The 72089-nt window shown below is 37.2% G+C and overlaps 1 long non-coding RNA gene across 1 annotated transcript; it reads right to left on the bottom strand.

Annotated features, from left to right (window-relative positions):
- Positions 1-14448: 14448 nt before the first annotated feature.
- LOC143649469 (uncharacterized) lies at positions 14449-25862 on the bottom strand. The gene is made up of 4 exons (XR_013159015.1): positions 25769-25862; positions 24423-24463; positions 19728-19856; positions 14449-14549 (listed from the first exon to the last, which is right to left on the bottom strand). It is a non-coding gene; the product is annotated as an uncharacterized LOC143649469 (long non-coding RNA).
- Positions 25863-72089: the final 46227 nt, after the last annotated feature.

Here is a 72089-nt window from a genome sequence, read left to right as displayed (position 1 = left end):
CACAATAAAAAAATAAAAACTTCCCAAGATGGTTTTACCAGCAGTTTCTGAAGGTAACAGAAGAAAGGATCAGTGGACTTGAAGATAATAAAACAGATGTGATTCAGGCTGAAGAGATAAAAGAATAAAAAAGAATGAAGGTGCCTGAGGGACCTGAGGGACATATATACCAATATATGCTTTATGGGAGTCCCAGAAGAAGAAGAAAGAGAGCAAAGGACAGAAGGAATATTTAAATAAATAATGGCAAAAATGTCCCAAATTTAAAAAAAGACAAGAATGCGTACAATCACGAAGCTGAACAAACACCAAACACAAAAAGAATCATGACCAGAGATCAAATTGTCCAATAAGGACAAAGAGAGCTCTGAAAACTGCAAAAGAAAAGCAATGACTATGTACAAGGAATCCCCATAAGATTAAGTTTCAATTTCTCATTAGAAACCATGGAGTAAAAAAAGACATAGAATAAAATATTTCAAGTGCTGGAAGAAAACAATTGTCAATGAAGATTTTTCTATACAACAAGCCTTTGTTTCAAAAGTGAGGAAGAGATTAAGACATTCCAAGATAAACAAAAGCTGTGGGAGTTCATCACCACTAGACCTGCCCTACAAGCCATGCTAAAGGAAGTTCTTTAGACTGAAAGGAAGAGATTCACTATTCTCTAGACAGTGGATCAAAACTGCATAAAGAAATATAAACCTCCAGTAAAGGTAACTATATGGGTAATTATTAATGCTAGTACTGTGTATTTTGTTGTTTGACGTGTAATTTTACTTCTTCCTTCATATAGCTGCTAAAATGTAAATGTATAAAAAGTATAATACAATGATGGTTTGGGACAACTAACATAAGAAGATAAAATTTGTAACAAGTACCAAAAAAAAAAAAAAGGTGTGGGATCGGAGCAAGGGGTTGCAGGACCAGTGCATCTGTAGGCAATTGAAGATGTTGATATCAAATTAAATGTGATTGTAATAGATTTAGGATGTTAGATTTTAATTGCATGGTAACAACAAAGAAAATATGTGGAAAATATTTTGAGAAAGAAATGAGAAGTTACTCAAAATGGTACAATACAATAAGCCATATAAATATGAAAGCAGCCATTAACAGAAGAATGGAGGGACAAAAAGGTATAAGACGAGACTTCCGGAGAAGATGGCAGCTTAGTAAGACACGCGGGTCTTAGTTCCTCCTCCAGAACAGCAACTAAAGAAACAGAAACAATATGAAACAGCTCCCGGAGCCACGACAGAGACCAAAAAGACAGCGTACCCCATTCTGGAACGGCTGAACGTGCAGGGAGAATCCGCTGCGGTGAGATACCCGAGAGGCGCGCGTTTTCCCGGACGGGGCAGCTGGCGACCGGGGTCCCTTCCACACACGTGGCTCCCCGGTCTGACTGGGAACATTGGATAGCGGGGCCCTCCCGTCACGCTTGGCGTCTCGGGCCAGCTGGGCAATTTGGACCGGCACTCCCCCAAGCCACGGCGGCCGGCGACCCCCCCTCCACGTGCGGTTTCCCGGGCCGACTGCAAGATTTGGATTGGCAAGTTAAAGGAGCCACAGCATCTTTTACTGGTGGGACCCGCAGACAGACGAGCGCCACGAGCGCCACCTACTGGGCAGGAAAAGAAAAGCAGAGCCCAGAGATTTCACAGAAAAACCTTTCAACCAGCCGGGTCCCACACCCAGGGAAATCTGATCAAATGCCCAGACACCAGCAGAAAATAATGGATCACACTCAGAAAATTAAAGATATGGCCCAGTCAAAGGAACAAACCAATAGTTCAAATGAGATACAGGAGCTGAGACAACTAATTCTGAATATACGAACAGAAATGGAAAACCTCTTCAAAAACCAAATCAATAAATTGGGGGAGGACATGAAGAAGACATGGGCTGAACAAAAAGAAGAAATAGAAAATCTGAAAAAACAAATCACAGAACTTATGGGAGTGAAGGACAAAGTAGAAAAGATGGAAAAAACAATGGATACCTACAATCGTAGATTTAAAGAGACAGAAGCTACAATTAGTGAACTGGAGGATGGAACATCTGAATCCCAAAAAGAAACAGAAACTATAGGGAAAAGAATGGAAAAACTTGAGCAGGGGATCAGGGAACTGAATGACAATATGAAGCGCACAAATATACGTGTTGTGGGTGTCCCAGAAGGAGAAGAGAAGGGAAAAGGAGGAGAAAAACTAATGGAAGAAATTATCACTGAAAATTTCCCAACTCTTATGAAAGACCTAAAATTACAGATCCAAGAAGTACAGCGCACCCCAAAGAGAATAGACCCAAATAGGCGTTCTCCAAGACACTTACTAGTTAGGATGTCAGAGGTCAAAGAGAAAGAGAGGATCTTGAAAGCAGCAAGAGAAAAACAATCTGTCACATACAAGGGAAACCCAATAAGACTATGTGTAGATTTCTCAGCAGAAACCATGGAAGCTAGAAGACTGTGGGATGATATATTTAAATTACTAAAAGAGAAAAACTGCCAACCAAGACTCCTATATCCAGCAAAATTGTCCTTCAAAAATGAAGGAGAAATTAAAACATTTATAGACAAAAAGTCACTGAAGAATTTGTGACCAAGAGACCAGCTCTGCAAGAAATACTAAAGGGAGCACTAGAGTCAGATATGAAAAGACAGAAGAGAGAGGTATGGAGTAAAGTGTAGAAAGAAGGAAAATCAGATATGATATATATAATACAAAAGTCAAAATGGTAGAGGAAAATATTATCCAAACAGTAATAACACTAAAAGTTAATGGACTGAATTCCCCAATCAAAAGACATAGACTGGCAGAATGGATTACGACCCAGCAATACCACTGCTAGGTATCATCTACTCAAAGGACTTAAGGGCAAAGACACAGACGGACATTTGCACACCAGTGTTTATAGCAGCATTGTTTACAGTTGCAAAGAGATGGAGATGGCCAAAGTGTCCGTCGACAGACGAGTGGCTAAGCAAACTGTGGTGTGAACCTACGATGGAATATTATGCAGCTTTAAGACAGACTAAACTTATGAAGCATGTAATAACATGGATGGACCTAGAGAACATTATGCTGAGTGAGACTAGCCAAAAACTAAAGGACAAATACTGTACGGTCCCACTGATGTGAACCGACATTCGAGAATCAACTTAGAATATATCATTGGTAACAGAGACCAGCAGGAGTTAGAAACAGGGTAAGATAATGGGTAATTGAAGCTGAAGGGATACAGACTGTGCAACAGGACTAGATACAAAAACTCAAAAATGGATAGCACAATAATACCTAATTGTAATGTAACTATGTTAAAACACTGAATGAAGCTGCACCTGAACTATAAAAAAAAAAAAAATTGAGAGTATCTCCTATAATTTTTGTTTGCAAAACAGCTGTTAGTCATGAAATTCAACTGCCTGATTTAAATATGACATATATATATATGTAAGTTTGTATGTAAACATGCATTTATTACTAAATTGTATAGAGCATTCTATAGGTATTAAATCAACTGCAGAAACCGATAAATCAATTTTGGAGAAATATGTTAAAAATCAAAGCACCATGTTTAATATTTTAAACAGCATCCATCTAATAATTGAAAGATTGTTCTCTTTGACCTTTGGCTGATATTTAGAGTGTAAATGAGAGGATATTTAATTGACAGTAGTTTAGAAAAACTGAGGAGGATCTTAAATATTGAATACATATATATTTCTATATTTCATTTTCATCTATCAAAATGTTTTCCATAACTCCTTTTTATCTATAACCTTATAGTTATATTTAGGCAGGCATTAATAAAATTTCCCAACTTGCTTTAAGTATGTAGGACATTTAGAAAATTGCTAAATAAACCAATTTTCCATTTACGAGTGGAGACATCTGCTAATTCACACATGTAACTATCAACCGCATCATTTATAAATAGTACCCCCACTTTTCAGTAACTTTATTATTGTCTCAGTGCTCACCCAAAGACAACTAACAAAAAGATTTTGAAGAACTATTACTCAGCACACTCACCCTAGGCTTAGTATGGTGTTGGCTGCTATCTACAAAGAATGTATATGTAGTCTTTGCCCCACCACAATATACACAAACAAACACAACCAACTGGACAAACAGTACTCTTAACAGGTGCACAGGAAACAGCAATTCAGGGTGGAAAGCTAAAAAAAAAAAAAAGAAAGTCCTACATTATTAGTACTTTAAATGAAAATGGATTAAACTCTCCAGTCAAAGGGCAAAGATTGGCATAATGGACAAAGAAGCATGACTAACTATATATTGTTTAGAGGTGACTCATCTTAAATTCAAAGACATATGTAGGTTGAAAGTGAAAGGATGGAAAAAAATGTACCATGTAAGAAATAATCAAAAAAAGAGAGTTGGGATAGCTATACTATTCTCAGATAAAATAGACTTTAAGTCAAAAACGTTACAAGGAAAAAAAGGGTTCATTATTGTTCTAGTTTGCTAGCTACCGGAATGCAACACACCAGAGACGGACTGGCTTTTAATAAAAGGGGACTTATTTTGTTAATTCTTCAGAGGAAAGGCAGCTAACCTTCCACTGAGGTTCTTTCTTACATGGAAGGCACAGGATGGTCTCTGCTGGTCTTCTCTCCAGGCCCCTGGGTTCCAACAACTTTCCCCAGGGTGACTTCTTTATACATCTCCAAAGGCCTGGGCTGAGCTACAAGTGCTAAGATGAGGAATGCAGAGCTGCTTAGGCTGTGCTACATTGCATTCTCTCATTTAAGCACCAGTCAACGAAGTCAGATGTCACTCATTGCAGCAGACACGCCTCCTAGCTGACTGCAGATGTAATTAGCAACAGATGAGGTTCACGTACCATTGGCTTATGTCCGCAGCAACAAAACTAGCTATTCTCACCTGGCCAAGCTGACAACTGAATCTAACTAACACAATTATATACAGATAAAGGGTCAATTCAACATGAAGATATAATAATTATAAAATATATGCACCTGATAGCAAAGCCCAAAAATACAGAAGCAAATATTGACAGATTTGAAGGGAGAAATAAGTATTTTCACACTAATAACAGGAGATTTAAATAAAGTATTTTCAATAATACATAGAACATCTACACAGATAATTAATAAGGAAATAGAAGACTTGAATGATACTCTAAGCCAACTAGACCTAACAGATATATATAGAGAGAACATTTCACTCAACAGTAGCAGAATAGATATTCTTACTGAGTGCAAATGGATCATTCTCCAGAATAGACCATATATCAAGTCACAAAACAAGTCTCAATAAATTAAAAAATATTGAAATCATACAATGTATATTCTCCAGCCAAAATGGAATGAGGCTAGAAATCAGTAACAGAAGGAGAATTGCAAAATGCAACAATATGTTGAAATTAAACAACACACTTTTAAACAATCTTTGGGTCAAAGAAGAAAGCCCAAGGGAAATTAAGATTCATCTTTAAGCGAATGAAAATGAAACACTTCATACCAAAACTTATGGGATGCAGCACAGTTAGTGCTGAGAGGGAAATTTATAGCTCTAAATGCTTACATTGCAAGAAAAGAAAGATCACAACTCACAGGTCTTAACCCAAAATAGGAGAATCTGGGAAATGAAGAACCAACTAAGCCCAAAGCAAATAGAAGGGAGGAAATAACAAAGATTAGAGTGTACATAAATGAGATGGAGACTAATAACACCACAGAGAGAATTAGTGAAATCAAACATAGGTCCTTTGAAAAGATTAATAAAATTGACAAACTTTTAGCTAGATCAACAAACAAAGAAAGAGATAGGTGAGAAATAACTAAAATCAGAAATAAAAAGGGAGCCATTATTACTGACCTCATGGAAATAAAAAAAGAATTATAAAGGACACTACGAACAACTGTATGCAAACAAACTCAAATAGGAGAACCTAGATCAAATAGACAATTTCCTAGAAAACACAAACTACCTACAATGACTCAAAAAGAAATAGAAGACCTCAACAAATCAATCACTAATAAAGAGATTGAATCAGCAATCAAAACCCTCCCAACAAAGAAAAGCTCAGGACCAGATAGCTTCACAAGTGAATTTTACCAAACATTCCAAGAAGAATTAACACCTATCTGGATCAAAGTCTTCAAAAAAAAAACAATTGAAAAGGAAGGAATACTTCCTCTTTCTATGAGGCAAACATCACCCTAATACCAGAGCCAGATAGATACTGCAAGAAAAGAAAACTACATACCAATACCCATTAGAATACACACGTGAAAAGCCTCAAAAAAAATTAGTAAACCAAATTGAACAGCACAACAAAAGAATTATATACCACAATTAAGTGGAATTTGTCATCCCAGGTATGCAAGGGCAGTCCAACATAAGAAAGTAAAAAAATGTAATGCATCCCATTAATAGAAGAAAGGAAAAAACCATGGTCATCTCAACTGATGTAGAAAAGTCATTTGACAAAATCTTCCACTGCTTCTTGATAAAAGCACTTAGAAAACTAGGAGTAAAAGGAATGTTACTCAACATGATAAAGAGCATATATGAAAAACTCACAGCTAAAATGTCCAAACTATAGAATCCAGAAAAAGATACCTTAGCTCCAAAGAAAGGACTGATGAAGTTTGGAGTTTCTCTCTCAGATGCGAAGGCATATGGTGACGTCCACTAGCTTTCCCTACTGACTTCTTCAAACAGCTTCCCCAGGAATGTTTTCTTTCTGCATCTCCAAAGCTCTCTGACTGTGTGGGCTCCCAAGCTTTTTCTAAAATGGCTCCCGCTTAAGGGACTCCAGTAAGCAACCCCACCTTGAATGAGTGGAGACACATCTCCACGGAATAAAAAGAAATGCTCTCACCTAGCAATACTGAATGCAGATTAAAGAACATGGCTTTCTGGGATACACAACAGTTTCAAACCAGAACAATACTATATACAGAAAATCCTTAAAAATTCACAATAAAGCTACTGAAACAAATAAATAGATTCAGCAAAGTGGTGGAGTATAATTTCCACATGCAGAAATCAGTAGTACTTCTATACTAGTAATGAACAATCTAAAGAAGAAATCAAGAAAAAGATTATATTTAAAATAGTTACCAAAAGAATCAAATATCTAGGAATAAAGTTAACCAAGGATGTAAAGGACTTGTATGCAGAAAACTATGAGACACTGCTAAAAGAAATCACAGAAAACCCAAATAAGTGGAAGGGTTTTCCATGTTCATGAATTGCAAGACAAAATATCGTTAAGATGTCAATTTTTACAGATTTACAGATTGAACACAGTCCCAATCATATCCAAACCCCAAAGCACAAACAACAAAAGAAAAAAGATAAATGGGACTTCATCAAAGTTAAAAATTTCTGTTTCTCAAAGGACTTTATCACGAAAGTAAGCATACAACCTACACAATGGACAAAATATTTGGAAACTACATATCTGATAAGGGTTTAATATATGGAATAAATAAAGAATTCTTTCAACTTACAACAAAAAGATAAACAACCCAATTTTAAAATAGGCAAAAGACTTAAATAGACCTCTATCCAAAGAAGATATACCGATGGTTAGGAAGAGATGAAAATATGCTCAACATCATTGGCCATCAGGAACATGCAAATCAAAGCCACAATAAGATACCATTTCACACCCATTAGAATGGCTACTATTAAAATAGTGGCAAATAGGAGTGTTGGAGAGAATGCAGAGCAACAATAACACTCATTCATTGCTGGGGGGAATGTAGAATGGTGCAGCCATCATGGAAGACAGTTTGGTGGTTCCTCAGAAAGCTAAGTATAGAACTACCATTTGACCTGGCAATCCCACTATTAGGTATATACCCAGAAGAATTGAAAGCAGGAACTCAAACAGATATTCACACACTGATATTCAGAGCAGCATTATTCACAAAGCTAAAAGACAGAAGTGTTCGTCAAGAGATGAACGGATAAGTAAAATGTGGTATATACATACAATGGCATATTATTCAGCCATAAAAAGGAATGATGTTCTGGTACATGCAACAACATGGATGAACCTTGAAGACATCATGTTGAGTGAAATAAACCAGATACAAAAGGACAAATATTGTATGATCTCACCAATATGAAATAATTAGAATGAGCAAGTTGTAGAGTCAGAATCTAGAATTCAGGTTACCAGGGAACAGGATAAAGGTAGAGAATGAGGAGTTAATGCTTAAATTGTACAGATTTTCTATTTGGGTCGACTGTAAGGTTTTGGTAATGGATTGTAGTGAACATATTTAACAGCACAGAATTCCATACTTGAATGTGGTTAAAAGGAGAAACTTTAGGTTGTATTATGTTATTAGAATAAAAATTAAAAAAACAAAAACATAGAACTGTATTAAAGCAAACAGTGAATGCTGTGGTAAATGATGGATCATAGTTAATAGTTCAGTTACAAAAATGTTCCCCATAAATTTTAACAAACATACCACACTACTGCAAGGTCTTAATATAGGTGGCATATAGGAACTTTGTATTTAATGCATTAGTTTTCTATAAACTTACTACTTATCTAATAAAAAAGATATATCATGCAAACATTAATCAGAGAATAGCAGAAGTGGCAGTACTAATGCCAGATAAAATAAACTTTAGAAACAGGAAACTCTCCAAACACTTGGAAACTAATACACACTCTCTAAATAATCCATGGATCAAAGAGGAACTCTCAAGGGAAATCAAAAATACACATTTAACTGAATGAAAATGAAAATAAAACATAATAAAATTCATGGGACTCTTCTAAATCAGTGCTGAAAGGGAAATTTATAACACTAAGAGCACGTAGTAGAAAAGAGGAAAAGTCTCAAATCAATAATCAAAGCTTTTACCTGAAGTACCCAGAAAAAGAACAAAATAAACCTAGGGCAACCAGAAGGAAGAGAATAATAAAGAAAAGAGCATAAATCAATTATGCTGAAAGCAGAAAAACAGTAGAGAAAATCAGTGAAACGGCTGAGATGAAATGGACCAATTCCTCAAAAAACAGAAACTACCACAACTCACCCAATACAAAGGAGACAATTTGAACAGCCCTAACTATTAAGTTAACTGCATTTGTAATTTTTAAATTCCAGAAAAAAATTATCTCCAGGTCAAAATGGTTTTTCTGGAGAGTTCTATAAAACATTTAAAGAAGAATTAACATCAGTTCTACACAATTCCTTCCAGAATATATGAGGAGGAAACACTTCCCAATTCATTTTATGAAGATAATATTAACCTATCCAGGCAAAGCCCATAAAAACAACAACAACAAAAAAGACTACAGACCAAATGCTTTCATAAATAAAGATGTGGAAATTCTCAATAAAATACTACCAATTGCATGTAGCAATATATAAAAAGAATTATACACCATGTCCAAGTAAATTTTTTTTCTTTTTTTATTTTTCCCCAAGTAAATTTTAATCCAGGGATGCAAGACTGGTTCAATATTCAAATCCCAATCAATATAATTAACTTTTTTAAAGGGCTGAAGAAAAAAATCAACCCACCATATCAGTTGATGCAGGAAAAGTATTTAATAAAATTCAACACCCATTCATAATAAGAATTCTGAGAAAAATATGAATGAAAAGTTACTTCCTTAACTTTATGAATAAAGAGCACCAATGAAAATTTTTTTGCTAATATTATAATTAATGGTGAAAAATTGAATCCTTCCACTCTAAGATTGGGAAACAAGGCAAGGATGTCTGCTCTCACCAAACTACACATTGAACAAGGGACTAATACCTAGAATATACAAGAACTCTCAGAACTTGGTGAAAAAACTGAATGAAAAAAACAAACAATCCAATTAGAAAATGGGCATAAGACATGAACAGACATTTAACAGAGAGTATATAAGGATGGTGTTCTAGTTTGCTAGCTGCCGGAATGCAATATACCAGAAACGGAATGGCTTTAAAAAGGGGAATTTAATAAATTGCTAGTTTACAGTTCTAAGGTCAAGAAAATGTCCGAATTACAAGTCTTTAGAAATGTCCAATCAAAGGCATCCAGGAAAAGATACCTTGGTTCAAGAAGGCCAATGAAGTTCAGGGTTTTTCTCTCAAGTGAGAAGGCACATGGCGAACACAGTCACAGTTTATCTCTCAGCTGGAAGGCCACATGGTGAGCAAGATGTTATCTGCTAGATTCCTCTCCTGGCTTCCTGTTTCATGAAGCTCCCCAGGAGGTGCTTTCCTTCTTCATCTCCAAAGATCTCTGCTTCTCATGGCTATGTCATTCTTCTTTGCTCTCTCTGAATCTCTCATTCTCCAAAATATTTCCTCTTTTATAGGACTTCAGAAACTAACTAAGACCCACCCAAATGGTCTTAATCTCCTTAATCCAGTTTAACAACCACTCTTGATTGGGATGCATCTCCAGGGAGATTATCTAATTACAGATTCAAACATGCAATATTGAATAGGGATTATTTTGCCATTACAAAGTGGAATTTTGATTAAAACATGGCTTTTCTAGGGTCCATACATCCTTTCAAACCAGCACAGATGGTAAATAAGAAAATGAAAGTATGTTCAGGATTAAAACATGGCTTTTCTGGGGTATATAATAGTTTCAAACTACCACATTCCACCCTCCAGACACCCAAAAGACATGTTCTTTCCAAATACAAAATACATTCATTCCATCAAAATATCACAAAAGCCTTAAACCATTTCAGTAACAATACAAATACTATACCAAGTCAAAAAAAGTATAAGATCTGAACAAAGTCAGTTATAGGCACGGTCTGTCCTAAGGGAAAATATTCTCCTCTGGCTCTGGACTTACAAAATTCAGAACAAGTTATCTGCTGCCAATATACAAAGGAGGGACACTCATAGGATAAACAATTATTGTCATAGGGGAAGATTGGAAGGTAGATGGGGGTCACTAAACCCAAACAGTACTGAAAACCTGCAGGGCAAGCTCCATTAGATTTCAGATTCTGAGAGTCATTCATCTTCATGGTTTTAGACAGTGGCAGTCCCACCCTTTCCAAAGGCCTAGCAGAGGCCCTGTTCTCTCCAAACACTGGGGTGAGGGTTGCACTTTGGGGCACATTGTGGAGACCACTCTTCTCTTAGCTCACAGCAGCACCCAGGCTCTCTGCCATCTCTGGGGCACAAATTCAACCCCCTCAGAACAATAGTTTGGCACTGAGGCTCCCCCCAATCCCTGGGGAATGTGCTCCACCATCTCCAAGGCCCCAGATGATAACTCTCATGCTCGCCCTCTGCCTCCAAAGCCAACTCACCTTTCCCATGTGGGTGTGTGGGTCCACTCTCCTGGCCTGGGGTTTCTTGGCATCAGAACTTAGTTTCCATAGTTCTGCCTTTGAAATATTTTTTCCTTCAGTTTAACCCTTTTCTGTCCCTTTTAGTCCAAATTGGCAGTGGCTCCCTTTACGCAGGTCTCACAAAACTCTTGTTGGTTTTCTATGCAGTATGCAAGGATCATAATCATAGACAATAGGACTTTCCACAAATCCTTTCTGGATAACTCCCTCTCCAATCCTGGCTTGTCCTGCAATGGCTGAACAGTTCCATGTTTTTTTAAATGCTCATGTGGGGCACTAATCTTTTGGGTCTCATTTTCTGGAAGCCCAGAATTTTCCAGACCATCAATTTCTGATTTCTTTGTACCCAAGAGTTCAGTTCTCAGCTTATCCTTTTCCTGTCTCAGTTCACAATAAGCTGCAAGGAGAAACCAGGCCATATTTTCCACATTCAATTTGTAGATCTCTTCAGCTAAAACCTCAGCTCCTGTCTTTTAAATTCTCCCTCCCATCTAGCACAAGTTCTTAATTTTGCCAAATTCTCTGCCACTTTAAAACAAGGATTGCCTTTCTTCCAGTTTTCAGTGACACATTCTTTATTTCTTTCTAAGTTCTTATTGGAAATATCTTGAGAGTCCATATTTCTATAAATAGTCTCTTCAAAGAATTCTAGGCTTTTCTTATTAAACTCCTTGCAATTTTCCAGAATTTCCCCCTTATCCACATAAAAAGCCATTCCAACCTGTTTGGTATTTGCAAACCTCAGCACCCCACTTGGTACGAAAATCTGTTTTAGCTTGCTAAATGCTGCCAGAATGCAATATACCAGAAATGGAATGGCTTTTTAGAAAGGATTTATTAAGTTATAAGTTTAAAGTTCTAAGGCCATGAAAATGTTTGAATTAAGGCATCCAGTGAAAGATACCCTGACTCAAGAAAGGCCAATGCCTGTCACAAGGGAAGGCACATGACTGGCATCAGCTGGTTGGTCCTTGTTCCCAGTTCCACTGCTTCCAGCTTCTGATCCCAGTGGTTTCCTCTCTAAGAGTCTGGGGGACTTCACTTGGCTCCCTTGGGGAAAAACTCTGGGTTCTGTCTTGCTTAACATCACATGGGAAGGCACATGGTGACATCTGCCAATCTCTTCATGTCCAAACATCTGTGTCTAAGCATCTGCTCTCTCTGTTGGCACTCCAAGCATCTCCGAATGTCTGTGTCTCTGTCAACTCTGGTCCCTGTCTAGTTTCTATCAGCTCTCTCACCTCCTGGTGTCTCCTGGAGCTTCAGTATTTCCAATTGTCTGTATCTGTATCTGCATCTGAGGTTTCTACAGAATGTTTCTCCTTTTAAAAGATTCCAGTAAACTAATTAAGACTCACCTTGAATGGGTAGAGTCAATCTCCATCTAATCAAAAGGTCACATCCACAATTGGGTGTGCTGCCTCTCCGTAGAAATAACCTAATCAAGAATATCTGCCCTAAACAATAGGTCTGACCCCACAAGGTTGGATCAGGATTAAAATATGGCCTTTCTGGTGTGCATAATAGTTTCAAACTAGCACAATGGGTAAAATTAAAAATAGTAACAATATCAGATTTTGTTGGAAATGCAGAAAAACTGATCAGTCCTAAATTGTTGGTGGAAATACAATGGTCAGCCACTCTGGAAAACAGATTGGCAGTTTCTTAAAAACTAAACATACAAATACAATATGACCCAGCAATTGCACTCCTGGACAGTTATCTCAGAGAAACGAAATAGTCATACAACGACATGTACATGAATATGTATAGCAGCTTTATTTGCAATAGTCAAAATCTGGAAACAACCCAGATATCCTTCAATGTGTGAGTAGTTAAGCAGCCTGTGGTACATCCATTCCATGGAATACTACTTAGGAATAAAAAGGAATGAACTATTGATACATGCAACAACCTGAATGAATTTTCAAAAAATTATGCCAACTGAAAAAAATAATCCCAAAAGATTACACACTGTATGATTCCATTTCTATAACAGTCTCATAATTATAAAATTATAGAACTAGAGAAGAAATTAGCAATTGCTAAAGGTCAAAAAGAGACTAAGGTGAAAGGAAGTGGGTGTGATCACAAAAGGGCAACACCTGAGATCTTTAGAGTAATGGAAATGCTCTGCATCTTGACTTGCCAATATTAATATCCCACTTGAGATATTGTAATTTTGCAAGATGTTACCATTGAGGAAAACTGGGTAAAGAGTCTCTGAATTATTTCTTATTACTGTATGTGAATCTATAATTATATCAAAATGAAATGTTTAATTTAATAAATATATTCGGGTAGTGAAACAGTTAAAAGGAAAAACAACTCAAACAGCCAAGAAAGAACCAGAAAAAGATTAGAAAAACACACCATGTGTAAATCCAATCACGTAGTCAAAAGCTAGGTTCACAAACAGGACAAACCAGTCAGTGAAGAAAGGGGCAAAGCAGGAGATGAGAAGCCCGTGCATATGGTCAACAATTGAGAAGTTTGAAGAACTTAAAGGTGCTTTAAAACTGGCCAGAAAGCTAGCAACGCCAGATGGCGGGAAGCAGAGCCAAGACGGCATCGTCAGAAATGGATGCAGTATCCTTCACAGGGAAAGCAGCTCTGCTCTCAGCCTCAGCTCACACTGGTGAAGGCCAAGACATATTTGAGCTTGACTTGGAGGCCTGCAAGTGCTGAGAGTTGAAATAACAATTGTGTGTGCAGAGACAGAGAAGAATCAGTTCTCCAACGGAGGAATTACTGTGACAGCTTTTTCCCCTCAAAAATGTGATCAAATTCCTCATAGTAAGTCATGAAATAATATGGTTTCATATTATATTTTTCGGTATAGCAGTCAATAAACACATGTTTAGCACTCAACATTTAGAAAATGTCTAGTATTAAGTAATGAGTTACTTAAGAGTGGGTATGGAAGCAATTCTAGATACTTTCTTTGCCCCCAAAAGCGTAGTAGATACAGTATAGATAAATATATGTATGCATATATTGATGAATGAACAGATAAAATAAGTTATAGATAAAATAAATGCTGAGGACATTTCAGAGTGATAGAGTTATACTATCAGAAGTGTTTATTAAAGAAGACTTCTTAGGAAATTATGCTAAAGAATGAAAATAAGGTCAGGTTCACCTGGATTTTAAGATTCATGAGGGTCTAATCATCTTTTCTCCCACAGTTCTCAACACTATAACAGAGAAAAAGAGAGAAAAGGGATAATAAATTGTGATGGATTAACAAAACTGACAAACAGCTACAAATTTACATTTGCATTTGAAACTATAACACGGAAAATCTGAGAATTTTGGAATTTTTCCCTTAAATATTCTCATTTCCTAGGTTCAGCTAAAACGAGACAAAAATAAAAAACCAACTGCTTGCATTGACCCCATATTCCTTTGTCAAATAAAGAAATAACACCTTTTCAACCTAATTTTCAATAAGATTTTATGCTTATTTGAAATGACCTTAGCTTCATAAGCATTAGAAAGTTGGCGTCCTACTCAAAACTAAATTTCTGAACACATACATGATCAATATAATCAATTACTATACACAATCCACAAACAACTTAGATTCAATTGCTGTGAAGTGAAATATAATTAGACACTGCCCTGAAAATATATTGGAATTAATAGAGACAGAAAGTAGCTTTGTCATTGCCAGAGTCTGGGACTAGGGAGTAATGGAGAATGATTGCTAACAGGTATGCGATGAGAACATTCTAAAATTAGATCACGGTGATGGTTGAGCAACTCTGTGAATAAACTAAAAACCATTGAATTGCATATTTTTAAAGAGTGAATTTTATGTTATGTGAATTATATCTCAATAAAACCTTAGACACAAGCACACACACATATTATTGATATATATGAATTACGGTGAACATCCATTTGCTTGCTTTCTCTCTCCTTGTTCTCACTCATTCTTTTCCTGTATTTATTCCCTTCTTCCTTGACCTGAAGACTAATCAAAGTCATTCTTCTAAAATTCTAGTACATATGCTTTTTCTAAATGTCAGGACATGCATATAGCTATACTAGGTTGAATATTTGTATTTTACTTGTTTTAAGGAATTTGTCATGCAAATTTATGCAAAATAAGAATATGAATATGTTACTATTTCAATTCAGAGACAAGAACGCTGTCATTTTTAAATGCAGAGCAAACCTACCTCACTGTTAGCTGATATTTACAGCATTTCTGATTTCAAGAAATAGCAACTATTTTTTATTAAAATGCCTCCTCAATTTTATATGTATTTCTAATAGACTTTAATAGCACATTATACATATTAGATCCACTAAATGAAACATACATCGGTAAATTTGTGTGCTGCATGCATTGAATGGAGCAAAACATGATAGGATACTTGATTAAAATACTGGGTAAAAGTGTTTATATCCAAGAAGTGTCTAGTAAAGTTATCATTTAGTTTATGTATATATAAGTTATATTAACTGCCTGGTTTCTAAGTGTTTAAATGTGATGCTACAGTGATTTTCAGCAACATGTACCTTGACTATATTTCTCAGGCCACTACAGATTAGATAGGTCTTCAAAACATAAATGCAATACCAGAATTTCATCTTATCTTTTCACGACTGCTGTCTATAAACCAAACACTTCAATAATGTATCCTAAATTCAAACAAGACTTCTACAGTTTTTGCACTGGAAACTTTAAAGACATAACCAAGATTTAATTGAATTCCATCTCTGTATTCTTCTGGATTATTTGAAAGACGTACCAAAATTTACTTATAGCAAAAGCGTAAGCATTTTATTTGCATTTGTTTTCAAAGCCAGAGATTTATTGAAACAATATAAAAAAAACATTTTTTAAACTTTAGTAAATACAGTGCCTCATTCCGTAAAGCAAAATACTCAAAATTTGTGCCAGTTTTCCTGTGGTTTGTAAAATCTGGTGTACAGTATGTTTGGTGAGTGAAGCCAAATCATTGGGATAGAAAATACAGTCCCAAGCTAATACATCACTTTGCCATCAAGCATTTATCAAACAAGTAGGGGGAGGCAGGAAAACGGTTCTAAGCATGTATTACATTTTAAGGTAGTAAATGCATTGGAGCATTTTCTGAAAGTTAGATATCATTCTCTAAAAGATACTAATTCCCATTCTAGGAAACAAAATAGGGAATTTCTTGAAAGTTACCAGAAAATAAATTACAAGAAAGGTTTGAATGTCTTGATGATTTCTTTTCTCCTTTATAGGGAAAAACGGACCACATTCACACTGTCACCATCCCTTTTAGCTATGTAACCTTAGTTTCATAGATATTTAAAAAGCAGATTTGACACTTTTTTTTAAGCCTGACAAAATGAACCTAAAACATGAAACCCTTCTACCTAGATATTTGCTCATGCCTTCATATTCTGAGCACTATTTATGACAAACCATTTGATCCAGTTACAGACATTCTGATGGGTAGCACTGGAAGATCATAAAGTTCATTAATTCTCTCCCTTTTTTTCCTAAGATACTTTGTGTTCATTTCCTTTCGGTTTCCAACTGTCACCTTTTTGCAAGAGCCAAAATGTCCCCTGTTAACTCTTGTATATGTTTAACTAACTTGCACACTTAATGTACCAAATAACTTGTAACATTGAACAGTATGTTAGGAAGCCACTAAATGTGTGTCTGCAGACCCAGGAGCCCGGACTTCCCTCCATTTTGAGAGCAAGTTACTGCGTGTAGCCGCCTACGGGACCTAGACAGAAGCTGAAGTTCAACAGACCTTCTCAGGGAAGGAAAAGAATGTATAGACGGTATCTGAAATTCCTTATCTTATAAATCACTGAGACTCCTCTCCCCGGATGTGTTGATAACAAATCTCCAACCTCCTGTGTCATGAGACCCAGGCTGAACTCTGTTCTCATACCTTGTGGAATGTCCTTGCCCTAAACCCTCATAAGCTGCTCCCTCGCGCCCCCACCTTTGTAGAGCGCTAACTCCCATTTCCTGAACAACCGCCATTGGGAAGAACCTTCTGCTGTTCCTAAGTAGCAATAAAAATTCACATCTAACTCTGTATCTGGCATGTTCTTGGTCTTGAGGCTGCACTGACCCATGCTCTTCAAGAGCTGGATTGAAACAGTATAAAACTTGTTTTCTGAGTTATTTGTTATTTTGTAATGGTTCGATAGTTAAACTCAAAGAATAATCTAATTAGCACTAATTTTAAACATACACATAGCCTAAACTTTTGCTATGGAACCCTGTTTAGCAAGACACTGATTAAAATAAGAATATTATATGTAACAAGGGGTATGCCCAGATATAAAATATTCAATGCTTTATGTTACCAGGAATGATTCTTCATCATAAACAGCAAAGCTTGCTAGAATGTACCCCCCCCCCAACAGCCCCGCATAAGGACAGGACCTTTGTCTCATTCACCACTTGTCTCAGTTTGCCAGAGCTGCTATGACAAGTAGCATACAATGGGTTGGCTTAAACAACAAGCATTTATCATCTCACAATGTTGAAGAGGAGAAATCCAAAATCAAGTTGTTGGCAAAGCCATGCTTTCTCTTGGGGTCAAGACATTCTGGTGAAGGCAGTCCTTCCTCACAGGGCCCTATTTCTTGCCTCCCTAGCTTCTCCCTATGGCTTTCTCCGACTTTGTCTGAATTTCCTCTCTTTTATAAGACCTGCAGTAATATAGATTAAGACCCACCCCTGATTCAATATGGCTGCATCTAAATTGGATCTCCAAATATCCTATTCACAAAAGAGTCCACACCTTAACTAATAACAACATCTTCAAAGGTCCTGTTTACAAGTAGGTTCCCACTCACAGAAACACACATTAGGATTTGAATGTGTCTTTGGTAAAGGACACAATCCAATTCCCAGCACCACTCTATCGCCAGCACCTAAAACTGTCTGGCACATGTTAACAGGTTCATTACATATGTACACAGGAATAAACGACTTACTAATGAATTTAAAAAATAAATGAAGTCAATGGTGATTGATAGCTTTATCAAAAAGTCTTTATGCAAATAGTTAAATGTGGCTGCATATACAGGAGCATAGAATGACCGAGTTAAAAATCTGTTTTAATACCCAGTGTAATTAAAAATGTGGAAAAATGAAAAAAGGTGCTATTATCTACTGCTAGTGTAAACGTAAATTGATACAGCATTTCTAGAGGAAAATTTACAATACACTTTATAAGCTTAGCGTCCAAAAACTCTAATTTCAAAATTTATCCTAAGAAAATCACCAAAGATGGTTGCAAATATTTACGATGATAACTTATTTTTAATAAGAAGTGGAATGATCTATACATCCAAAAATGATGGAATGGTTAATTAAATTATGGGATACTCATAGAATGCAGCTATTTAAAAGTTGTCAGAGAATTTTCTATTACATGAAAAAATATTCTGGAAATATCATTAATGAACGACAAAGTCAGAAAATAGCATAATGCCTTTTTTTTAGGTTAGATCATCTTAATGTCATTAATTTGAAGGAGAAAAATAAAAGAAATAAATTGTGAAACCATATAGATCTAGATTTAAAATTGGACTTAGACACAACTTTCTTCAATTCGCTCATCCTCTTTCTTTACTTATACAAATACCATCTACATGCAGGGCCTGGAATAATGTCTTGTACATAATTGATGTTCAGTTAATGATACCTAATACTAACTACATCTAGTTAATATTACACCCAGGCATATATAGATGAATATTTTTAAAGGTTGTTTCAGAAAATTTTCCCTTTGTACTGTTCTTTTCCCTCCAAAAATGTATTTTATTGCTTGTTCAGTTCAAAAAATCAATTACTCACATATGGGAAGACCATATGAAATTACAGCCAAAGCAATGAAAAATGCAGTTCACCAATGTATTTTTAAGCATAATGCTCAAATGTTTAAAATGTGATTTTTTAAAAAAAAACATCTAAAACATTTTATAACCAGCCAGCTTTTATGGCAATTTAAATTTTTCCATATGGGCAACAGCTGATAGTATTATGCCAGGTTTAATGTTCCACTCCTTTTTTATATAAATACATACTTTCAAAAGCAAATTTAAATTATTGAGACGAGAACCATGATTTTTACAGAGTTTATTGTTGACATAGAACTTTGTAGTACTTAAACTAAACCTATATATGCATTTTATATCATTTTCTCCAAAGCACATAAGGACTTTTAACTCTATGAGAGTCTTTAAGAAGTGGGGTTAAATTCATATTTTTAATATTACCAGTTCTTCCATAACAAATTTCGTGCTAATAACCTAGTTCAATCCGATCTTTTAACCATTGAAGAAGAACCAGATTTAGAATTCAAAGATCTATATTTGAGTCCTAAACCACTCACTTTTGACTTAGTTTCCTTGTTTTGTTTTGTTTGGTTTTTTCAGTATGGTCGGGCTCTGGGAATCGAACCCGGTTCTCCAGTTCGGCAGGTGAGAATTCTTGCCACTGAGCCACCGTTGCACCGCCCTTCCTGTTTTTAACATAGAGATAAAAAACGCTTATATCACAAGAATAGCAAAAGGATCAAATAAGCTTATATATAAGCAAACACTCTATCAATGGTAAAGCACCTTATCAGAGTCTCCCAAAACATGTTTGTGGTCTACTGACCTAAGTTCTCCATGAAAGGGAGTTTGCGAGACAATTTCCCTGTTGGAGAATCACAGTGCACAATAGCACTCTAAAACTGTATAAGACTGGAGAGGAGGTGGGGGAAAGGGATAGAAATATCTCAGAATCGCCTGGAAAATATTATCAGAATAAACATGCAGTCCCAGCCCCCCACCTCTATCCTATCCAGAAACCATATTTAGACGCACTCTTGGGATGAGGACATGTTTTTGGGATGAAGACATCTGTTTTTAAAAGTATGCAAGGGCTTCTGATATGTCGTCATAACAAGCCTTGGGATAGGAAAAGCTTTCCTAAAGAAGACACACATATTCTGTTAAAGGGGATAATTTCCGTATTAATTGATGGCCTTAACTTTTTAATCCCATTATTTTACAATTGTTTTGAGTAAAACCTGTTAATACACCATAAAACTAGTGTTCTTCAGCACACACCTTAGAAAGCATTGTACTCTGCAATGTAAGTTATCATCATTGCGATTTCTACCTTACAGGTTGAGGAAACAACACCAGTAGAGAAGGTATGGTAACTCAAAGACGCAACCCATGTACGGGACTCTAAAAGCCTGTGTGAGGTCTTCTGAGATTGCTAGTTGAAATTTACCCTGAAACCAGGTGTTTCAGTTTCCTGGGCTGCTCAAGCAAATACCATGCAATGGATTGGCTTAAACAATAAGACTGTATTAACTCATGATTTTGAGGCTAAAAGAAAGTCTAAATCAAGATGTCATCAAGGTAATGCTTTCTTCTTGAACACTGGCATTCTGGAGCTGACCAGTGAACCCTGGGTCCTGGGCTCCTCTGTCATATAGCAGTGTTTATCACAGCTCCCGGCCTCTTCATTCTCTTCCAGGTACCACTGAATTTCAGCATCTTGCTTCCCATAGTTTTCTCTCTGTTTGTTTGAATTTCATAATTCCTATAAAGAACTCCAGAGATAGGATTAAGACCCATCCATGGACCACACCTTAATTGAAGTAACTTCATCAAAAGGTCCTAGTTATAATGGGTTCACATACACACGAATGGATTAAGTTTAAGAATATGTTCCTATGGCGTGCACACTGCTCCAAATCACCACACCGGGTACATGTATTTTGGGGATTGCCCCCTCAAAAGGCATGTTCAGGCCCTGACCCTTAGTCCTGTTGGTGTGAACCCATTTGCAAAGAAGACCTTTGAAGATGTTATTAGTTAAGGTGTTCCTGAATGTGAGTGGGACTTAATCCAGCATAGGTGAAGTCTTATAAACAAAGGAAATTAGACGCAGAAAGACAAGCCATGGAAGAAATAAAAAGCTGGAATTCAACAGAATCTGGGAGAGAAAGAAGACATGAAAGATTGACAGCCAGCAGGAGATACTGTCCCTGGAAGGAAGAAAGCCTTCTAGTCTCTAAATCCATGAACCAATAAATTCCTCTTGTTAAACCAACCCATTGTATGGTATTTGTTTCAACATCTAGAAAATTAAAACAACAGGTAATCAAAATATACAACTAAAGGAAAATATAGAATGTTAATGATCTTGGCATAGGAAAGACCTTCTTAAACAAGACATATGCATACTTAAGCATAAAATAAAAGATTAATAAGTACTCTTACACAGTAGGAAAGCCTGTTCTTCACAACTGTAATGTCAAAAAGAAAATTAAATTTAGATTTAAATATGCCATTTATTCTTTCCTTTATTCATTCGTTCACCAAATATTTATTATATGCCTATTATTTAACAACTTTAGAGATTTTTTTTCAGAGAATTGTGTTCTAGTCATCAGGTTTTTTCACATGGATTTTCCTGCAGTAATCATATTCAGTAATAAGAATTTGCAGTTATAACTGGCTGGGCCAAATTAGAAATTACAGCCCTTCTCTCAACTCTGTTATTTCTACCCACTTCTTTCTTCTTCACAACATGAGGTTTCTAGGACAAAGCACCAGTGGTATTCTTTCTGACATGGCAAGATACATTCACCCTCAAATCACAGACTGAACATTCAAGTGAGAGCAATCATAATGCCATGCACATAGTAGGAACAAGATAGTAATTTAATTTGATTTATTTATTTTTAATGCTAGGTACACTTAATTTTTTAGAAAATATTATAATACAGTGATTTGCATAAACCTGACAACCATAGATTACATACCATTTTACTGGATTAACAATTTGAAGAAGATAAAACAATTTGGAAACTTGCCAGCAAAGCAACATCTCTAGTTTATGAAGTCTCTGAAAAATATTCTGCATGTTCTCCTGCAGTCTCATCAGCACTAGAGAAATCTGCTCATTGAAGCTGCCTCTCATGATGTCTTAGTATGAATTGCTTTGAGTTTATCCTGTTTAGGATTCACTCAGCTTCTTGAACCTGTAGTTTGTATCTTTTGTCAAAATTAAGAATTTGCAGCCATTATTTCTCTGAATATTTTTTCAGCCCCACACTTTATCTTTGTTCCTTATAAGACCTGTTTGACCTGGACGTTAGATTCTACCTCATAGTCCTGAGGCTCTGCTCATTTTTTTAAATCCATTTTCTCTGTATTGTTCAGTTTGGGTGATTTTTACTGTTCCATTTTAAGTTCACAGATTATTTCCTCTGTCCTCTGCATTCTACTGTTAAGTCTATCCAGTGAGTTTTAAATTTTGCCTATTGTATTTTTCAGCTCTAACATTTCCATTTAACTCTTCTCTGTATCTTCCATTTCTTTGCTCAGAATTTCATTTTTTTTTCATTTATCTCAAACATGTTTGCAAATATTCACGGAAGCATTTTTATGATGGCTGTTTTAAAATACTTATCAGATAATTCCAACATCTGTGCCATCTTGGTCTTATTGTCTTGTATCATTAAGTTGAGATTTTCCTGGTCTTGATATGAAAAATTATTTTTGACTGTATTCTGAACATTTTGGGTATTATGTAATGAGACTCTGGATCTTATTTATGTTTTCTGTTTCAGCAGGTGTTCTCTGGCTTGGCACTGGCAGGAAAAAGTAGTTATTGGCCCATTACCATTGGTTTGGGGTAGAATTTCAGTCTTCTTCTAGACCTCTGCTGGCATTTCCCTGACTGGGAGAGGGAAGGATATCTCATTCATGCTTCCCTCGTGGACTCCACTGACACTACGGGGAGGTGGGGAGGGTTCAACATTACCACTAAGCAGGGATGAAAGTTCCTGCTCCCAACTCAGTCTTCTCTACACCTCCCAGAGGAGGAGAGAGAAGTCTCAATACAACCTTGCAAGGGTTGCAAATCTAAGTTCTCCACTCAACCATTGCTGATGGGGTGAATGTAGGACCATCATTTTATTCATTTAAGTATGGTAGTTATTGTCTAAAAGTTTCTGTCTTGCTAGACTGCCTCTTTCTCAGTCTTTTGGCTAGAGAAAGCAAATTTTCTTGGCATTTTTATTTATTTATTTATTTATTTATTTATTTTACCCACATCTTTTGGCATTTCCAGAATACCAGCTTATCCAGTACCCAAGCTGGGATATACAGGAAGTCCTGATTATTTGTGGATTCTGTATTTGCAAATTTTTGTACTCACTAAAATTTATTTGTAACCTAAAATCAATACTCAGGCACTCTCACGATCATTCATTACATGCAAAGAGTCATCTGATGCATGTGTTTCCAGCTGAAGTCAAACAAGGCAATGCTCTGCCTTCTTGTTTTAGTTCTCATACTATAGTGTCCTTTTCATGGTATATTTAATGGTATATTGGGGGCCTTACATTTTGCATTTTGTGCTCTTTGTTGGTGGTCTTATTGTTTAAAATGGCCCCCAAGCGTAGTCATGAAGTGCTGTCTAAGGGTTCCTAAGGACAAGTAGGCTTTGATATGCCTTACAGAAAATGTGTGTTAGGTAAGCTTTGTTCAGACATGAGTTACAGTGCTGTTGGCCATGAGCTCAATGTTAATGAATCAATAATATATATTAACTAAGGTGTCTTTAAACAGAAATATACATAAAACAAGTTAATGTATTGATGGGTTTATGAAAATGTTGATGGCCAAAGGCTCCCAGGAACCTAATCCTATATTTTTCTTGGACAAATTGTTCAGTATTCACTAATTCAGTGTTTTTGGGGACTTTTGTAGAAGATAACTACCACAAATAGTGAGAGTCAACTGTATATGGGGAAAATAAAACTCAGGGAATGGGGGTGCGATGGTGATTCAGTGGTAGAATTCTCACCTGCAATGTGGGAGACCCAGGTTCAATTCCCAACCCATGCACTTCCTGAACAAACAAAACAAAGAAATCAACAAAAACAAAACAAAATTCAACAAAATGTGCTGCAATATTGGGCTACTCACATGGAAAAAAGAATGAAATGTGACCCCGCCATATAGCATACAAAAAAAAAAGGGTGGGCCATGGTGGCTCGGTGCAGAGTTCTTACCTGCCATGCGGGAGACCTGGGTTTCATTCCTGGTGCATGCCCTTGCAAAAGGAAAAAAAAAGAGAAGAACTCATCACCATGTTGTTCCTCAGATCTTGAGGTCTCTCAGCAGTCTGCCTTCTTCTCTCCTCCTTTCCATCTTATGTTTGTCTTTTATGTATTTTCCAGAGTTTCTAGCTGTACTTAATAGGCTGAATAGGGAGAAATGTATCTACTGTATCTTTTCCAGACGAGAAGTAGATTTACTTCATTTTAATACTTTCAATATTATATGTATGTTATTTCTCCAAACATTTTGATGGCCTGCTACTATTGTGATTTCATTCATTTTGAGGCATGCTTGGAAGTGTTTTTCATAGCTACTCATATCTTTCGTATTTTTTTCTGAGAAATTTTCATTTCACCATTAAAATTATTTTAATCTGCAGTGCTCTTCCAATTTCATTTTTGCTGCAAACCTGGTTTGGGGGAGTTATAGCATTCACAGCCACAAAACCCAATTTTAATGAAAGTACAAAGGTAGAATATGATCATTTCACATGGGTAAAGGATGAGATGCTACTCATCACATCTTTCATAGACTTTTTCCAAATGCATACAACCAGAGCCTGATTATTCCCTTAATTTCAGCCTCACCTGAACAGATGTTCCTAGTTGATTTTCTTCTACTTGTGCACTGATAGTCTCATTTATTCTGATTATCATTTTGTGTTTTTATTGAGCATGAGCTTCTATTTGCTCATTTTCATTCCCCATTCCTGTTTGAGCACTTCCATCATCTTTCACACATTTTGCTTTTGATGTCTGAAAAAGTCAATAATACCCACAAATCTGCTGTGGCTCAGATGCTCACTACAAAAGTCTTTTCCTTTTCAGTCCATCTCCTGAAGATGTTTTCCTGGCAGGCAATAAAATAACTTTGGAGAAATAATGTCTCATTTACTTCTCTCCACTTAATTTGCTTTGTTAATTTTGTTCTCATCTCGGAAGTTTGTATGAGAAGCGGGGGGAAAAAAAAAGTCATTGTTTTGAACCTGCCTGCCTCATGAACTAAACATAACCTTTGACAACATTTCAGCAATATAATGCTCATTTGGAGATTTTACTAAAACTGTGAAACCTTTTTGGTGTATGGTGCTATGCTAACCATTGTTAAGTTCACATCTGCACTATTTTGAGACAAAGGCTTTTAAGATCCAGGTCATCTTGTCCTTTACTGTTCTTTGGTTAATAAAATGGTTTCGTGAAACTTAACCAGTAGGTAATATAAATTCATGCATATAAAATTAATATTTAAACTAAATCGAAGCCTCCACACAATCATCCCTTTTATTTTCTTCAACTACCTTGTTTAAAAAAGAAGATGAATTTAGAGCTAAAAAAAAAAAATTTAAACACTAGATCCACATATTCTTTGCTTTTTCCCGTTCTTGGCATGAAGAGAATCACTACTGAAATTCTCTTGGCTCTTATGATGTCATTATAGAAGTGCCCTCTCACAAATCCTTCCCATTTGTCTCCTTCACTGCCTGCTCTGTAGTTGAAACAAATCTTTTCAAAATAATTTATAAATTGTTTTGTATGGCACCAGTGACATGTATTACAGTCTTCAAGTTCAACAAGAGATACCCAATTATTTTGATTTAATTCATTTATCAAATGGTTGGGGCTATGGCAAGAATTTGGAGGTCATGTCACTTAGTGTCTTACAGTGAAGAGGGTGGTTTTATCCCCAGTATGATGAGCTAATTTGGAAGGCTTTGGTCAACAGGAAATCTGCCAGAAGAGAAGAAATGGTGGCATTGAACAGAGAGGCTCTAGACAGAGGCCAGAGATTATCCAAAGTACAAAAAGTTGATTTGATTTAACTGTCATTTTTTTCTTTAGAATGTGGCTATTTTTTCTTCTAGAATATGGCTATTTTCCATTATTTCTTTAAAATTGTTTTCCTTGTTTTCTCAAATTGTTGCATTGCATGAGTAAAATGGATTCTTTATAAATCTGTTCAAACTTTTTATCTAACTATTATAACACTTTGCACAAGAAAGGGATTATATGTGAAATGTACATAGAAACCATGTCCAAATTTTCTGCCTGTACTGCACACCATAAAGTTCTAATGCAATGCAAATATTCCCCCAAATTATTTTTCTCTCCTGAAATTATATTTGAAGAATCCATCATAACAGAAAGGGGTTTGTAGGGTGCTATATCTTTCTATTGGTCAGTAGGGTCCCTTCTAAATGTACTCATTTAAGACTACATACCAAACCACAGGAATCAGTCTCTGCCTTATTACATTAATAACATCTAATTTAAAAAAAGAAATCAATTTTTGGACAGAACTGTAGACACCCTCTTATTAGCTCCCATTCTGACCACATTTATAATTCTGGTTCGAAAACTAGCCATACTGGTATTTAAGAAACAGTGATGCTCAAATTTGAAGAAAACATTTCAGGATTTGTATCAAATGACAACTTAAACTATTCTTAACACATGTTTCATCACTGATTATTCACATGACATAATGTGCTCACCCCCGCCTCACCCCCCAAAAAAGTATATTGGGGCAGAATTAGAGCCCATCACTAACATTTGCAAATGAGAAAAGATTCTCAAGAGATAATCAGGGAACTTCTATAATCTAAGCTCTTGGGGACTGTATAAAAATAGACTCCACCAGAAGTTGTGACATAAACCACTAATGAGCAAGACTTTATCAAAGTCAACTGAATAACTCTGTTTAAATGGATCCCTAACCTAGCTGAAGAGAGGCCCAGCAATCATGCATCATCGTGTTAGCCAGTCTTGGATTATTACTAATAATCTTCCAGTGCACCAGCTTTGCACAGGCACCTTCTCCCTGGAGCTTCTCTTCTTGCAGGATGAGAAAGTAGGAATTATCCATTCTAGGATACTTGTTACATTAGTGTTTAATTTTTCAAATACTATCCAAACACTTGTTTGTTAATGGAAATTTGAGGTCTTTGAAGCTCATTTTTGTGCATTTTCCTTTGTCAGGGCCCAAATATTCCCTGTTCTTCACCCATCTGCCTTTATTTCTTCCACCATGTCTATCTATATCTTGCAAAATAAGGGGACTTAAACATTTTTCCTTGCAGTACTCCTTCCCTAGAGTCAGTGCCAACAAATCATAACCACTGACAGGCCCTGGTGTGCTCGCACACTTCTGTACATCACCACTAGAAACAGTAAGAGACGACAAGCAACCACAGATTGAGCATCTCATGTGGATATATAGAGCTAACATCCACCACTTGGCAAGCTGTGCTCAGGGAGGCTTACTTAGCTCTCATTCCAGTATTATTATAAAAATAAATCTTTTAACATTTGTTTGGGATTAAAAGTGAGGGAATCTAGACTCACATTTTAAAATGCACATCCTGATGAATAATAAATACACTTAGTAAATATACATTAAGGGAGAATTATATTTTCTGCAGCTTGTTGTGTTTCACTGAATGCATTCTCTACATAACAATGAATTAACAAAACCCAAATAGCAGACTGAGATTGGAATAGTGAGTGCATGGAGTTCATACTATCTCTTAGAAATGAAAGAGGCTAAAGGAAGGGCCCACCAAAATGAAGGTGAGCCTAGATGTGTGGCCTGTAGGTCATTCCCAGGGCAACAAATGGGAAATTACCTGTGGTCTCCAAGGCTCAGAACCAACATTGTGGGTTTGCTTGGCCACCGATTCTCTGCAGCTCAACTGCAAAAGGAAACCAATAATGCCTGTTGAAGATCACAGGACCTCATGGATACAGAATTACATGTGAACTATAATGCAACTGATGGATGTAAAAGAACAGAAGTCTTGCAATTTCAAGAGCAAGAGGACATCTAAGAAAATGATTCCATAGGTTCACCTTAAGGGAAACTGTGAAATTAACTTCCAGTCTCCTTAGCTCCTCCCCTTTTTCTATGTTAATCTCAACCAGTCTTTCCCTTCAGAGCATCCAGCAGTAGTCAGGAGCTCAAGATGTCCATCTTGCCTCTAGTTAGTCTTCCCCTTATTCACACTCCATCACACAGCTTCATATGTTACACAAAACCCTCTCCAACTCGCCACATCAAAGTTTGATTATCCTTTACCCCATTTCCTCTGGACTCCATTCTCTGTTGACAAAAGTTTGAAGAGCACATGGGCGCAGGAGTAAGAGAATCTAGATTAAAACCTAGCTCCTCCACTTGCCTGCTATGAGATTTGGCAAATACCTTAACCCTTTCTTGACTTTGTCTCCTCATCTGTAATATGGAGATAACAGTACCACAAATAACAGCGTTACTTGTGAAGGCAAATGCGATAACAAAGATAAAGCATCTGATGCACGTAAATAAACCCTCAACAAATATTAGGTATTATTTGAACTAAAATGTTAATGATGGATATCAGTTTAATGTCACCCCCCTCCAAAGCAACTCTTGATTTTATCAGCAGCATTATCTTAAAGGAAAGTATACTGTGTGATTTTTAAACACTATGATAAGGTGCCAAGAAGGTACTTCAGGACAGGGGACAAAGTATCACTTGAAACAGACTATTCTAACATTCAATATAAAATATTCCAACACACCAGACCAGCCCTGCTTGCTATGGCTCCCCTAGCACATGCACACATTCCCTCCCTCATTCTCAATCACAACAGGAAGTGCAGAGGCCTGGACCAGAAGACAGAAGAGGTATATCAGTATATTGTTTATGCTGGGCCTTGTCAAATGATCTGCTCTTTACCCAGAACTGTGTAAACAGGAATACTTTTACAGAAACAAATAAACACTGTGCTGTGCAGTGATTTCACAAACAACTATTTAATAGTCCATTACCAGCTTTTCCAGACAAGCAGTCACTGAAACTCCTTTGTGTGTGTATGTGTGTGTGTGGAAAGGGCAGTTATTGCTTTGTTTATGGTTTGGGGCCGGGGTGGGAAGGGATGAGAGAGGAGAGGGAAGCAGGAGGGACAAAGATAGTGAAACTAAAATTACTTGCCCCTCTCTGAAGCTTCGCAGGTAAGCTGTGCCCAGACTCAAGGACAATGTGTTAAGGCTGACTCCTGCATCACCCCTGAAAAGCCATGGGAATTTTAATTGAAATTACTTTTCAGCACTGGCACTCTGCCTTATTTGCAATTTGTATTATGAAGGACAATGCTAAATAAGGGTGATTTAAAAAAAAAAAAAATACAAGCTCCAAACCTGTCTGTTGGCAACTCTCCCCTATCTACCTAAGAAATAAACATAAGATTTGTTTTTCCACTGAAGGACAGTAAACATCTTCAGCTATCATAGTTCAAAAGCCAACTAAAATATTTCAGCAAGGTGCAATGGGAGAATGTCCCCAAATGCAGCAAGCTATTCATGGAAATGGAAACAAGCAGAACAAACAGAAAAACCTCCATGTTTTCATCCTACGTTTCAAAACTGCATTCAAGTTGCAGTTCCTCTTGCCACAAGGCATGTCCTAAAAATTCATGAAACTCCGTAAATCAAAACGCTTGGACTTGGACTTCTTTTTCAGTATCATTTTTCCCCTCTCATTGCTACTTTGGTACTTAATACCAAATTAACAATAATATTTTTAAATCTAAAAAGTGATAATCTCCCATAAATACCTAAAAATGCCTCAAAAGAAACCTGGCAGACCTTTATGGTACTGTCCCCTCTTCCCTTGTTCTCACTTTTGCACTTTCTAAGCTGGTAGCTGTGCTGATTTCTTTGACATAAGAACAGTTTTCCCTAGAAGGAAATACCATACTAAGCAAGATATACATTTTAAAAAATGCAACCTGGTGAAAGAAAATGTGGTGGTTAACTAATTATGAGATATGATAGCATCAAAAATCAAATCCTCCCGCTGAATGGAAGAGATCTCAATAAACCTCCAACTTTTTAATGTAGAAATGGGAAACCCTTTGCTCAGGGCCCAGCTATGTGACAAAGATAAAACGCCAAGAGGATAATTGCTCTCTGACTCCTGAGCCCATGTGCTCTTCAAACTTCTGTCAACAGAGAATGGAGTCCAGAGGAAATGGGGTAAAGGATAATTAAACTTTGATGTGGTGATTTGGAGAGGGTTTTGTGTAACAGATGAAGCTGTGTGATGGAGTGTGAATGAGGGGAAGACTAACTAGAGGGAAGTTGGGCATCTTGAGCTCCTGACCATTGCTGGATGTTTTGAAAGGAAGTCAGAGAATCTAGGTTAAAACCTAGTTCCTCCACTTGCCAACTATGAGATTTTCCAGGCTGCTATGACAAACACCACACAATGGACTAGCGTAATAACAGGAATGTAATGGCTCACAATTTCAGAGGCTAGAAGGCTTCCTCCTCATTCTGTCAGGCAATCTTTGGGTTGCTTGATTTTCCCATCACATCCTGCCATTTTACGACTTCCTGCTGATTTACACCTTCCTATTGACTTCCAGTTGCCAGCTCCTCCCCCAGCTTTTCCTCAGGCTTTCTGTGTATAAAGGACTCCAGCAATCTGGATTAGACTCAATCTTATTTAGTTAGGCCACACCTTAACTAAAAATAACATTTTCAAGATATCCTACTTACAATGTGTTACACACACAGGACTGCAATTTAAGACTAGGAACATGTCTAAATATATGGTACATACTTCAAGCCACCTACTCAGGTTAAGTTTACTTCCCACTTAAGTGATCCTAAACTCTTTCCTCAGAGTCCTGCCTGTACTTCCATTGTAACACTTATCATGTTCATTTCTCTGTCCCTTCAGCCACTCATGTTTGAACTATTTGAGTACAGAGCAACCATCCGGTTTGTGCCGGTTTGAATCTGTGGTGGACCCCAGAAAAGCCAAGTCCTTTAATCCTCTTTCAGTGTTGCTGGGTGGGAGCATTTTGATTGTTTCCATGAAGATGTGACCCACCCAATTGTGGGTGGTAACTTTTGATTAGATGACTTCCATGGAGATGTGTCTCCACCCACTGAAGGTGGAGTTGCTTGCTGGAATCCTTTAAAAGAGGAAACATTTTAGAGAGAGTCCCTTTTGGTAGAGCCACAAGAAAGCCAGCAGATGCCACGATGTTCGCCACGTGCCCTTACAGCTAAGAGAGAAACATTGAACTTCATCGATCTTCCTGAAGCAAGGTATCTTTCCCCAGATGCCTTAAATTGAACATTCTATAGATTTGTTTCAATTGGGACATTTTCTTGGCCTTAGAACTAAAAACTAGCAACTTATTAAATTCCCCCCCCCCCCCTTTTTTTTTTAAGTGGGCAGGCACCGGGAATCGGACCTGGGTCCTTTGGCATGGCAGGCAAACATTCTTGCCTGCTGAGCCACTGTGGCCCACCCTAAATTCCCATTTTTAAAAACCATTCTGTTTCTGGTGTATTGCATTCCAGCAGGTAGCAAACTAGAACACGGTTCATCCTTGTATCCCCCAAGACCCTTGGTGCCATGCCTTAGGGAGAGCTTCAGTAAATCTTGGCTGCATTAAATGAAATTGATCCCCAAGGTATGAATTTTGGATTTAATAAAGCTATCAGATTATCACAGAAAGAAAAGAGAAGCTAAATCTAGAATATGACTCATCCTGCTTCAGATTGAGGAGGCAGAGCACAAGAAGTAATTTTTCAAGAAGAACCTAACAGAGTTGCAAGGACAAGGACGAGAGAACCCAATGGGATAATTGGGGATTGTAAAGTTGACAATGAGGCACAACATGTGGATTGGTCATGGCTGACAAATCAACTGCTACATCACTCTGAAGAATGGATAGCGAAGAAATGTTCTCTCATCAGTGGTCCCATCATTTTTGCTATTAGTTGGGGTTCTAACATTATAACTGAACGAATGGTCTACTAAAAGGCCTATAATCTCAGACTCAGATCCATTACACAGTCTTACAAGTTTTCTTAGCTGCTCATTCAGCCTGAGTTGATAAATGTAAACAAAGTGCCTAGTCCTTCTCATCTTAAACTGAAGTTTGAGTATATCTTTAACTCAAGCTCACTTTGAATAGAATCAACCATACATAACAAACATAACCTTCACCGAAGAAAGAGATTACTTCTCTTAAGCCTTTTGTTTGGATTCATACTAGTTTCTTTAAAAATTTTTTTAAGTTTTGATACACAGTGATGAACTCTTATTGAAATTATGGAGTTCTGCCTGAAATTTTTTTTTTTAATTTGAAAGAAATGTAATTAGTCTTATCCGAATGGTTTTGTTTAAACCACTTCTGTGTTTACCTTAGTTTTCTCGCAGAGCAGGTTTTAAAGTCAAAGCTATAGGTCTGCAAATAAGGAAATGGAATTAGTAAATAAATGTATTTAAACGGGTGGGAAATATGGTACCCTGATTAAGTCAAAGTCCTAATTTACTGAGCTACCCTGATCACCATAAATTGAAGACTGATTTCTCAGTACAACAGGTTAGTATGGTGCCCTACTATATCCCAGAGTAATCTTGGCAGAAAATAAAAAGTTATTTGCAAAGTCCCCTTGAGAGACTGGGGAAAAATGTGGACATATTAAACTTTCCTACCTGGGGAATTCCTGATATTCTCACAAGTATTGGGGACTACCAATTTAATGGGCCAAGCCCTTTCATAAGGATGAAAGTTATTCCTGCAAAAGAAAAGCTAAGCCTACTTATACTTATGCCCAGAGAATCTCTTTTGTTGCTGAGATGTGGCCTCTCTCTAAGCCAACTCTACAGGTGAGCTCACTGCCATGTGAGATATGACTCTTAGGCTGTAAATCTCTTTGGCAACATGGAACCTGACTCCCAGAGATGAGCCTGGACCCAGTATTGTGAGCCTGAGAAAGCCTTCTTGACCAAAAGGGGGAAGAAAAATGAAGCAAAATAAAGTGGTTGAGAGATCAAATGGAGTTGTGAGGTTATTCATATGCATTATATAGATAACCCTTTTTAGTTTTTAGTGTATTAGAATAGCTAGAAGGAAATACCTGACACTGTCAAACCATATTCCAGTAGCCTTGATTCCTGAAGAACAATCATATTACTATGAATCTTTTACCATGTGTCTGTGTGATTGTGAAAACCTTCAGGAGACATTCCCTTTATCCAGTGTATGGACAGATGAGTAAATATCAGGACAAAAATAAATTAATAAATAATAGCAGTGGTAAGGGTTATGGAATGTTTTGGGTTCTCTTTTTTATTTTTTATTTTTATTTTTATCTTTATTTTGGAATAATGAAAATGTTCTAAAATTGTGATGATGAATGTACAACTATACGATAATACTGTGAACCACTGATTGTTCACTTTTGTGATTATATGGTATGTGAATATATCTCAATAAAATTGCATTTAAAAAAAAAAACTTGTTACAAGACTCTAACAAGACAATAAAATGTGTCTTTATTCCTTTGTGGTATTGAGTCCTATAGAGTCATCATTACAAACACTACAAATTACCATCTCAAATTCTCATTTTACAGTGTTATAGAAGTAGATGTTGCACATTTCTAGCCATTAGCCATGAACAAAAAGTGCATACATGATTTTAGTGGCCCAAGGGCTGGAGTTTGAGGAAAGAGGCCTATCTGGGTCCCTGTTGAAGCAATGAATAGACCATTATTTCAGGAAATTCATTCCCACTCTCATCAGTGTCTCCATTCTCCCTTCTCCTTTCCTTCTCCCATTTCCTATCCCCGTTTCAATCCCCAAATTCCTCTAACCTGCCTTACATTCCAACTAATCACTGCTGAAGTTTTAAGTAATAGCAAAGTTACTAATTCATAAGGGATAAAGATGAGATGCCCATGATCTCAGAATATCTGTATTGTCACCTGTCTTCCAGACCCAAGGAAAAAGGACTTATCTTCACACTTACACTACTTACAGGTCTCACCCCTGGCCTTTTCGTGAAATCTCTCAGGACTCCTTGGCATAAACCCTCAGCCGACTTTCCTTCTATTCCCCGATCCCTTGCCATCCCACGTTCTTTTCCTTCTGCCCACTACAACCTCTCATTCACTCACTCCATCCCATGCCACCAACCACTTCTTTATCACGGTAACTTGCCGTTGAAGGTGGGATTCAAGTTATCATTGTGTGCAGCTTTCCCCTGCCTCCCTCTCTGCTTTAGATGTTCTTCTTCAGTGTTCCCGCAGTGCTCCAGGCACACATTAGAACACTTACTACTTTGGATGATAATTACTGGTTTCTTTCTGTTCTCCCCACTAACTAGATTATAACTTTCTTACCAGTCGTATCAGTCTTCATATTTTTAACATTTATCAAATTGCCTGGTACACACAACTCACTAGAATGAATACATGAAAGATTGCGCTGAAAGGAAGGAGGTTTAGGATACCACTGTCTCATAGGGTACGGAGTAAATGAATACTCAAAATGCTAATTAAAAGTGTCGTCAACCCCCACTATAGAACATAGGATTTAATATACAGAGCCTACACCACTATAAAGTTTCTTGTTTTTTTTTTCTTTAAAAAAAACCCTGATACTGGCTTATTAACTTTTCATTTGTTTCTTTCTCACTAAAAGGGAACACCAAAAAATCCTGTGATTTGAGTTTCCCAATTGTCAATAGGCTTGCCGTGTTTGTCTGTGCTTTTATGCACTTGAATCAATATATTTCTCAGTTTGAACAAGACAATAAATTAATTCCTGTCTTTTTTAAACTAGTTTCCACTTACTCAAGGATGTCACTGCACAACTTGGAGGTAGCTTTGAGTAGTGAAAAAAAATTCTTTAGAAGTTAGCGTGCACGCAGCTTCAGTCTTGGCTTTGCCTCGGGCTGACTATGTGACCTTGGGAAAATTACATAACATTTACTGGCCTCAGTTTCCTCATCTATAAAACATAGGAGTTGAACCAGGTGATTTTTAAGTATCTTGTCAGCTTTAAAATTCTATTATTTTATAAATCTTTAATTCTAACATAGAGCAGGTGGAGCCTGAAAAGTCCTGGAAATGGCAATACTGTCCTGTCTTGAAGAAGATAATCTCCATCACATGCAATTCAATTTCAAATCCACAGCAGCGTCAAATTTGCAAGCATTATGTCTGAGTGACCAAGAGTAATAAAGCATGTTCGTGGAAGGGAGTAGGAAGCAGGGCGGAGGGGACCCAGGCCCTCTGTGAAACCGTACACAGCCTAAATGTATTTTCTCACACAATTGTATTTTAAATACGTGACTATGGATATACCACAGTGAACAGCTTGAAGTTCTCTGGAACAAACATCGTCTCTTCTAAGGTCATTCCTGAAGGAACAGCAATAATGACATTTGGCATATGTAGATAGAGTGCTTTGCAGACTGGAGCATGGAGAATTATGTTCTGCGTGGTCCAGAAAAGATGATCCATGATTCAGGTGAAAAAAAATGTCAGGTACATTTTTGACATTGGTGGCAAACCCAAACAGTATAACCACGCAATCAATATGGATGCTCTCATTAAAATCCCCAAGTAGCTGCGAGCCTGATTTTCAGCAGGATCTGGACAGGAATAATGGATTTGGTGGCCTGGAGGAACATTAGAGGTTTTAATAAAAGGAACTTAAAATTGCCAGTGTTGGCCCTGGCTCCGACGAAGCCCTGGCTCGATATCTGTAATAACCCAGGATGAAGCTAATTCTTCGCCTCTCAGATTCTTGCTATTCAGTCAAAAATGCCTTTTTATTTACAGCCTGATAATTTCTTCTCAAAAATAAACTCATAAAAATTGCTGTAAAATTCCTGATCAATGTTTTCAGTTCACATAGATATTAAACCGAATTTCCTAAAGCCTGAAAAGCTAATTATGCATTCAATTAGAGTTTCTTAATAAAGATTAAAACTCTGAAGTCTATTACAAGCCCATATTTAATTCAACTGCCATTTTATCCACTCCATGGAAGTGTAAGCGGTAACAATGAATATAAATTATAATACACGCCATAGAAAGAATGCTATTTGTCCAAGTACGTTACTATAAAGAATTAAATTTTGCTATCTGTTCCATGATCTAGTTAAAATTGGTATTCTTTATTTGGTCTTTCAATGTAGTCCAATTTCCTACTTTGAAAAACAAATTCTAGGGAATAAAGAAAAGAGATTAATTTATCATTAAGACTCTGCTTAATTGAAGTCAATTCCGAACAAACTTGAATTCAATTTCTGCTCATTAAATTGAATGTGCTCTGCGTTCCTCTCTGCATTGCTTTGAGCAAGCAGCTGAGAACAAGGGACTAACATCAAAATTATTAAATTGAGGAGATTTTATTTGGTCTTCACATGCCAGAGCCGCTTTGATGAGGAGCTGTTTTGGCACTGAAAGGAAAGAAGAGCAGCTGGAGGAAAAATCAAATGAAACTAAGCCTTGGAAAATTGAAGAAAACGCAAGCTTAATAATATTTAATAATTAAATTTCCACAAACAATAGCGGCAAATGAAGTAATCTGCAAAGTCTGTGAACTCATTTGCATAATTGATGCCGGTCCCCTGTAAATGAATAATGAAGATAATAAAAGATGTTGCTAAAAATGGGCACAATAACAGCAAATTTCATCAAGCCGCGCTCTCTGATTAATCTGCTCTTGCAAATCAGCAGCTAGAGGGGAGCGCGTGATTAACCGCGCCGAGGACGGCAGCAGGCGGCGGCGCTGCCCTTTCTCTGCGTGTCTCTGGGCGCGTCCTGCCCGCTCCCCGCGCCGCCCGCGCTCCTCTCGCCGCAGCTGCCGCTGGGGCTGCCGCGGGCGCCGCTCCGCCGGAGCGCGCCTCCGCCCGGCCCGCCCCGAGCCCCGCAGCGGTGTTGTTTGCCCCTTAACCACTTGGTGGCTGCCTTTTGTTGGGGGCCGAGTGCGGGGCGGTAGCCGCCCGAGCCCCGGAGCCCCCGATCTCTTAACTCCGAGCTTCCCGCCCGCGCCTCCTTCGGGGGAGCCCTGGGATGCGCCGTCCCCCGGGCTCACTCCCTCGAAGCGGAATAAACGGAGAAACAATTAGCCTGCCGAGTGGGGAAGGTGGTGGGTGACCCAAATGCCAGTCGGCTGCACGTCCCCGCGGTTAGATGACTTTGTGATTCTGGGCAGTTGGGAGTTATTTTGCGGAGGGAAGGTAAGAGGGAGCCGGCGAGTCCACGAGAGGAGCCGTTTTCGGGGGGAAAAAAAATGGAGAATGGCGTTGTAAAAGCAAAGGCCCTCCTTTCTCCCCACGGCACACTAAAAGAATGGGCCTTGAAAAGAGATGAGTTTATGATGTACTTTCAAATGACTATTCAGAAAAGAACAGGAAGCAAAATTAAAATGCTTACCGCCCCAGCAACTCCCTTCCCCTGAAAGAAAAATGAAAGAGAAAGCTACCCATAAAGGTAAGCTGGGCATTTCAGATTTTGTGGGTTTGTTTGTGGGGGGTTTTTTGTTTTGTTTTGTTTTGCTTTTTGAGTCAAAATAAAATTTTCCAGTTTATGATTTACACTTTCATGTGTATTTTTCTCAGGGCTAACCCAAGGGGCTGATAAAATCTCTCAAAGCTGTTATGCCCAAAGACATTTTTGTGCGGTAGCTTGTGAAAGCAACTTTGCCGAGTGCCACCCTTAGTCAATGCAACTGAAGATACTTGGAAAATCACCTGATCCTCCTCCAAATGAGGCACTGCACTTTTCCAGCTCTCTAGGATAAAGTTGTCTCGGGAAAATAAAACTGTTGATAAACCATGGTTCCAGATTGTTACTTATTTTACAACCCTGGGTTTGCAATTTATCACAGCCTGGGCCTAACAGGGCTGACTCCGGCTTTTCATTTGTTTATAGTATCTGCTGTGTTTTATGCCTCAAATGCACCATGTCAGCTATGTAAAATAATGCATTCTTTTGTTCGCATCCTGGACCACCTCCACAATGGTTTTTGTTTAAAATAAGAGCCATGATTATTTTCCATTAATACAGAATGTAAAGCTCAACCCTAGACATCTGTGAGACATTTCTTAAAATCCAGTACTGGTGTTGACTCCATTTGCAAAGTGCAATTGAATCTATTCAACTTCACCAGCTTTAATATAGTCTAATAAACCATGAGGTGACTTCTGCTTCAAGGAAGCCGATATGCTGTCCTGAGTTCCAAATTCCATACTTCATGTTGTCATGTCATCAGATAAACCTCAGCTTCTCCTGTTTTTGCTAAGTGAGTGGCTCTTCTATGGCAGATAAGTTTTCTGGTGCAACAGTCACCTTGTGCTATCTTGACTCCTCTTAACAAATGCAAAGAAATCCTAAAATCATGGGATTTTTGAACCAGAGGAAATCTCCTGACTTTACATGGGAAGAAACTGAGACAGAGAGGTTAAATGACAGCCCACTAAAATCGGCACTTCGGAGTTCCCAGACTCTCCCAACTCTAGCCTACCTCCAGCCTCTTGTGGAGATCAAAATGTAGGAAATTGAAAAAGGGCTCAATAACGACATTTCAGGAAGCACAGAAACACCGAGGGACTGCAGTGATAGAATGAACAGGATGTGGAAAGGGTTAGGAATGATAAACTCAGGTGATAAAATGAGTTTCAGAGAATCGGGAGCCGGATGTTAATAGGGAAACCATGGACTGGGCAGAAGCTGTGTAGAAAAATAATCTGGCAAAATAAAGACTGTGGAGAGAAAGTAGGTGGTTTTTAAGATGTCTCAAGCAGTGGTGAAAGTTACATCAAGAAAAGAAAAGAAAAACCCGTGAGAATGTTCGTAAACAGGCATCCTTCTGAGAAAGAAAGGGTGACAAACTGCCTCATGAGAATGAACTAGTGGAGGGGCAGAGAGACAAAGAAATGGCTGCAATCAAGGTGAATTGTAGACAGTTGTGAATTTCATCTGGGGAATACGATGAGAATGCGGGGCCGGATGCTGTCCAGAACGTCTCAGCTGCCCAGAGATGGTGGGTGTCCTAAACCACCCACACCTCAGATGGAGAAACACGCTGCCCAGCATCACTCAGTGGCTCAGCACCATGCAGATGAAATTCAGGCTTTCGGATCCCCAGTCTACTAGTGTATGTCCATGGAGCCCACCACTTTCTGGGTTAGGATTCACAATTGTTCAATTAGGAAGGGATCTGAAAAAAACATCCTCGGAGGGTTGTTTGTTCTTTCCCTTTCAAATCATCCCGATGTATAAAATTGAACTGCTTTACATTGTTCCTCATCTTATTAGCTCTCATATAAAATAATCTCATGTCACTTGAAAACATCCACATTTTTCAAATGTCTAAACTACCCAAATGGAACAAAAAATAAATTTTATTTCAGTTCATCAGTCTTGGAAGCTAATTTGACAGTTATACTTTATTCTAATTAATCCTGGCTAACACGAAAGTAATGGGATAGTATGTTATATTTTATTGCCAGCCCCTTGGAAGGTGTGTGTGTGTGTGTGTGTGTGTGTGTGTGTGTGTGTGTGTGTGTGTGTCTCACTCTCTCTCTCTCTCTCTCTCTTTCTCAAGACTAACCAGTCAGAGAAGGGCCTAATGCTTTGAGCAGGTGAACTTAGCGGCAGTATTTCTGAAACCCTGGGTTTTGGCAAACTATATGGTTCTTCAACCCAGAAAAAGCTATCTTTAAGATGCCAAGAATATTATTAGTTCCATGTGGGTGATACATAGACCCCATTGAATGATTTCCCATCTCCAATAGGTATTAGAAAGGCTCACTTATTGATAGTTGTAATAGGTTATTGGTGTTAGTTAATCCTACATGTTCCCAGAGAATTTACCCTTTCATACAGCTTAAGTTAAAACACACACACACACACACACACACACACACAACGTCAGGCATACCACTTCAGCATTGTCCTGTACAAATATTCGTATGTGCATGTATACATATATATGTTTTTCACTGTAGATATTAAGTTACAAGTTCTATAGTGGCTTGAGATGCCATTAAGAAATTGGACTGAGAAACCAAATATACAAAGTATCAGGCAATGAAGAATTGGTGGAAGTTCTTGTACTTACGAATGGCATTCTAAGCATCACTGTAGCCTGAGATAATTGGCTAAGAAATGTATGACTGGTAGGTGGAAAAAACTATGGCCAAAGCATGTCATGACTTTAGGAGAGCTGAGGAGAGTCTCCCAAAGTAAAGTGCTGGAAGCCTACATCCACAGGAACTATGCTCGAACAAAACTGTTCCATCACACACTCGTTCCTTCAGCTGTATGTAACAGGAACCCCACTAAAATGACTTAACAAAATGGAGATTAGTTTTTCTCTAACAGGAAAGGTAGGCCAGGACTGACTTGGCAACCCCACAATTCCATCAGAAACCTGATTTCCTTCCATCTTTCCTTCCATCACTAGTAGTATGTGGCTTTTTTACCTTATAGTCACAAGATGGTTGTTTTACTTCCAGACACTGTCTGCATCCCAAACAGAATGAAGAAGAAGGACGGGCAAAAGTTGCATGCAATTTGAGCTTGTCCCTTTTTATAGGAAAATAATAACTTGCCCAGAGCCTCACCTGCTAGAGCTTATATATCATTGATAAAATTGAATCACATGGCCACCCCTGACTGTAAAAGAATCTGGGGAATTGAGAAAGATAAAGTGGGCACATAATTGTCCCAAACAAGTCGGGGATCTCTTAGTAAGGAAATGGATATTAGATAGAGAGGCTGTGCTGATCCAGTTAATGTTTCCATTTCTAGAAAGTGTCCTCCCACACACACAGGTACTAGTACATGCAACTACCCTGTATTTAAATACAGTGTTGCACTGTTATAAAATAAAGATATCAAATAAATTTCGTATCTCTATACATTATTGGATAAAAAGGTAGAAATTTTGTAAACGTATCAAGTGGCCTGATACTTTTGAAGGCTTATAAGACACCCAGTATACTTACATTGGGTTCTTAATCTCACATTCTGCTGCATTTTTAAGGGATTTTATGTCCTTACTACTGGAAGATTATTGGTTGCCTTAGAATAAATGAAAAATGTCTTTATCTAACTCTATAATGCACAAAATAGTTGTGAAGGTGGCTAGGAGCAGCTAAGCAGGTATCACTTCTGGACTGGTGATAGAAGAGGAAAAGTGAGATGGAGAATATATTTATCACCATATATCCTTCCTATTAAATAACATTTATTAGGCTCCCAAATGCAGTATCACAGTGGTCAAAATAAAAACAGAGATGTTTTACTCCAGTCAACTGTTGGTTTTATTGATCCTCTAAACTATTTCTTTAAAGGATTTTTCCACTCAGCACCACCTCAGCCAGAGCAGAAGGAGAAAAAGGATAAACTTCAAACCAGTCAACCTAATTATGTCATTAGCTATAGTTAAAAGTTCGCTGAGGGAGGAAATTGAAACAATTTATAAACTGAGGCTTGTATTTGTCTGTGAACTTCAGTATTCATGCTACTCCTAGCTCTCTTACAATGGACAATCAAGAGTTCGGTACATCTCAAACTATTGCTTTTGGAGCAAGATTTGGTTGCTATTTGTCACAAATTATAATTTTCATCAAAAAGCATCTTATTGATCTTGTTTTTGGACAAAACACTGCACTAGCTGTAGCACTGGGTGCATTTGCAAACAATGTTATGTCAGCCCTCTTACCAAGTGCACATTTTCTTAGAAAAAACAAATAACGAGTACATAAATGTATAACCTTCAACCTGATGGGAGAAAAGAGTACAGGTATTTTTTGCCTCAGTAATTAGATTCAGATTCTTAGGAGTCTGGCTGAAGGCATCAGCAGAACATGTATCATCTCATGTCTTCTCATCTCCTCTCATCCAGTTATCCCAAAAGAGACGTTCAAATGCTCAACTTACACAAATGTGTTGACTTATATCTTTCAGATGAAGGATTTTTTTTTTAAACATCCTATATTATGTTCTGCATTATATCCTGACTTGAGCTTCCTTTGATTATAGTGGAAAAGGTCATCTTAGATGCAAAATCACTTTGTAAAATGTAAAGTGCTATACTAATATAAGGTATTATTATTATGTTAATCCAAAAGTAATATTGAAGAAGCTTTATTTAATGTTGAAGTTTTAAGACTGACTTTGAGCCTTGAATGATTTTTTCAGCATATCGCCTAGTCTCAAAGACCAGCTAGCACTGGCCGGCTAATTGGAAAATCTCTGGTTTTGAAGTGAAATGCCAAGATAATATATAATGTACTTCTACTTTGAAATCCTGTATATACTAATCCCACTTTGGAAATAGTCACAAATTGTTTCCCAGGATTGCTGAAATAAAGAGTTCTCTACCTTCAGAAAGAACAGATAGGCATATAGTCATCATTCATATATTAAGTGTAGGATATTATTAATATCTATGAAATGTGTCAGAGAAAACCTTCACATTGTTATATGCATTCCCCCTTTTAAGTAACAGACTAATAACTAAAATTAAGAATGCATTGCCAAAATGGATGTATTAGTCTTCATGAATTGCTACTACCCCCAATCTGATTTTTTTTTTTCCTTTTCAAAAGAAATAGCAGCTATGCCCAACTCCAGGGACCCCCAGTGATGAAAATTCCATATAATTCTTGTCTAAGTTTTTGACATTAAGTTATCCATTTTTTTCATCTCCCTAGTTGTTGCTGTCTCTATAAATCCTCTCGTGAGTAACTAGTTTTTATATCAAGTATGTATAAATTTCATAAACATTATTTGATGAAAGAGATTTTATTATGATTATTACTTTCTAAACTTCTGCTCAATTCTCCTGGTGATTTATAATGGCAGAGTCACACTAAATAACATCAGGTATTGAGCTCTACTGGTTTTTATGCATGTTTCTAAATATTTGTGAGTAATTTCTAAGCCAGGTTCTGAACACAGGGTCTTAAAGAGGAAAAGGTATCATTAGTATTTCTCCTTGGCTAATTTAGCCAAGTACATTCCACAACTCTCCCAATCAGTATATTAAGCAGAAGTGGTCTTTGTCCACCTAGTAAGTTGTGTTAGACCTTTCAACACTCTGCAGTCTTTTTATCACTCAGCTGCCAAGTTCCCTAGGGTAATCATAGACAGCTTGTCAATTTAATTGCAAAGAAACAGGCTTTCTTGTGACCATTCCAATTTTAGCTGCTACTTTAAATTGTACATGATAGTTCTTCCATGCTGTCTGCCCTTTAAAGAGTGTGGATCTCTGCAAGCCTCTTAATGGTGATGGAAAGAAGAGGCAAGGATGAAAATTTGGCTTGCCGATAGAGCGTATAACATGCATTTTATTAAGTTGCTGCTTTAGGAAAGGAAGCTTTTTCTTGAGACCTGTATGTTGTCATTATATAGCCAGTGCTAAATTATTTTTTTTCTTTTCAGTGTTCCAGTTTCATGCACATTTTCCTCCTTTCTGGGTGATAGAGGATTCATAGGCCATCTGGATTCCGGAACATCTGGACACTGATTTCTGCAGAGGAGAATAAGGGAAGAGACAATCAGTGGTACAGGGTGTCTCCAGAGAGATTTAAATCAACAATGATATTTTGGTTGTCTCCCTACAGGAAAGTTAACACAAAAAGGGAAAGGAAAAACAACATATCACAGGAGTCCCATGTTCCAAGGATGCAAGAGAATATAAGAAGGTAGGACTTTTAGATATGAATTTAGGTCAGTAACTGGATACATCTCTTTATTAGCTATCATTTCTAGAAGTTCCCCCTATTTTTAACATTGACATGCATTTTGGATTTAACTTATTTAGGTATACTTTTAACAGCATTCCATTTAAATGGTGTATCATTTGAGTCCAACAACTTTTACCTTAAACAGCATGTAATTCAAGTCAATAACTTTTTACTGAGCATCTATTCTATGTAAAGTTGCAAAACTATCACATTAAAAATGTTGATATTTTCAACGTGTAGAAAGACCAGACATGGACACCACTTAAGTAAATCAAGAAGTTACTTATCTAAAATATAGAGAAGAAAATTCGTTCAAAGAGATTAACATTTCCCAAGACCGTTGAAGGACTAAGCTTCTGGACTCAAAAATCAAATTGAAGGTTTTAACACATGAATGAGAGTCTCATCAAACCTTTGGAAAGTTCAACTATCCTGTACATGGGTTTGTAGGAGTGTGGGAGTGGGGGTGGCATGCAGTGTAAGGATTTATACAGAGGCTGTTCCATAAAAGTAGGAGATCACCTCTTCTACACCATCAGTCTCAGCACTATACCATGTATAATATGGCTATACAGTTCAGGACTATAGTGCTCAGGCTTGAGTGCAGTGGCTTATTTATCGCTCTGTGCCTTCCATGGCTAGCACAGCCTGGCCTGTGGTCTTCCTAGTGCTGCAAAGCCACAACAAGGGACAATTGCCCAGCCTTTTTGGGAATCACAAGCATAAGACCTTCATCCAGTCTTCATGCTTCTCCTTTGTCCAAAGAGCCACTGGACGTACAACTATAAAAATGTGCTATCATCAATTTGATTTCTAGGAAACTAGAGCAGTTCTAAAGAACATTCTTGTAGCAACTACTTTTTTTAATTAGGCATGCCTACATTTAAATATAATGCCTTGAATATATATATATGTGTGTGTGTGTGGTGTATATATATATAATGCCCTGAAATAAGGGTTCTCAGACATATTCTCTGCCTTCTGCCTGTTCATTATGTCTTAATTTCCTCCAATTGCATCTTCAGTGAGCCTTACAATGAAGTACAATATTAGATGTTCACTTGTATGATACCAATCTTGTATGAAAAGAATGAATAAAAAATGAAGTTCTTAGCTGTGATCTATTTCAGATTAGCCATTTTCATTTCTAAAACTGTTTATTTTACTTTGTCACCTTGAAGGTCAATCTAACTTTAAATTGCATATTGCAGAATTTCCACAAAGATATGAGGCCCATCTCTGCTTCCTTTAAGACTAAAGGAGAAAAGCTGAGTCTTAAATGGGATATTAGTTAAAACTTTATGAAATGAACCAGATCACATTGATATAACACTCGCAAAGACATTTCACTCTGAAGTCAAAACATCCGGTCTTGACAGGGTTGCAGATGGCAGCAGCATTAGTCATGGATCTTAACCCCCAGGAAAAGCTGTAAGAGCCAAGTTCTATGGATATTTTTCATATGCTAAGGAAAGAATAAATAACAACCACAATAACTTATCGTTTATGAGGCACTATTCTAAGCATTTTATATAGATAATCTCATTAAACCTATGCACTAACTCTTTGAGATTCGTGTATTGTTACATTTTACAGATGAAGAAGCTCAGAGACAGGGAAGTTAAAACTCTTCACCAAGATAACACACCAAGTACGTGATGGGCAAGGCAGAAAAACGTCCAAGCCCATATTTTGAATAAGGTAGCTATATATGCAGTATAAGGGATGCTATGACGGTCACAACTCAATATGCTCAGCTATGGACACATACTTTTTAAAAAACCTCTCCTACCTACTCCTGCAGCACTCTTACATGGTCATGCCTTCCATATTTCGTGCCTGCCTTTCCTGAGGTTAAACTTTACAAAGGTGGAGATCATGTCTGCTGTGTCCGAACTGTAGTATCAATGCCTAGCACATTATCTGTCACACTGTTGCCATTTGATAAATATTTATTGATTAAATATTCAATACATAAATTTATTGGATATTCATTGAGATGAGATTTCTTGGGAGGCTGTCCATTCCTTAGAGTGGTTTTAAATAAGACGACTTATTTTACTACTCTAGTAAAAAGAGCATGAGATTCAGACACAGGTAACTTGGTACACTGCTACATCTCTGTATTGTGGTCTTAGACGAGTCAGAAACCCCTGGGTTCTCAATTTTACTATCTGATCAGCAAGCACCATCAAGATATGTTTCTTGGGGAAGCTTTGGGTGCCATGCACGTGATCATTATTATAATCATGGGTTCTTTTCTTTGATGATGACCTTCAAAGATATGTGCAGATGAGGAAAGCCAAATCTTTTTTTGTGGATTTTGGTGGACAGGAACAATAACAAGGAAGTAAAAAATGCTAAAAGTCCATTTCACTGAAAAGATCCTATGTCCTCAAGCCTGGCCTGAATAGATATGGTTGCTTTTCCTGTTAAATGTCCCATCTTGGTACTCATATTGAATGCAACAGCAACCTGAGTATTTTATGGAATTGAAACATTTCTTAACCAATTTAGGTCATCAAGCCTTTTGTTCCTTAAGATAGGCTGGCTATTTTAATAGAAACAAAGTACTCCAAATTCTTTGTCTAGAACTTAACTCCCCCGTGGCATTTTGGAGCTGCTACTCAAGTAGACCTTCTCAACACTCCAACACGCTCACTGAAGGTACTGCCGCCCCTTAGGTTGGCTTATTGGAACAAGTCTTTTGTCTCCAGTAAGGAAAATCATTTTGTTTCTGGGTACATCTTTTCCTTTTCTAAAAAGGTCAAGCCCAGAAACTGCTGTGCTATAAAATCACAGCTATACTATTTCTTATGGAGTGAGCCCCAGTTGTTTTTCTTTGATGATATTTAGTAATGGCCCCCCCCCATCCAATATACAGCTTTCCTAAGTCAGTCAGGTAACAAGAAGAAATTGTTTGTATTTGGCAAGTGAATTTAAAAATGGATTCTCATGTTGTAAAAGTCCCTTTGTGAGTGGTGTTATTATAAAAACTATTTTACCATTTTTACCCTACCTTACACCAATTAGTAGCACATTCATCCCTGGTTGAAAACCACGACTTTAAAAATATATATTCTTTAAAGCCAAATTCCACTATAACAAAAATTATGGACAGTTTTTAAGTATAATAATAGCTGACATATTTTATATTATGGGTAATATAAAAAAGTGACCAGTCCGGGGTTATTAACTTGACTTCCTTGCATAGAATTAAGAAAGTATGAGTTTGAATGAGAACTTTTCCCAATCTCTAAATAAAATTTTGCATTTCTTTGTGAACTTAAGGAACCAATCACAATAATATTCACAGAAGCTGTGATTTTGTCACCAATAAAAATGACAGAAAATTTCAAATTACATAGCAGTGCTGCAAATATTTCAAAATACCAATTTTACCCATCACTATATCAAAATTATAATTGTTATTAGACCAACCACTAGATCATATCATTTAATGGGAGAATAAACTTCTTTTCTAAAGAAGTTTTTTATTTCTAAAACACAATGTTGTAATAGTTTGTTAACTGCTTCTGTTTTAATTGGTTTATGTTTGAAAGACTTTATTCTGAGAGGGTGAAAGGGAGTCCAAAGACTTTACCAAAAAAAATTTATGAACCCTTATTTAAAAATCATATTAACTTAGAATAATACTGGCTTTTTCCTTTTGGAAGGCTCCCTTGCTGTTCCTTTTAGTTGCAAACCTCGGTGCTACCTGGGAATTCACTATACTCCTAATTCAAGATTCAAAACCTGGAATCACTTTGAAGCCAAAGGTCCTGCAGGTTGATATTTAAATATCTATTTTTAAAAGGAACCAACCTGGGGCCGGCCATGGTGGCTCAGCAGGCAGAGTTCTTGCCTGCCATGCCGGAGACCTGGGTTTGATTCCTGGTGCCTGCCCAAGCAAAACATAACAATAACCTGTTAGAGAATAAGAAATAACATTCATTTTATTTAAATACAGTTGTCATTTGTCTCAGAAGTAGGTGACAGTAGTTACTTCCATCATCGACCTTATTTTCTTTTTCACGTCCTCTGTGATACAACTCCCTTCTGAGACACTCAACAGCTCCTGGTATACACAGCAACTTTGCAGGTCCTTGCCACACAGGAATACCACAATTGTCCCAATTAAGCAGCTAGATATCCTGACTGCAAGTGGTTAATGGTGAAGGGATTTTTGCTAGGGGCCTGTATTCCTACGTTGGTCTTTATACCCTACTTCAGGAAGCACATCATACCATTTCTGGTTAACTTTAAAACAATCACATTAAAATTAAGAGGACTGTCAGTAGAGCAATTTTATAAATAGCTAAAATTAAACAGAGCAAGACTGGCAGTGCTAACGCATAAGCAAAGAACTGACTTCCTGCATTTCATCGAGAATTCCTGATGGCAAACTGCGGTACGTTTATTATACATTAATTCAACACAGCATTCAAAATGAATTTATGCCCAGGCTGAGGGGTGCGATATTGAAACTAAATTTTATTTATTATCTTAATATTAGTAACCATACAAAAAAATATCATGTTAACAATTTAGAGTTTCAAAAGCTAAGGATACCAGAACTCTACTTACTGTTTTTGCCTTAATTTATGCAGTGTAGCCTATAGCTAAAAGCTTTGTATATTTGTTTCCCCATGATATTAATGTTCAAAAATAGGACACTCTTTCAAGGGCACCTTATAAGCACAGAACTATAATTTATTTAGCAAATTAAAGCTCATATAAAATGTACACACTGAGGTACAGATTAACATATTTAATTTCAATATTACCTGCGAACCTATTTTTTCCCATACACTGTTCTAATGAGTCATATAAAATTGAATCTGTGTATTATAAGCAATTATTTCAGTGGAAATATAAACTGGATCTGAATTAAATATACTGTAAAAAGATAACACTTTTAATGGAAACTAATATATATATTTTTGAGTCCAGAAAAATGTGTTCTAGTTACATGGTGGGAGAATGTTGAGCATTCAAAAACGGATTGTGGTAAAAGTTGAAATTATTTTATGATTTGATAACCTAGAATAATATGCAATCTTGGGACCATATCAATATTTATATTTTGATGATGTTTCCAAGTTTCCAAATCCCTAGTAACCATTAGATTCACTTTAAGCAGAGAAATTTTTCCTATTATGAATGTTCACTCCCCCTACAGTTGGACATGCAAATTGTTTGTGAACATTTTATTTAGCAAATGATTCTTTTCCTATTAAGCCTGTGCTAGGAATTACAATGAACTAGGTACCAAGCTTATGTTGCATTAAAATCACCACAAATAGTTATTGAAGAAGATTATGTCTATAAGTGAATTGAAGCTGTAATTGTAGTGGCAGGAGTGTTAAGCTTTCTACAAACTGACATAAAAGCTCTATTGCTAAAGGGCAGAGTTAAATTGAACTCTGTAGTGCAAGCACGTAACAGGGAAGCCCACCTTTATGGATCTGACTGTAGGCTTCTTGTCTCAGGTCTCACCTCAAATACAACCTCCCCCCTAAAATCTTCCCCAATATCCTGATCTCGATTCCCCTGCCCAGTCATGACCCATTACTTCTATCTCTCCACCTTGTATGTTACCTTTCACAGGACAAATCAAGTTTATTTTGAAAATACTTGTTTTTTTCCCCCATCATAAACTCCATCAGGGCAGGAACCAGTCAAGCATTTAACACTGTTTTCTGCACAACGGAGGAGCTCAATTAGTATTTTTTGAATGAAAGAACTAATGAGCTAATATGTTTTCCTTCAGAACACTTCTTTAAAGATTAGTTAATATATTGTTGTCAGGAAATCTCAGATTTCTTAAAAGGGGGTTTAAAATATTCCCTTTGATTCAGGATTAGTGTCCTTACATGCACAAAACCATGGGGCTAGAAGAATTTTGTCCTTCCCCTTTTGACTTTCCCAAGCAGACGAGACTCTGACGCATAGATTTGAATGCATATTTTGTGAGGAAGTTACACAGATGTTGTTGAATGATGCCTTGCAGGTTTTGTGGCCACCCTTCCTGGACCCAGGTCCTCTTCCTGTAAAATACTGCAGACTTCAACTTGGACCTGTGCTCCTCCAGGCATCACTTCTCCTAGCTCTCACCTGGGTTCCTCCCCCCACTTCCTGGAGTGCTTTCCCAGACTGGGCCAATTACAACTAAGAAGGTCAACCTGCAAAAGACACTAAACCTCGCTACAGTCACTGTCTTGGACATTGTCTGCCTTTGGTCTGTCCAGCTTCTAAAATCTTTCAGAAAAGGCAAGCCCACAAAACCCATTTTAAAACATTATATTGTCAAAAACATTCTTCCTACATCTTCCCCTAAATCCTTAATAGAAGCCTTTTCCTCTTATTGATTGGATTCTCAGGGCAGATAGAAAACAGCCTATCACCACTCATTAACCATGACTTGTTTAAACACTGCAACACAGGATAAACTGGACGAATACCTGGTCTTTTCCATATCACTCATTATTTCTCATACTGATTCTATTCTTTCCAATTTAAAAAAGCATTTGCTTCTCTCAGTATAACGGTCAAATCCCCAAGCACAACATACCTAATTCATATTATTCCTTTCCAATCTTTTTTGTTGTTGTTTTAATAAAATGACTTTATACTAAATAGTAGTCACAATCCTACCACTTTTTTTTTCTCATACACTAGATGGTGAGGGTCACATTTCATTCTTTTTTCATTTGACTATCCCATTATTGCAGCCCCATTTTTAGGGGGAGTGTGGGAAGGAATTGAACCTGGGCAGGGAATTGAACCTGGGTCTCCTGCATGGTAGGCAAGAATTCTACTACTGAACTATCCTTGCACCACCCCCCACCATATTTTGATTTAAATTCTTTGACCTCAAAAGCCCATTTTGCAATTTTGCCATTCACCCTGCTTTCTCCCTTGTCTTTAATATATGTTGGAAGCAGAAACTTCCATCATACCCTTCTTGAAACACTTCACTATCAATTTCTTTCTAGCTAAAGTATTTTAATTTATTGTCTTATAGTCTTTTTCTTCTTAGCTTTTTGAATGCCTTCCCATTGCTCATAAATTCAAAATCCTTACATGGTTGGTAGCACCTTGCATACCAAGAAGGGTATGATGGAAGTTTCTGCTTCCAACATATATTAAAGACAAGGGAGAAAGCAGGGTGAATGGCAAAATTGCAAAATGGGCTTTTGAGGTCAAAGAATTTAAATCAAAATATGGTGGGGGGTGGTGCAAGGATAGTTCAGTAGTAGAATTCTTGCCTACCATGCACTTCCTTCCTCTTCAACCTCATATCACATTACCCTGTACCTGGCTCCCAGATTTCTAGACACACGTGGCTGCACCATGATCATTGAATACACCAGGTCCCATCCTGCTTCAGATCATTCATCCACTCATGCTATCACCCTGCTCTTATGCTCCTCACCCCATCTCCCCTCCCTTTTACAGGCTTCCTCCTTCCTATTTATCACTTCAGGCCTTCTGGAAAGTGTAGCTTCCTGGGGAGGTTCACCATAACTGAGTTATACCTCAGAGTCCTCAAAGGTTCTCTTTTTAGCACTTCTGTTAATTCCAATTACACATTTATTTCTGTATTTATGTGTTTAATGCCTATTTCTTCACCCAAGTACCAGATGCATGCCTTGGTCCTCTCATCTCTGTCTGTTTTCACTTCCTCGGCAGGCTCATTCATCTCAGGGCTTTACATATCACCTACCTGCTGACAGTTTCAAAATGTATATCTCCACTCCAGACTTTCCCAAATTTCAGATTCATACCTCTAACTGCCGACTCAACAGCTCCACCCAGATATTCTAATAAACATACTACCTCTGAACCCCTAACCATTCCTCCAAGCCTGCTCTATCTGCAGCTTTCCTTCATTTCAGCTGATAACAACTCTGTTCTTCCAAGTACTGAGGCCCCAAAACCTTGGAAGTTTTCACATTTCTCTTTCTCTCCAACTTATGAGATTATGCAATCTCTCAGGAAATCCTGTTGGGTCTACCTTCAAAATATTCAGAATTTGGCCATTTCTCACTCTTTCCACTGCTCCTTCCTTGGTCAGAGCCAATATCACCAACATCATTCCTCTCCTGATCAGACGTCCTGTTACCAATTTCAATACAGCAGCTAGAGTGTTAATTTTTAATGCAGTTTTATTGATATATATTATATATTCAACAGAGTGGTTTTTTAATACCTGATTAATATCATGCCACTCCTTTGCTCAAAAACATCAAATGGCTACAGGAAGATCAAAAAACTTTACAATGACCCATGTTCTTCCTATAACTTCATCTCTGTTCTTCACTCTGCTCCAACTCCACTGGTCACTCTACTTTTTATTGAACTTCCAGACACATTCCTGCTTTAGAATCTTTGCACTGGCTGTTCCCTCATCTTGGAGTGCTCGTCACCTAGATATCCCCATGCCTAATCCCTTACCTCTTTCACATTAGTGCTCAAAAGTCACCTTCTCAGTGAGACTTATACTGAACACTTTATTTAAAAGTGCATCCAGGGTGGGTCACGGTGGCTCAGTTGCAGAGTTCTCGCCTGCCATGCAGGAGACTGGGGTTTGATTCCCGGTGCCTGTCCATGCAAAAAAAAAGAAAAAGAAAAAAGAAAAAGTGCATACAGCAACAACCCCTCCTTCATTCCCTATTCCCCTTACCCTGCTCTACTTTTTCTTTTTCTAGAGCAATTACTACCTTCTAAGATCTTATGCACTCTACTTATTTTTCATATCTCTTATTCATTGTAATTTCCACTATTATGTCAGCTTTATGAGATCAGGAACTTTGTTCATTAACATATCCAAGGTACCTGATATATAGTACCTATCCATGGAATGAATGTAGACAAATTTCCTATATAAATTGCAATTTACAAGGTTGTTTTAAGTATAAGTGAAAGAGTGTATGTGTAAATGCTTTGTAGGCTAAAGCTCCCCTTGACAAACACTCCCAATTTCTATTCCCTCTAAAGAACACATCCCTGTAAAATCCTTTGCAACCTGCAAAGTTCTATAAATGTGTGGGATTATTGTTAGTTGGGAGCAGGGATTAAAGAGGCTCTTAAAATGAGTGGTGAACTACAGATTTTGTGGTAACCATGCCTCTTAACTCCAAGATGACCCTTGAATATCAAACGTAGAAAACCTGCCTCTTCTGAAAAAATAGTAAAAATAGAAATAACAGTAATTACCTTAGAGTTGGGGTAAAGACTGGGTAGATGAGATCATTTTTCTAGTAGATAGTCTATTAGGTTTGTCATTCTCCATTTATTCTGAAAGATTATGGTGAAATTTATGTTTATTTCTGAAAAAAAATGCTAAGAGTCTTAGACTCAAACACATCACAAAACAGGATTTTTCATAGACTTCTAGAGGTTTAATTACTTGTAATTTCTGACTTCAAAGTTGATATAAATTATAATTTATCACTATTTGTTTTCTACAACATTCTGACTATTTCAAGGCTACCTCGCTAGCTGAATATGTCATCTTTATTATCCATGTATAATAACTATATAACATTAATTTCAATCTTCTCTTGAATGAAATGCATTAATTGGTTCCTTTGAAATGGCTTTTCCCTACTGTACGGTGATTTTACCTTAAAAGAAGATTATATGACTTTCTATTTTTAAAACCTTGTCTTGCTGTTTGTTTTTGTATCTTTGCCAATTTTTATATAAAATTTTTAGTCTCCATCAATATTTTTAAATTAATTATGATTTTTAAGCAAGTTAAAATAAGCCTATAATAGGTTCATTGTAGTTTAACACAATAAATCTTGCATGCAAAATTGAAAAATTGAGTCAAAGAAGCCATGCTAGAGTATCATTGCCAATTTAGCTATCAAAAGTAATCCGTTATGATGTAGTTTATTATAAAGTACATTTAACACATGAATTATTAATCTACAGTGCAGAGCTTTTTCCAAAAAGCCTGTCCCTGATTGTTCTGTCTCCCCATGTTTAAGCAGTTAGATTCCACAATTTTGTAATCTAAGATTAGTATGTCGGCGCCTTGATCAAATTCCCAAAGTTCTGTAATGTCTCTTTTTATTGCCAGTAAATCCAGATGGAAGTGGCTTTCAGTGTACTTATTAAGTGAGAGTTTATTAATGGTATCTTTTAAGCCCACACTGCACATTGCCCATATAAGAACTTTCAGATTCATACTTAATAAATGCACCATGCAAGTCCAAAAAGTTTAAGAACCAAATGATGACCTTAGTGTATAAATTAAAGTACTTTGTTGATTCTCAGAAAGCTCCTTGGATACAGAATTTCAGACTCATTAATTATCTATCAGGGCAGAGCCTCTCATCAATAAAGTTTTAGAAACTATAGGCACAAGATCAAAAAATAGACTTTTACTTAACACTTGAAGAAGAGGAGAGAAATGAAACCATTCAGAAAAATATTAGCTCCTCGCTTGGGATGGGGGTGGAGGCACAATGAATGGTGCGCTGAGTCAAGGGGCAAATGCAAGCAGAGCAGCAGGAATCATTTGCTTTAAAAGTCAAATATTTCTGAGCCAGAAGATGAGCATGAAATTAATAGTGCCACCTCCTACAGAGATGCCTAGAAAAAAACTTTCACAGAGGCAGGCATGTACTCTCTGACTGTTGATCCTTTCATTCAACATCAAGAAAAAGTCACCCTATTAACATTTTCAAAACATAACCCATATGCTAAGAAAAGCATGCAATCATCAGCAGATGGAGACTTATTTTTTTTGTATCCCAGAACTTCTCCTAATAGTACTTCCTTGAATAATTTTGCTTTAAAAGTCATCATTTATTTTAAAAACTGAAAAAGAAAGTGGCAATTATTGTTGCAGAGGTCCTAGGACAAAGCCTGGAATGTGTATTCATCATAAAATCAAACTTGTCTGGAGCCCTATCTGATGGGCAGTGAGATTCCAAATCAACCTCACCTCCCCTTCCCTCTCAGCATAAAGACTGGGAGCTCAGTGGGGCCTAAGGAGGCATGCTTCCTCTTAGGCTGTGTGGAAAGAGGGTAGAGAAAGCAATAGGTCAGGCTTAATTCCAGTCTTTGGGTCAGGACTGGAGGAGAGGTTGGTTTTCACAATAGCTCAGTGTAAAACACCAAGAACATCTGCACCCTTCCTCCAGAGCCAATGTCATAGATGTAAAAACCATTATCATAAAGGGTACATGGGAGTAAATAGCCAGGAACCATCTGGAACAATGGTTTTGGTGGCATACGGACCAGATGTACATCACACACCAGTCTGGAATGGGTAGAAGGTCAAGATCATAGCACAAAACTGTAAGTAAAGCTCCGAAACTACAGAGGTTTGGTGCCCTCCCAGACTGGCATGGCAGGCTCTGTTGAAGAAACTTCCCTGTGGGAAAAAGAAACAGTTTCTACTAGAAGCAAGGGAAGGTAACTTAACCAATCTCCAACTGTGGTTTCAATTAACAAATTTGGACTGCTGAATATAAGCTCCAAGCACAGATAAACCCAGAGGAAGCAGGAAAGTAACCCTGAGGTCTCTCCCAGCAGAGAGGAGACAGGGCTGATGAAGAAAAATAAAATGGAGACTCTTGCACTCAACCAAGCTCAGAATATTGGAAAAGGGCTGTGCTCCAAGAAAAGGGACATATAGAACCAGGTACCAACTCTGCTCTTCACTGGCAAACCTTGGGGATAGTGGAGACTGGCTCTGAAAAGGGATTCTATTTTATTTTACCTTTTTCTCTCTTTTTTTGTTATTTTTTAAAAGTCTTATAAGTAGCTCATTAGAGAAAGTTTCAGGCATTTTCAACTATCAATGCTGACCCAGGCAAAGGCAGAGTTAAGATAGGTCTGAGAGACAAAATAACAAGTTCAATGAAGGAGATAATTCCCTAAAGGAAGTTTCTTCACCAAGAAAGGTGGTCAGGTCCCAGCTTAAATGGCAGTCTTCCTTCCGAGACTTTAGACCCAGGGACCGGGATCAGAAACAGCTTCAGTTTGCCTTCTACTTAAGCCTCTGTCCCAACCATGCCTGTGCCATGCTGTGAATTAAAGGCCCCATACCATTTTATGCCAGTGGGAAGCTGTGGGCTGACAAATTGCACTTCCCGGCTAGGATAGGAAAAGCATAGAGTCTAGAGGCTCCACAAGAAAGTCAGATGACCTGTTAGTCTCATCTTCAGGGAAACTTGATACTGATTACACCCTCTTCCTGAGACCTGGTCCTGCCTAATTTGGGAAAATCCAATTGGGGTTGATCATATCTGGGTAGAGTCATCTCAACAAAAGGTTCCATATAGGCTGACAAGAACCAGAAAAACAAGAGCTTAAAAATTCTGGTCAATTAAACAGAATCTATGCTAGAGTTTAGAATAAATTGAACTAAATGCCAAGGAACAGATAAAGAACAAAGCCAACCAAAAAGAAAACCCTAGTTAAAAGAGTGAAAACAACCTCCAGAATAAACTAATCAAGGAAATCAAATGCCTAGACAAAAAATTACAAGTAATATTAGGGAAAAAAATAAGATATGGCCCAGCCAAAGGAACAAACCAACACTTTAAATGAGCTGCAGGAGTTGAAACAACTAATTAAAGATGTTCAAACAAGCATGTTAAATCAATTAAAAAACCAAAACAGTGAGTTGAGGGAAGATACGGCAAAAGAGATGAAGGGTATAAAGAAGAAATTGGATGACCATAAAGAAGAACTTGAAAGCTTGAAAAAAAAACAAATGGTAGAACTTATGGAAATGAAAGGCACAATAGAAGAGATGAAAAGCAAAATGGAGACATAACAGCAGATTTGAAGAAGCAGAAAGGATTAGAGAACTAAAGGACAGGACATCTGAAATCCTACAAACAAAGGAACAAATGGATAAAAGAATGGAAAATATTATCAGCGTTCTCAGGGAATTGAATGATAATGTGTAGTGCATAAATACACATGCTATAGGTGTCTCAAGGAGAAGAGAAGGGAAAATGGGGGGAAAGAATAACAGAGGAAATAAGCACTGAAAATTTCCCATCGCCTATGAAATACATAAAATTACAGATCCAAGAAGTGCAGCATACCCTAAACAGAATAGATCTGAATAGACCTACCATAAGAAACTTATAATCAAGAGTGTCAAATATCAAAAACAAAGAGAGAATCCTGAAAGCATCAAGAGAAAAGTGATCTATCATATAAAAAGGAAGCTTAATAAGATTATGTTCAGATTTCTCAGCTGAAACCATAAAGGCAAGAAAGCAGTGGTGTGATATATTTAAGATACTGAAAGAGAAAACCTGCCAACCAAGAATTCTATATCTGGCAAAACTGTCATTCAAAAGTGAGGGGGAGTTTAAAATATCTTCAGACAAACAGACAAACTGAGAGAGTTTGTGAACAAGAGACTAACTCTACAAGAAATACTAAAGGGAGTACTATAGGCAGATAGGAAACAACAGAACAGAGAGAGGTCTGGGGAAGAGTATAGAAATTAAGACAATTAATAAGGATAAAAAGAGAAAATATAAGATATGATATATCAGAATAAAATCATGACACATGCAACAACATGGATGATGGATGACCCTTGAGGATATTATGTTGAATGAAAGTAAGCAGAAACAAAAGGACAAATACTGTATGGTCTCACTAATATGAACTAACATTAATGAGCAAACTTTGTGAGTTAAAGTTGAGAACACATGTCATCAGAAAATACAAAGAGGGTAGAGATTGAGCATTTGTTACTGAAGGAGTATAGAATGTTCAAGAATTTATCATAAAGATCCAGAAATGGATAGCATAATACTATCTGATAGTAACACAATACTGTAAGTACACTGAACAAAGCAGTGAGTATGGTTGAAAGAGAAAGGCTAGGGGTCTGTATGTCACAAGAAGGAAAGATGGAAGATAAAGACTGGGACTGTGTAACTTAGAGAAACCTAGAGTAGGCAATGTTGGTGATTAATTGTATAAATATAAGAATGTTTTTACATTACAACATTACATTGTTTTTACATTACAACAATGTTTTACAGGACAAATGAATGTCAACAGTGCAAGGTGTTATAATCATTGCTAACTAGTGTCTATAGATAACAGTGACATTGCAATATGCTTCCATTAAGTGTAACAAAGACAATATACCAAAGCTAAATGTCAATAAGATAAGGATATAAGGGAGGGGAATGGGATTCTTGGTGTTGCTGTTTCTCCTTTTTATTTTTTGTTTTTTATTCTTTGGTTTTTTCCTCTTCTTCTTCTTTTCAGAAGAAATGGAAATGTCCTCATATAGATTGTGCTGGCGAATGCATAACTATGTGATTATGTCAGGAACCATTGATTATTTATTTAAAATGTATGATATGGTGTGTGAATAATACTGTTTAAAAATAAACATAAAGCTACAAGTGCTGAATAAAATGAGGAGAGAGAGAGAGAGATGTATCTACTCATTCCTGGTAAGGAAGTAGAATGGTGCAGCCCCTCTGGAGGGCAGTGTGGTGGTTCCACAGGAAGCTAAGTATAAGGTTGCCACATGATCCTGCAACCCCATTATTAGGTATATACTTGGAAGATCTGAAAGCAGGGACATGAATGGTCATTTGCAAGTTAGTGTTTATGGTAGCAGTATTCACAATTTACAATGGATGGAGGTAGCATAAGGGTATACCAGCTGATGAATGGAAGACTGAACTGTGACGTATACATATAATGGAATATTGAGCAGTTGCAAGAAGGCAAGAAGTTGTGAGGCATGCAACTCGGGGAATGAAACTTGATGACACAGTATGTTGAGTTAAATAAGCCAGGGATGAAATGACATAATGTCTCACTAATATGGACTAACAGAAATGTGCAAACTCTGATAATTGAATTTGAGAGCCTAGTTTATTGGGTTATCCTAGATTGTAAGCTCTTAAAGCAGTCACATCTATTCCTGAGTTGTAACTGTTATTTCTAAATCCAGAAATGCTGAGCTCTTTGATGTAACATGGTCATTCCCTGGAACTTCGGGTATATATGTGACACCTGAGACTCAGAGCTAATGCTCTGTACCCGTGAAAGTGAGCTCACCCCATACACTAACAGTTATGCTGAAAAAGAGATCAGATTTCAATTAAAGATATGAATGAAGCTTATCTGGTTAGGACTAAGGTAAATTAAAGGGTAAAGGGTGATATTGACCGTATTTTAAAATTTCAACTTCTGAGTGAGACCAAAGAAAGAAAGGTTTATTTGGTGCAAAAACTATATTTTCTGTAGCACACTACCTAATTTAACTTGTATGGTCAGTTTATTTGAACACCATAATTACATGGAAACTTGAATAGGAAGTGAGATCTTGCTGGTTTGTACAGGTTAGTGTAATGCCCCAATATATCCCAGAGTAATCTGGGCCAAAGATTAAAAAAAGTATTTGCAAAGTCTCCTTTGAGGGACTGGGGAAAATTGTGGAAATATTAAACTTCCCCACCTGAGGAGGACCTGAAATTCTCACAAGCTTTGGGGATTACCAATTTAATAAACCAAGCCCTTAATCTTAGGACTTGCCCTTATGAAACGTATTCCTGCAAAGGAGAAGCTAAGCCTACTTATAATTATGCCTAAAAGTCAACCCCCAGAGAGCCTCTTTTGTTGCTAGATGTGGCCTTTCTCTGTAAGCCAACTCTGCGGGTAAACACACTGCCCTCCCCACTATGTGGGACATGACTCCCAGGAGTGTAAATCTCCCTGACAACGTGGGACCTGACTTCTGAGAATGAGCCTGGCCCTGGAATCATGGGATTGAGAAAGACTTCTTGACCAAAAGGCAGAAGGGAAATTAAACAAAATAAAGTTTCAGTGGCTGAAAGATTTCAAATAGCATCAAGAGGTCATCCTGGAGGTTATTCTTATGCATTATATAGGTATGCATTATGTAGACATCCCTTTTCATTTTTGGTGTATTGGAGAATTTAAGAGAAATGCCTAAAACCACTGAACTGTAATTCAGTGAGGATGACGGCATACCTATGTAGCTTTCATGATGTGACCATGCAATTATGAAAACTTTGTGACTGATACTCCTTTTATCTAATGTATAGAAATGCCCTCATATAGATTGACCTCATACAGATGAGTGAGAAAATAAAGACAAAAAATAAATAAATAATAAGGGGTATAGCAAGTATGGGATGTTTTGCATGTTCATCTTACTTTTACTTCTATTCTTTTTTATTATTTATGGAGTAATGAAAATGCTCAAAAGTCGATTGTGATGACGAATGCACAGCTATGTGTTGATACTGTGAACCATTGATTATATACTTTGGATGATTATATGGTATGCGAATATATCTCAATAGAATTGCAGTTTTTAAAAAAAGAGTGCATGGAACAAAGCCCTCCATTATTAAATTCTCTATAAGAAACAGACAGTACAAACCAAACTTGTTTTGTGGTCTTGTAAAAGGAAGGTGTGGCTCCGCTTTGACAAAGACGGGGAATTGGCATGGATAGTGGTGTCACAGTACCATTCACAGGTCTAGGAGGCCTGTTTGGGAGTAGGAAGGGATAATGTGATAACATTGGAGAACAGGGGATCCTCTTCCTTTACCCCTACTTCCCACCCTCACCCCAAGACTTGCCTCAATATGCAAAGGATTGGGGACATGGGTGTAGAGATTTAACTGAAATTTATTCTTTGACTCCTCTTGGGACCTCATGACACACATTCGGCTATGTACCTTAGGACATTTGGACTGCATTCTCTCTCTCCCTTCTGGGACTTGTAACATCCATTAGTGAACTTAAGGTAAATGCCAATTCAGTCCAAAATGCGGAACCCAGAGTCCTTTAGGCATAAACCAAGCTACTCCCTGAAATTCTGTGTTGAAGGAATGTGAAAAAGACTGGTAAGCAGACTACTTTATTCCCTTCCAAGTGTTTCCCCCCAGTTAGATATATCTAATAAGTTGAAGTCAGGTAAAATAAATAACTATTTGGTAATCTCTCCTATCCACTCGTTTCTGTGTTCTTTACATCTTCTATTAAGAAATCCAAATGGAACAAATGTTAAAATAAATTTAGCTTGAAATGCTAGTGGTAAATGAAAGTGAGGGGTAAGGGGTATGGTACGTATAACTTTTTTTTCTCTATTATCATTTTATTTCTTTTTCTGTTGTCTTTTTATTTCTTTTTCTAAATCGATGCAAATGTTCTAAGAAATAAGGAATATGCAACTATGTGATGATATTAAGGATTACTGATTATATATGTAGAATGGAATGATAGCTTATTGTTTTGTTTGTTTGTTGTTAATTTTTTTATTAATAAAAAAAAGAAATCCAAATGCAACTATTGACATGCCTCTGAAATAGTGATGAGTGTGGCACTGCAGCAAGTTATTTGCTTAAAGTGTAGTCATAATAAAGTATTAGGATGACCAGTTTTTAAACTTACCTCTATCCTTTGCTTCTCAACTTTCCAGTCTTTGCCACTTGTTGACAGTCTTACTTGAAGGAACACTTATCTAAAAGGCATAAAGACTTGTTACTTTGATCGCACTTTGTTAGCAGGATCTGCCCCCAAAATTTTAGGTCAAAAGAGCTCTGAACAGCTGTAGGTAACATTTCTGTCCTTATGCAAGCACAAAGGGACCCTCTCTTTTTATTGTAAAGGGACTCAAGAGATGACAGTTGAACCAATGCCTCATCATAAAGTACAAGGGGAGTGACAGAAAGAATGACAGACAAATTAAAGAGTAAGTTCTGTTTAGCAATTTTGGGTGACAGCACTTAAAGTTTTTAGCTCTGGGATTGTTTAGGATGACAGTATGCAGCTGAGAAAGGCAACCTACTTGTTCTTAAAGGAATTTATGTGTGAACTTAGAAAAAAGCAGTGCTCAAAACTGGCAAAAAGATTTTTACTCATGTTATTTAAATAGTTAACCCACTAGCTTTTCACACAGTCTTCAAATTGTCTATTGCCACCTTTCATCATGTGTTCAATATTTGAATCAAGGCTTTCAGACAGATTTTGTTTCATATCTCTATAGGAATGTGTTAGAAACTGGATTTAACATCTGTAGTGAGTTGAATTGTGGCCCTCCAAAAGACATGTCCCCCAGATTCTGTGAATGTGGCCTTATTTGGATAAAATGTCTTTGCAGATGTAATTAAGCTAAGGATCTAGAGGTGAAATCATCCTGGATTTTCCAATTGGCCCTAAATCAATGACAAGTTTCCTTGTAAGAAGAGGTGAAGATACAGACAGAGGAGAAGACTCTGACACAAAGGAAAAGGCCATATTAAGACAGAAGCAGGGATTAGAGTTATGCTCCCACCAGATACTGGCAGAGTCTTCAGAGGAAGCACAGCTTGTCGACACCTGTTTTAGACCCCTGGCCTCTAGAACTGTGAAAGAATACATTTCTGTTGTTTTAAGTCACCTGCTTTGCAATCATTTCCTATGGCAGCCATAAAAAATTAATACACATACATTTGTTGTTGTTTGTTGTTGTTGATGTCATTTTTCCAATGGACTGTGCTATCATAACCATCAGCTTCTGACCTGCAAAAGGCATCAAGATGAAGTCTCCCTTTAGTGAGATGCTTTCTGAATTTGATAACAAATGGTACCAAAACTCACATTAAGGATAATAACTTACTGAGCACTTACTGTATGCAAGAACCTGTATTATACTAATCTCTCTGCATATATAATATATACTCAATAAATGTGTGTTGATAGAAGAGAGGAAAGAAGAAAGGAGGGAAAGAGAGGGAGAGATGGAACAAAGTTTCATTGTCATGTTTAACTTTTACTGAGCACTTACTCTTTACAGGTCATTTCAAGAACCCAAAAAACAAATAGTTAAGCAGGCAGAAATATCCCTTTTCTCCATAGGGATTTATTGAAGTAGGTCTCAACCCAACCCAGAAATGTGCCAAAATTGCTTTTGGAGTTTTGCACTTACAACCTTCAATCGTGATTACCTCTGCTGCCAACAACTTAGACTAGCACCTCAAAAGTAGAGAAGAAACTGAATTTTTCTCATTTCAGAATCCAGCCATCATAACCTCCTCACTTCCCCCTTTGTTTCTTCACTTCAAAGATTTGAGGTCAAGAGACAACCCTTGATGTATAAACAAGAGATTACTCAAAGACAGTATAAACAGAGGATGAGTGCAAGGGTCTGGCCAAGGCCCAGTTGTCATCTAAAGGAATAGATCAGCTCCAAAATCCATCCCAGCATTTATCACAAAAAGGATTTGGAATGTTTTATGCGGGTCTGAGCCAGCTTTTTTACCTTGTCCATATCCCGAAAAGTTCATCCATCCCAGCACCATGAACTTTCAAATAACTAGAAAAATTATTTTATTAAAAGAAACAAGAGGAAAGAAAATGACCAGCCTGTTAATGACTCAAATGCTTAATGATTTAAAGGAGCAATTGGGTAGTGGGCTTATTTGGAGAATTCATACCATACTGCAGATTAAATTTCAACTAGAAATTTAGGAAATTTTGTGACTAAGGATCAAGCTGGAATTACAGATTTTTTTCCTATGTAGTGTTTCATAAGAGATCATGACATAACTACAATCTGTAAATTACAAAATGAAATATATGCAAATTTATTACTATTGGATTGGCAGGATGTGGTGAAGAACCTATTACTGATCATGTTGTTGTTATTGATATTGTTGTTACTGTCAACATTAAACCAGCTCTCCACACCCACACACTTTACACCTGCTAAACAGTAAAGACAAACAGCCACTCCAGTGTCACTTTGTTCCCATCCTCAAGACTGGTTCCAACCTACTTTCTATCCTCCTATGCCATGGTTTCAGATTTCATTTGCTGCCCCAATCCTTTTCTCCCGAGCTTGATATCGGAGGGAAAAAAACATGTAATAATGTTAACAGATGCTAAAACAGTATTTTAATATTCATTCAAAAATTCTTTTAAAATTTTACTATAAAGAAACTTTCTTAACCTGAGAAATTGTATTGTTGTACACCTACAGCAATCAACACATTTGATAATAAAATTATAAATTCATTTCCATTTAAATCACAAACAAGACAAGATATTTATCCTCCCGTCACTCCTTCTATTGAATATTATACTGGAAGTCCTAGGTACTTCAATAAGGTAAGAAAGTGAGTAAAACATATAAAATTAGAAAAGAAACTGCCTTTTCCATATGATGGGATTATATAGTATAGTCAAGCGAATCTTTGGGCGAACTATTGAAACCAATAAGAAAATTCAGCAAAGTTGCTAGATAAAAATAATTTGCCTACCTAACACATATCGAATTATTACTATGGACCAAATAGTGTTCTAAGTACTTTCCATTGATTACTAACTCACCTAATAAAATAGCCCCTTTGGATTTAGACAGTTATTCTTTCCCAAGAAAATTGATGCACAGAAAGGTTGAGTAAATTTCCTAAGACCATACAGCTAGTGAAATGATAAAGTTTGGTTGTAGGTTGTCATACCAAAGTCAATATTTTGATATCAATAGATTGATAAAATATATTTTATTTTATCAGTAAAAGCAATTAGAAATTGCTAAAAAGCTATTCAGTAAAAGCAAATTGGAAAATGGAGTACAAAACAGGTACTAGCTATAATAACAACAAAAACCACAAGGTACCTTGAAATAAATCTAATGAAAAATAGTCAGGACACTTATGGAGAAAATTGCAAAACCTCATTAAAGGATGTAAAAGAAGACCAAAATAAATGGAAAGTTAGATTATGGTCATGAATGGGAAGAATCAAAATTATAAAGATGTCAATTCTACCACAAATTAATCCCATGAAAATTCCAAAGAATATTTCAAGGAACTTGACAAGCTGATCCTAAAATTCATAGGAATTTTAGAGGAAAGGACCAAGAATCAGTAAAACAATCTAGAAAAACAAGGGATAAAGACTTATTCTACCAAACATTATAACTTAAAATAAAGCTATAATAATTACAACAGTGTGATTTTTACACAAGGCTAGACAAATAAAACAATGAAACAGAAAAGAGAGCTTAGAAAGTGACATTCACCTGAGTAGAAATGCTGTGTATGCCTGAGGTGGCATCATATGTCAGTGGAGAAGGATTCAGCCATTCAGAAAGCATGGCCTAGAGCAGTAAATTATCCACATGGAAAAAAATTAGATCCCTCCCTCACAACATATCAAAAAATAAATTGGAAAAAAAATGAAAGACCCGAATGCAAAAAAAAATATGTTTAAAACATTTAGAAAGAATTTAAAACAGGCCTTAATGATTTTTAGGTAGAAATGGATCCATTTTTAGGAAAAAATTTTAAACCATTAAGGAAAAGATTAATAAATTTAAAATTCAAATTTTAAAACTTCTGTTCAAAAGAAAATACCCTTAAAACTTTAAATGTGTAATCCATAAGCTGGGAAAAAGTATTTATAACACAATAACTGACAAAAAATTACTCAGTGAAATAATTCTCACCTGCCATGCCAGAGACCTGAGTTCGATTCCCAGAGCCTGCCCATGCCAAAAAAAGAACAAAAAACAAAAAAACGTTGTATAGAAATTCTACAAATGAATAAGAAAAAGACAAAAATTGACTTAAAGAAATCAACAAAAGATACAAAAGATATGAATGTACAAACGGTATACAACAACGTTAGTAATCAGAGAAATGCAAAAACTCATTAGATTTCATTTAGTATTGCACTTAATTGGCAAAAATTAGAAAGCCTGATAATCCCAAATTTGGGGGCAGATGTGAAGGAACAAGAACTTTCAACACTGCCAATAGAAATTGTCACAAACTAGACTAATATTTATCCTTCCTCCACTGCTTCTATTGAATATTATACTGGAAGTCTTAAGCACTTCAGTAAGGTAAGATAGTGAATAAAACACACTGCAGAGCAATTTGTCAATATCTGCTAAAGATGAAGTTATATGTACTCCTACACAGAAATTCATCTTCTAGGTATAGACCCTGGGAAAACTTCATGTGGGCACAAAAAGACAAGTCCAAGAATGTACACTGCAGCATGGTTTTGTAAGAATAAAAATCTGGAAATGACCTAAATGTTCATAAATAAAAGATTAGATTAATTATGGTTATATCATACAATAAAATACTAATAGGAGTTAAAATAGATAGATTTAAAAAACAAGGTACAGGATTCCCGAAGATGGCGGCTTAGTAAGGTACGTGCGTCTTAGTTCCTCCTCCAAAGCAACTACTAGGTGAACTGAAACAGTGCAGAACAGCTCCCGGGGCCACGGCAGGGAATGGACACACAGCGTACCCTAGTCTGGACTGGCTAGTCTGACTGCGAGACTCGGCTGCGGTGAGATCCCCGAGCGGCGCGCGATTTCCCAAGCAGCGGCAGCTGTGGTGGCCGGAGCTCCTCCCTCCCTCCTTCCCGGACTGGCTGAGAGTCTCGGAGAGGCAAGTTTCCCAAGCCGAGGCGGCCGGCGCCCCTCTTTTGCGGGCGGCTTCCTGGTCCGGCTACGAGTCTCGGATCAGAGGGCTACCCAAGCTGCGGTGGCCCTCCCCCGCGGGCGGCTTCCTGGTCCGGTGGGGAATTCCACAGGCCGCGGCGGCCGGTGACCAACGCCCCTCCCCCGCAGGCAACTTCCTGGTCCGGTGGCGAATTCCCCGGGCCCGCTGCAGCCGGCGACCAGCCACAGGGTCCCCTCAAGCCGCGGTGGCTGACGCCCCCACCACGCGCAGCCCCCCGAACCAACGGAGAGAATTGGATCGGAAATCCCCAGGCCGCGGAGATCGGTGACCAGGGGGATCCCTTCCAAACATGTGAGACAAACGTGCGCCACGAGCGCCACCTACTGGGCAGGATAAGAAAAACAGAACCCAGAGATTTCACAGAAAAATCTTACAACCTTGTTGGGTCCGACACCCAGGGAAATCTGACTAAATGCCCAGACGCCAGCAGCAGAAGATGATGGTCCACGCTCAGAAGATTGAGAATATGGCCCAGTCAAAGGAACAAACCAATAGTTCAAATGAGATACAAGAGCTGAGACAACTAATGCTGAATATACGAACAGAAATGGAAAACCTCTTCAAAAATGAAATTGATAAATTGAGGGAGGACATGTAGAAGACATGGGCTGAACATAAAGAAGAAATAGAAAAACTGAAAAAACAAATCACAGAACTTATGGAAGTGAAGGATAAAGTAGAAAAGATGGAAAAAACAATGGATACCTACAATGATAGATTTAAAGAGACAGAAGATAGAATTAGTGATTTGGAGGATGGAACATCTGAATTCCAAAAAGAAACAGAAACTATCGGGAAAAGAATGGAAAAATTGAACAGGGTATCAGGGAACTCAAGGACAATATGAACCGCACAAATATACGTGTTGTGGGTGTCCCAGAAGGAGAAGAGAAGGGAAAAGGAGGAGAAAAACTAATGGAAGAAATTATCACTGAAAATTTCCCAACTCTTATGAAAGACCTAAAATTACAGATCCAAGAAGTGCAGCGCACCCCAAAGAGATTAGACCCAAATATGCATTCTCCAAGACACTTACTAGTTAGAATGTCAGAGGTCAAAGAGAAAGAGAGGATCTTGAAAGCAGCAAGAGAAAAACAATCCATCACATACAAGGGAAACCTAATAAGATTATGTGTAGATTTCTCAGCAGAAACCATGGAAGCTAGAAGACAGTGGGATGATATATTTAAATTACTAAAAGAGAAAAACTGCCAACCAAGACTCCTATATCCAGCAAAATTATCCTTCAAAAATGAGGGAGAAATTAAAACATTCTCAGACAAAAAGTCACTGAGAGAATTTGTGACCAAGAGACCAGCTCTGCAAGAAATACTAAAGGGAGCACTAGAGTCAGATACAAAAAGACAGAAGAGAGAGGTATGAAGAAGAGTGTAGAAAGAAGGAAAATCAGATACGATATATATAATACAAAAGGCAAAATGTTAGAGGAAAATATTATCCTAACAGTAATAACACTAAATGTTAATGGACTGAATTCCCCAATCAAAAGACATAGACTGGCAGAATGGATTAAAAAACAGGATCCTTCTATATGCTGTCTACAGGAAACACATCTTAGACCCAAAGATAAACATAGGTTGAAAGTGAAAGGTTGGGAAAAGATATTTCATGCAAATAACAACCAGAAAAGAGCAGGAGTGGCTATACTAATATCCAACAAATTAGACTTCAAATGTAAAACAGTTAAAAGAGACAAAGAAGGACACTATATACTAATAAAAGGAACAATTAAACAAGAAGACATAACAATCATAAATATTTACGCACCGAACCAGAATGCCCCAAAATACGTGAGGAATACACTGCAAACACTGAAAAGGGAAATAGACTCATATACCATAATAGTTGGAGACTTCAATTCACCACTCTCATCAATGGACAGAACATCTAGACAGAGGATCAATAAAGAAATAGAGAATCTGAATATTACTATAAATGAGCTAGACTTAACAGACATTTATAGGACATTACATTCCACAACAGCAGGATACACCTTTTTCTCAAGTGCTCATGGATCATTCTCAAAGATAGACCATATGTTGGGTCTCAAAGCAAGTCTTAACAAATTTAAAAAGATTGAAATCATACACAACACTTTCTCGGATCATAAAGGAATGAAGTTGGAAATCAATAATAGGCGGAGTGCCAGAAAATTCACAAATATGTGGAGGCTCAACAACACACTCCTAAACAACGAGTGGGTCAAAGAAGAAATTGCTAGAGAAATTAGCAAATACCTCGAGGCAAATGAAAATGAAAACACAACATATCAAAACTTATGGGATGCAGCAAAGGCAGTGCTAAGAGGGAAATTTATTGCCCTAAATGCCTATATCAGAAAAGAAGAAAAGGCAAAAATTCAGGAATTAACTGTCCACTTGGAAGAACTGGAGAAAGAACAGCAAACTAATCCCAAAGCAAGCAAAGGAAAGAAATAACAAAGATTAAAGCAGAAATAAATGAAATTGAAAACATGAAAACAATAGAGAAAATCAATAAGGCCAGAAGTTGGTTCTATGAGAAAATCAATACGATTGATGGGCCCTTAGCAAGATTGACAAAAAGAAGAAGAGAGAGGATGCAAATAAATAAGATCAGAAATGGAAGAGGAGACATAACTACTGACCTCACAGAAATAAAGGAGGTAATAACAGGATACTATGAACAACTTTACGCTAATAAATACAACAATTTAGATGAAATGGACGGGTTCCTGGAAAGACATGAACAACCAACTTTGACTCAAGAAGACATAGATGACCTCAACAAACCAATCACAAGTAAAGAAATTGAATTAGTCATTCAAAAGCTTCCTAAAAAGAAAAGTCCAGGACCAGATGGCTTCACATCTGAATTCTATCAAACATTCCAGAAAGAATTAGTACCAACTCTCCTCAAACTCTTCAAAAAAATTGAAGCGGAGGGAAAACTACCTAATTCATTCTATGAAGCCAACATCACCCTCATACCAAAACCAGGCAAAGATATTACAAAAAAAGAAAACTACAGGCCAATCTCTCTAATGAATATAGATGCAAAAATCCTCAATAAAATTCTAGCAAATCATATCCAACAACACATTAAAAGAATTATACATCATGACCAAGTAGGATTCATCCCAGGTATGCAAGGATGGTTCAACATAAGAAAATCAATTAATGTAATACACCATATCAACAAATCAAAGCAGAAAAATCACATGATCATCTCAATTGATGCAGAGAAGGCATTTGACAAGATTCAACATCCTTTCCTGTTGAAAACACTTCAAAGGATAGGAATACAAGGGAACTTCCTTAAAATGATAGAGGGAATATATGAAAAATCCACAGCTAATATCATCCTCAATGGGGAAAAATTGAAAACTTTCCCCCTAAGATCAGGAACAAGACAAGGATGTCCACTATCACCACTATTATTCAACATTGTGTTGGAGGTTCTAGCCAGAGCAATTACACAAGAAAAAGAAATACAAGGCATCAAAATTGGAAAGGAAGAAGTAAAACTATCACTGTTTGCAGACGATATGATACTATACGTCGAAAACCCGGAAAAATCCACAACAAAACTTCTAGAGCTAATAAATGAGTACAGCAAAGTAGCAGGTTACAAGATCAACATTCAAAAATCTGTAGCATTTCTATACACTAGCAATGAACAAGCGGAGGGGGAAATCAAGAAACGAATCCCATTTACAATTGCAACTAAAAGAATAAATACCTAGGAATAAATTTAACTAAAGAGACAAAAAACCTATATAAAGAAAACTACAAAAAACTGCTAAAGGAAATCACAGAAGACCTAAATAGATGGAAGGGCATACCGTGTTCACGGATTGGAAGACTAAATATAGTTAAGATGTCAATCCTACCTAAATTGATTTACAGATTCAATGCAATACCAATCAAAATCCCAGCAACTTATTTTTCAGAAATAGAAAAACCAATAAGCAAATTTATCTGGAAGGGCAGGGTGCCCCGAATTGCTAAAAACATCTTGAGGAAAAAAAATGAAGCTGGAGGTCTTGCACTGCCTGACTTTAAGGCATATTGTGAAGCCACAGTGGTCAAAACAGCATGGTATTGGCATAAAGAGAGATATATCGACCAATGGAATCGAATAGAGTGCTCAGATATAGACCCTCTCATCTATGGACATTTGATCTTTGATAAGGCAGTCAAGCCAACTCACCTGGGACAGAACAGTCTCTTCAATAAATGGTGCCTAGAGAACTGGATATCCATATGCAAAAGAATGAAAGAAGACCCATATTTCACACCCTACACAAAAGCTAACTCAAAATGGATCAAAGATCTAAACATTAGGTCTAAGACCATAAAACAGTTAGAGGAAAATGTAGGGAGCTATCTTATGAATCTTACAATTGGAGGCAGTTTTATGGACCTTAAACCTAAAGCAAGAGCACTGAAGAAGGAAATAAATAAATGGGAACTCCTCAAAATTAAACACTTTTGTGCATAAAAGAACTTCATCAAGAAAGTAGAAAGACAGCCTACACAATGGGAAACAATATTTGGAAACGACATATCAGATAAAGGTCTAGTATCCAGAATTTATAATGAGATTGTTCAACTCAACAACAAAAAGACAGCCAACCCAATTACAAAATGGGAAAAAGACTTGAATAGACACCTCTCAGAGGAGGAAATACAAATGGCCAAAAGGCACATGAAGAGATGCTCAATGTCCCTGGCCATTAGAAAAATGCAAATCAAAACCACAATGAGTTATCATCTCACACCCACCAGAATGGCCATTATCAACAAAACAGAAAATAACAAGTGCTGGAGAGGATGCGGTGAAAGAGGCACACTTATCCACTGTTGGTGGGAATGTCAAATGGTGCAACCACTGTGGAAGGTAGTTTGGCGGTTCCTCAAAAAGCTGAATATAGAATTGCCCTACGACCCAGCAATACCATTGCTGGGAATCTACTCAAAGGAATTAAGGGCAAAAACTCAAATAGACATTTGCACACCAATGTTTATAGCAGCGTTATTTACAATTGCAAAGAGATGGAAACAGCCAAAATGTCCATCAACAGACGAGTGGCTAAACAAACTGTGGTATATACATACGATGGAATATTATGCAGCTTTAAGACAGGATAAAATTATGAAGCATGTAATAACATGGATGGACCTAGAGAACATTATGCTGAGTGAGTCTAGCCAAAAACTAAAAGACAAATACTGTATGGTCCCAATGATGTGAATCGACATTCGAGAATAAACTTGGAATATGTCATTGGTAACAGAGTTCAGCAGGAGTTAGAAACAGGGTAAGATAATGGGTAGTTGGAGCTGATGGGATACAGACTGTGCAACAGGACTAGATACAAAAACTCAAAAATGGACAGCACAATAATACCTAATTGTAAAGTAATCATGTTAAAACACTGAATGAAGCTGCATCCGAGCTATAGGTTTTTGTTTTGTTTTGTTTTGTTTTGTTTTGTTCTTACTATTATTACTTTTATTTTTTCTCTATATTA

The sequence above is a fragment of the Tamandua tetradactyla genome, chromosome 11 (genome assembly GCF_023851605.1).
Source record: "Tamandua tetradactyla isolate mTamTet1 chromosome 11, mTamTet1.pri, whole genome shotgun sequence".
Classification (NCBI taxonomy): domain Eukaryota; kingdom Metazoa; phylum Chordata; class Mammalia; order Pilosa; family Myrmecophagidae; genus Tamandua; species Tamandua tetradactyla.
The sequence above is the reverse complement of the archived record's forward strand: the minus strand, read 5'-3'. Positions and strand labels throughout refer to the sequence as shown.